This window comes from Hyperolius riggenbachi, chromosome 2 (assembly GCF_040937935.1).
Source record: "Hyperolius riggenbachi isolate aHypRig1 chromosome 2, aHypRig1.pri, whole genome shotgun sequence".
NCBI classification, from domain to species: Eukaryota; Metazoa; Chordata; class Amphibia; order Anura; family Hyperoliidae; genus Hyperolius; species Hyperolius riggenbachi.
The window spans coordinates 215896137-215959243 of NC_090647.1; the positions used below are offsets into that span (position 1 = coordinate 215896137).

The 63107-nt window shown below is 41.7% G+C and overlaps 1 protein-coding gene across 3 annotated transcripts; it reads left to right on the forward strand.

The window, feature by feature from the left end:
• The first annotated feature begins 1832 nt into the window (after positions 1 to 1832).
• TUBGCP5 (tubulin gamma complex component 5) lies at positions 1833 to 55497 on the forward strand. 3 transcript variants are annotated; one of them, XM_068268125.1, is made up of 23 exons: positions 1833 to 2138; positions 4850 to 4903; positions 5033 to 5141; positions 9452 to 9548; positions 10846 to 10922; positions 14123 to 14249; positions 15363 to 15480; positions 18775 to 18864; positions 21569 to 21662; positions 23207 to 23453; positions 23546 to 23748; positions 29070 to 29185; positions 31921 to 32189; positions 33689 to 33887; positions 36298 to 36486; positions 38965 to 39147; positions 41347 to 41431; positions 43846 to 43966; positions 46884 to 47062; positions 49184 to 49309; positions 50202 to 50290; positions 54848 to 54948; positions 55250 to 55497. In XM_068268125.1, exons 1-23 carry the CDS (start codon positions 2005 to 2007, stop codon positions 55294 to 55296), a joined length of 3054 nt encoding a protein of 1017 aa, XP_068124226.1. In that variant the 5' UTR covers positions 1833 to 2004; the 3' UTR covers positions 55297 to 55497. The 3 variants fall into 3 exon arrangements, with proteins under 3 accessions (XP_068124226.1, XP_068124225.1, XP_068124227.1); XM_068268124.1 differs by having other exon boundaries at positions 1834 to 2138; positions 10843 to 10922; XM_068268126.1 differs by lacking the exons at positions 23207 to 23453; positions 23546 to 23748 and having other exon boundaries at positions 1834 to 2138; positions 10843 to 10922.
• The last annotated feature ends 7610 nt before the right edge of the window (positions 55498 to 63107 follow it).

Here is a 63107-nt window from a genome sequence, read left to right on the forward strand (position 1 = left end):
AAGTTATTTTAAATGGAAGATGGAAAATTATCTCATGGGGAAAACGTACAAGAAAATGGCCCATGTGTCATAAGCTAGAACTACCAGTTCCATGTGCAAGCAGTAAAAGGAAGGGAGTGGAACATGTGATAGCCTTTTTTGGGTAATTACAGTTATTTGATTTCTGAAAGCTTGATTACCAAGGAACATGTTGAGTTGTTACGGTACTTATGTATTAAGCTGTCTAGCAGCAGAATGGTTTCTCTGCTTGACAGGCAGAAAAAGAGTACACTGCGATTGAATAGCAGCTAATTCGTCATGAATCAGTTGCTCCCTCCTGTCCTGTACTCAGCTGGCAGCAGAGCTGGGACAAGGTCCTCCAGCACGTAGTGGAATGATAGCTGAGTGAGTTGTGCGCCCCCTCCTACACTGCGCCCTGAGGCTGAAGCTTCTCTTGCCTCTGCCTCGGCCCAACTCTGGGTGGCAGCACTGACTCATTCAAAGTAAATGAAATGTGTTTGTATCCCCCGACTTCTGCAAAGTGAACTCGGCCCCCTGCGCTCTGAATTCCTTATCTGGATAGGTCAGCTTGCAGCCTTAAATCTTGTCCCGCAGCAGCTTTGGAAGAGGGGGAGAAGGGTTAGTTAGACTCCAATCCCTTTGCTGTTTCACTTGTGAATGGGGGCTCACAGAGACCCACAGAGGTGAAGCCACAACTCTGCTGCCGGGGCAGCATGCGGATGCTCTGCCGTGATCGAGGGACTCGTAGGCTGCCTGACCTACACTACGGCTCCGGAGCAACCAGACGCCGCCGGAGACATGCGGCTGCCCTGCCGCCATCTGAGGACTTGGAGCTCCTTATCGAGAGGACGCTACATTGCCGCTGCCAGGCACCATCGCAGGGACATGCGGACCACTCCACCGCCGCGGCCCAGAGGGGATTGGTGCACCTCTGATGGACTGTCTTTGAGATGAGGCGGTCAGTGGTGGGGAAGGAAGGCACTGGGGATCGTGCACATGCCTGACTTGCAAGGCATGATTGCACCAGCAGCTGAGCGGCCGCCGCCACCTACGTGGAGGGACCATAGGCCCAAGCACTGCTCTACTTCGCCCTGCCCCTGATCCACCACCGCAGCTACCAGGAAGCCACTCGGGCACATGCAGGACTCCTCCACATCTGTCCAGGCCGCAGGGGATATTTCATCAATCCCTGGTGGCACATCACCGCTGCCCTACCCAGGTGAGCCTGATATCCTCGCTGTGCCCCCATCTCTGTCTCCTAGAGGGAAATAACTTTTCTTTACAGCGAGGCTGCATGATTTATGAAATTAGTCTAGAAGTCCACTTTAAAGAGGAACAGCGACCAAGGTTTGAACCCTCTCCCAATCAGTGATCCCTCCTTTCCCACTAAAATCTATACAATTTCTTGAATGGTTCATCAGGTGGGTCTGTATGGCTGCAATTGGGGTGAAACCCTTCCCACAGGGTGTTGTGATGTCATGACCATGGTCCTGACAGTTTACCGTCTGTGAACCTCGCAGCATTGTGGGAAATAAGCAATGTCTTTAATTATATTATTTTCACTATAGTTCCGCTTCAAATGTGGGGTATCAAAATAAAGCAGGTTATGAAGATTGTAAAACATTTTTGTGTTATTTCTTTCTTAATAAATAGGTCCCCTAGTAGTAGCAACACAAAACAGAACGTGTTTTCTGTGGAAATGACCTATATATTTTTTTGCCAACGGAAGCATCAATTCTACATTTCTGCTGTTCACATTTCCTTTTTAGCCAGTAGATGGCAGCAGAGTTTCAGTTACCAATCCGCAGACTTTTTCCATGCTTGACCTCATCAAACATGGCTGCTTCCGCTTTGCGCGTCCTTTCATATTTACGTCATTTTGCTGTGTACAAATGGGATTATTCTTCCAGTAGTGTAGGTGTTAATTGCTCTCTGTACTCGGATTGGGCTGTCGGCGTGCAATGGTTGGCGGGGTGACGGTTGTGCAGCTGTGAATGAAGGAACATGGCGCACTGGACTCACTTTGAGAAGGAGCAGGAGAAGGATGTGAAGAAGCTGATCTCCTGCCTAAGCCACCTGCAGGATGAGAGTGACAACAACTTCCAGCTGGCCCTGCAGTATGCCTGGTCCAATTTCAGGTCTGAGCCTCAGTGCTGATGCTGTGTTTCTGCAGGACTATGAGTATAATGGCCAGCATGAACTGTCAACACTGCCTGGGCACACTGGGCAGTGTACAGTGTATGGTAGATATAGGCTCGCATAATGCCTGGTACAGCTTTGCTGTGCGGAGTTTTGGGTCGATAGTGCAGTGGTTTACTACAGGTGTAATGGCAACTAGTACTGTCCTACATCACCAACGAGCGCTGGCTTTCTAAGAGGTAAAATTAGCCTCTTTTCACCACAATAATCTTCCCCTCTTGAATGCCTGAAACTAACCTTCTGATACATAATACCTGTCCTCTGTCTAAATAAGGGCTCTTTCACACATGCTTTACAATGCACTGCATGTGAGGTAGGTTGGTTGCATTTTAGCAGTAATCAGCACAAATTAAGCTTATAAGATCACTTCCAGGAACATTTTATCTATTGTGAACAGTAACATGAAAATGGTACTACATGCATGTTGCACACAATGTGCGATGTGTCATAATGGACGGCACCTCACAGACATGTGAAAGTGCCCTTACGCTAACCTCCCCCACTCTTGATGCCCAACATTATCCACTACCCCTCTCGGGCGCCTAACACTAACCTCCACCCCTGCCTGATGAAAACAGACTTTCCTCTTTCCTCTAAGCTACCCGACTTCCTCCCCCCCCCCCCCCCCCCCAACATTGCATTGCTAATTTCGATAATGCACATTTGCCGATTGATGTGCATCACTAATTGTCATTGCACCGGCGTGTGAGTATTGCCATCAGGTAGAGGGTGTCATGGGCAATGTGTGTAACACAGCAAAATGTGGTGGCAAATAGAGGAACACGTTGAAAACAGCGCAGGAGGTTTGGGTGCAACCAGCTCCACCATAGACCGTAATAAGAATTACAGCTATAGCGGCGCACAGTGAGTAACTTCAGCGCTGTCAGAAGACAAAACTGAAGTTACTTTTAAAACACTGTTATTCGCCCGCCAGCAATAGCTGGCAGTCGAATTAGATTGTTTCCTACCATCCGTGTAGACCTGGAGGGGGAATAGACTTGTGCAGGAGCAGGGTAAGCTGCATATCTGCTGTATCTTGCGCCCAAGTCTCCTGGCGGCGATTTCATACGTACGCAATAGAGATTTGATCTTGAATTCTCTTTCCCATTTACCCACTTCAATTCTATAATTAGCTGTGCTAAAAACTTTTTTTTTTATTTTTTTATAGGCTAAAGTATAACTGCAATTAAAAACCTTTCTCATTAAGGTTCGCCCAGTGAAGAGATGTTCTTTCCCCTCAAGTGCAAATACTGTATCTGTTAAAGGACCACTATCACAAAAATCCTATAATTTAAAGAGACTCTGTAACAAAACTTTCTTCCTTATTTCTTCTATCCTATAAGTTCCTATACCTGTTCTAATGTGCTCTGTCTAACTGCAGCCTTTCCTATTTGCACAGTGGCTGTATGATCTAATCTTCTCTCCTCTGTCGGTTCAGTCGGGCTGAGACTGGAATGTGTGGAATGTGCAGGGCTGCTTGTGATTGGCTAGAAGCTATACACACCCTCTCCAGCCCCCCTGCACACTCTGTATGACTCACACACGCGGCTCTTTTTTGGCATATCACTTGCTATGTCTTTTGTTTGTAAACACTGGATAAAAATGGCAATTACAAGCCAGGATTACAGCAGGGAGAGGCAGAAACAGCACAGAGGGGCCCAGGAGAACATAATGAATAGAATGGTATGCTTTTTATTGTAAGGATTTTAGAGTAAAGATTCTCTTTAAAATACATGTAAACGCATACAAATAAGAAGGGCATTTCATCCAGAGTAAAATGAGATGTACATTACTTTTTTTCCTATGTTATCATTTACAGTAGGTAGTAAAAATCTGACAGAACTAACAGTTTTTAGACTAGCCCATCTCCTCATGGGGGATTCTCAGGATTTGTTTAATTTCAAGAGCATTTAGTGAATGGCAGTTGCTCTGTCCAACTGCCAAAAAATGTGCCGCAAGCAGGGAGGTTGGCCATCATCTTTGTATAAATCCTTTTCAGGGAATGTCTTCATAACGAATAAAAGCCTTGCTGAGAATCCCCTATGGAGAGATCAAAACCTGTCACTTCTGTCAGATTTCTACTAATTAATGTAAGTGACAGCAACATAGGAGAAAAGGAATGTAATGCTCATTTTACTCTGGAAGAAACATACTTATTATTTGTATACGCTTGCATGTGTATTACATTTTACAATTTTTTGCGATAGTGATCCTTTGATAACAAAATCTACAAGAAATTAAATATTCTTCTAGCAGTTGGTAAAAAATGTATAGGAACGTGTGTTACCTTCAGCATGAAGTGTTGTGCAATGAACAAGAAGTACTAGGGTAGGGCTTTTTAAAATTTGATTTGATGCATGTTGATGGGCGTCCTTGGTTAAGTCTGTATGACTGCAGGGAATCGTGTAATACTTGGTAGTGTGGAGAATATAAAGAAGGTTTCCTTCTGTCTCATCTGGAATTCTCAGCTGTTTCCCTGGCTGTAGGTAGGTGGGCATGGGATGTTGATGGAAAGATCTCATCCCTGCATGTCAGTCACTGTTCCAGTATCCATTTGAAAATGTCATAACAGGATTGGGTGGATTCATCTGCAATTGTACATGTGATGACATGAACCCTGATTTCTTTTTGTTTCTTTTTTCATTTGCAGATTTCATCGGTACCTTGATGTAAGCAGTCATCAGATTGACAGGACATTAGATGGGTAATTCTTGCTATGTCCATTTTTCCTTGCTGTGATGATCAATATTTCTGAGTTTATTGAAAATTGCATTCAACTATGGTAGTCATGCATTCTTTTTACAAGTTGTATCCTCTGTGTTTTGTTTGTTAGGATCTATGAAAAGTTTGTGATTCATTCTGATCTGAGTAAAGCAGAGAGCTGGAAAAGGCTGACTGAGGAGTTCTTAGACCTTCCTCTTCCTAACACTGAGGGGACAAAGGTATTGTTTTGCCCACCTTATTAATATATCTCACAATGTTAGAATATGACAGTGACTGAAGACCCTCTTATCTATATTCCACAGTGCTGTATAATAATACGTTAGCACTGTAAATTAACAATAATCACATTATATTCCCGTGTTGTTTAAAGCTGATAACCAGGAACTGCCATTTATATTCGCTTGTATAGTATGATATTTTTAAAGCACACCTGACCTGATGTAAAGCTACCTAAGACAAGCACAGAGGTATGTTGATGCTGGAGTCCACAAATATCTGTGTGTTGTTTGTTCCTCTCCTCATTCACCCCAACTTAACCACCCCATAACTAACCCCTCCCCAGGTCTTCTTGACAAATGTGACTTTGGGCTAATTTTTAGAGGGAAGGAGGCCGGCTTGCAGCGATATTTCCTATCGCTCTCCCATTCCCTATTCTTCCTCTCCCCCTAACTGGAGTGAATAGGGTGGGTAAGGCAATGGGCAGGAACATTGTGTCAAGTCTGCCTTTTCCTGTTTGAAAATGTAACTATAGCCAAAGGTTGGATGTTTCAAGTAGTGATTAAAGGGAACTAGGAAAGAAACAGATAACTCGGAGAGGTATTTGGTTCCAGCTTGAACATGCCTCTGTGTTTCCCTTTAAAGAGACCCTTAAGCCAGAAAAAAAAGATTTTTACTCACCTGGGGCTTCTACCAGCCCCCTGCAGCAGTCCTGTGCCCTCGCAGCCACTCACTAATCCTCTGGTTCCCCCGCTGCCAGCTAGTTTCGTCTTTACCGACAGGACTGGCCATGCGTAGCTTTTTCCGCATTCCTGATTGTAATTAGCGCTATTGCGGCCAGCAACATGTACACAAATGCGCGTTGCCGCATTACGAACGCATAGATATGCGGCAACGCATATTTTTGTACGCGTTGCGGCCCGCAATAGCGCTAATTGCAGTCGGGAATGCGGAAAAAGCTACGCGTGGCCAGTCCTGATGGGCCTGTCGGCAAAAACGAAACTAGCTGGCAGCGGGGGACCAGAGGACTAGTGAGTGGCTGCGAGGGCACAGGACTGCTGCAGGGGGATGGTAGAAGCCCCAGGTGAGTAAAACTAATTTTTTTTTTTCTGACTTAAAGGGGAACTGAAGAGAGAGGTATATGGTGGCTGCCATGTTTATTTCCTTTTCAGCAATACCAGTTGCCTGGCAGTCCTGCTGATCCTCTGCCTCTAATACTATTAGCCATAGCCCCTGAACAAGCATGCAGCAGATCAGGTGTTTCAGACTTTAAAGTCAGATCTGACAAGACTAGCTGCATGCTTGTTTCTGGTGTTATTCAGATACTACTGCAAAGAAATAGACCAGCAGGGCTGCCAGGCAACTGGTATTGATTAAAAGGAAATAAATATGGCAGCCTCCGTATACCTCTTACTTCAGTTCCTCTTTAAGGTTCACTTTAAAGGGAACCTAAACTGAGAAGGATAGGGATTTTTCCTGTTTAAGTAATACCAGTTGCCTTACTCTCCTGCTGATTCTGTCTCTATAATACTTTTTTTTTGCCACAGCCCCTCAACAAGCATGCAGATCAGGTGCTCTGACTGAAGTCAGACTGGATTAGCTGCATGCTTGTTTCAGGTGTGTGATTCAGCCACTACTGCAGCAAAGAGATCTGCATGACTGCCAGGCAACTGGTATTGTTTAAAAAGAAACATCCATATTACACTCAGTTAAGGTTCCCTTTAAATATATTTGCCTTGGGTCAGATGTCCTTTAGAGGAAATCCAAGGTCAAATATACATGTTAAACTTACTTACTTGGCGCTTCTTTTATTGCCTAGAAAGCTGTGTGGTCGCACGGTGCAGTTCCGTTTCTCTCCTGGACCACGCTGTCATGTCCAGCTGGGTTGTGGTCTTCTGCGTGGGCATATCGCGGGCCTCTCGTGATCACGCATCTGTTGCTGGGAGTGTTCTGTGCATGAGCAGCACATAAAAATTCTGTACTACGCATGCATAGAACTCTGCTGGAGCACAGTCACGCGAGGTGTGCGGCATGCTACGCATATACACAGCAGACCACATCCCAGCCCGGGGTCCACCATCTTATGGACATGACAGTGGGACCCAGGAGAAGAATAAGACTGCAGTGAGAGACAACACAGACTTCTAGGTGCTGGAAGAATAGACTTATAAACTTCCGATTTGTGCACCATTAGTGCAAATAGAATGTTTATATAAATGTCCATTCTGCCGAAATGCATGCTCTGTCTATTAGGGTGCATACACACATCCAATTTTGATTGGCCAATTATTGACTAATTTTACCACTTCCATGTAGTATGAGGGTCAAAAGATATTGAATACTATGAGCAGATTGAGTTAATAAACCCTCACACTACATGGAGGTGGTAAAATTGGTCAATGATTGGCCAATCAAAATTGGATGTGTGTATGCACCCTAAGTGTGTGTCCCTTGTATGAACAGCCCAGCTATTGACTGACCCTGTGTCAGATACTTCCACTTTCCACTGACTGTCTTGTCAGACAATTCCACCTTCAATCTTACTGCATGGGCCAGTGGTGCTACTATCTTAGTTTATCTTCAGGTACTATAGTATAACTTTTGCCTGACATTGAACTTCAGTAGACAGTATAACTTATGCCTAAGTAGTACTATTTACTCCACGCTCCTTCCCAGTTTTTACTTTTTTTTTTTTTTTTTTTTTTTTTTTATTTATATTAATAGCTGGTGGAACACTTTGCAGTTAACATTAATTGGTAACTGGTAAGTAGCATGATTGGGATGCTGTAAACAGTTTACACCCAGAGAGGTTGGGTTTGTCTGAAATGAAGATGGAGAAAGGTAGAGCACTCTGAAATGCTGCATGGGAAAATGTTGCTACGATTAAGGACCATCGGTCCAAAACATGTCAGTTACCTGGCTGTGTGGATTTTAACCTGAGCTAATAAAAGTTGGACTATCTTTTTGCTACGGACATTGTGCAGAATTTCTCTGCATTTCCGGAAAATTTTGAAAGTAACATTCCTCAACATAAATCTGCAAAGAATTTGTGTAATTTCAAACTACTAATTAAAACTTAAGAGATTCCAGAGAAATCTGTTTACTGTACTTAAAGAGGAACTTCAGCCTAAACAAAAATACTGTCATTAAAGGGGTTCTGTGGGGGTGTGCTGAGGGTAAAAACAGACACTTACCTGGGGCTTCTATCAGCCCCCTGTAGCAGTCATGTCCCACACTGTCGTCCTCCGGTCTGCTGTTCCCTCGCCTGCCGGCACTAGGCAATTGTTCGTCTAACACAGACGAATAATGTGTGCTCCCGTTCGCGTCATCGGAATCTTACTGCGCAGGCGCGGTACGAAGGTTTGCTTCCGATGACGCGAGCGGAAGCTAGCAGGCGCGCGGCCGCAGTTGGAAAGCATGCTGCGCTAGACCAGAGCCGACGGCGTGGGACATGACTGCTACAGGGGACTGTTAGAAGCCCCAGGTAAGTGTCTGTTTTTACCCTCAGAACCCCTTTAAATTACATTAGTTATGTTAATTAAAATAGATGGGTATAATCTCTTACCGACCCCATTTTAAAAGAACAGGCAAATGTTTGTAATTTCATGAGGGCAGCTATCTTTTTGGTTGAAAGGAGGTGACGGAGCATGAGACTCAGTTCCAACTGTCCTGTGTCCTGATCACTCCTCCCAGCTGCTAGGCAACGAGAACAACATCAGAAATCCCATCATGCTTTGCACAGCATCAGGTGAAAAATGCCTGGGCAGTTTTCTTTGACGGGGTCGGAGCTTAGCTAAAAATGCAGCTAAAATGAGGCTTTGGTAAGAAAATCAAAGTTCTGATGCTGGGAAACTGTTAAAGAAGCACCAAGCCTTTTCAGTGCTGCTGAGTACTGGTAGTCTTTTTTTTTTTTTTTTTTTTTTTTTTTTTTTTTTTTTTTTTTTAGTCTGGAGGTTCACTTTAACTTCAAAGGCCTAAAGCAGATATTGGATGGGTGTGATCTTCGGTCCATCAGTTTGCGCTGCTTTAAAATGGACATGATTCTGCAGTGGAACTCAGTTCAAGGACTGAACACTTCTAAATAGTCTTGCCTGTGAACAAAGCTTGTTGCCACATCTACAAATGCAACTTAAAGTTATTATATATTTTACATAGTGCAGGAACTTTTTTTTGGGAAATTAAAGTTGCACAGATGGGTGTAGTTTAAGTATATCAAGATAACACGTTGGTACAGGAGAAGGAGGTTACATCATTTCTTGGAACAATACAGTATATCATTTGTTTAACCTTTTATTTGGTTTTTTTCCCCTAGACCGATGCCCATTATGCCGTACTGTCTCTTCTACTTTGCTTATCTGATTCACCATCTAAAAATGATTATGTTGAAAAGCCAAGACAAAAACAAACAGGTGAATTTTCTCATTTCCAAATTGACGAAGTTGACTTTGTATACCGTAAGACTTTGTATAACTGATTTGCATTCATAAATCTGACCCAAGTACTCTATCTGGAATCATTAACCTACCCAGAGAATGACAAAAAAGGCCACTTATGTCTCTGGCTGCAAGTGAATCGCTCAGGGATCGACTATTGTGTGACCAGCCTGACAGTCCTGTTTCATAATTTGTACTTAGTCTGTAAGGTGGCAAATTCTCACCCCTTATTTATCGTACAATGCTGCTTCATATGTAATATGACTCGACATACATAACATATAACATTTACGTGTACCACAGATAGACTTATTTTAGATTTGATTTGTGAGAATCCGTTCAGTTTGCCAACGTGCAGAAAAATACTGAATGAGAGTTAATTCAGACCATTAGATTCTCATGCTACATTTGTCTTGATAATTGTAGGTGATCTGATGCTCAGATGAGATCTGATAGTATATGGGGGGGGGGGGGGGGGGGTTAGGCACAGGATTGGACGTCACGTGGGTAAGTACATCGTGGAAAATGCAAGAGTGTTGGACAGAAAAATACAAGCTGCATGCCATCTATCATCTGCAAATTGCGCTATTTTAGAAGTACCGTGTTTATTACTTACTTAATTCCAGAGTAAATATTGTTTGTTTTAGATGTAATAACCTGAAATGATTTGTAATTTTTAGTTTTTACTCGTTAATCAGGATAAAATATGAATTCATATACCGTATATACTCTCATATAAGTTGACCCACGTATAAGCCGAGATACCCACTTTTCCATCATAAATCAGGAAAAAGTGATTGTCTCGTGTGTAAGCCCCCTCCTCAGTATAGCCCCCATCCCATTGCTAGATGTGCCCCAAGGATGATACAGCTGTGTCTCAAGATGCCACTAGATGGCATCATAGATATGAGACACAGCGATTGCCACACAGAAAGAATACCCAATCATTGCACCGCTGACACGCGGCTTGCACGCTCCGCTTCACAAGCCGGGGGACACAGGTAATCTTAAGCAGCGCACTCTGCACACCATGTGGGGTTTGGGGGGCACAGACACAGCAGGGAACCAGCTGGCAAGAGCAGGATTAATAGTGCACAATCCTTATGCTCCTCCACCAGTAACAAAACCTGCTGCACCATCAGTTCTGCTCCACTGACTCGCATATAAGCCGAGGGGGTTAACATTTCAGCACATTTTTATACGCAGTATTTTTATATACAGTAATGCTGTGTTGATTTTTTTTTTTATTATTTTTTTTTTTTTTATATAGAAGAGAAGGAACCTTTTGACTGGGGGAAATACTTAAGGGAAGGTGAAGACTTTGGGTTAAGTCCTGATGAAGTTACTCCGGTAAGACCACCTATGCTCAATTCTGGGATATTCATTAGCGTTAAGATAGACCTATGCAGCTTTATTATAGCCCGATATGCCAAGCTGACCAATCCCTTTTCAATTCAAATTCAGTCGATTCCTACCCCTTACTGACAACTTAATCTCAATAGATTTCAACAGAAATGTATTGAGTATTGATCGCCCTGTAAGCGTTGCACTCCACAATTCAGCTCAGCAATATGCAATCATTGGTCCCCCACTGCTCCTCTTTACTTGAGGTTAATAAGCTGTCAATTTTGATTTAAAGTAAATTGATTCAATAATAATTGGATATTTGGGGGGCAGTAGATGTCTGGCAGATTTAATCAGCGTAATCTAATTGGCCAGAAAAATCAATATGTCTGTGCCTAGTTTTATTCAAAGTGGACCTTTAATCAGGATGAAATAAAAATGTAGATACTTACCTCAGTAGCGGGAAACCTTTGGATGGTCCAGAGACTTCCCCGATCGTCCTGTGCCCCTGTTGCATGACAGTAAAGTCGAATATTGCTCGTGAATCTACTCCCCTTAATGTGAGAATGCAGCTGCACTGCGCAGGCACAAAAGATAGCTTGTGCAGTAGCGTGGAGATGCTCATGCACAGCTTTTTTTCTCTCTACAATGAAGAGTCGGCACCACCCAAGTAGTTTATAGTTCTTTTATTTTGTGGGCTGCAATGACAGACCGCTGTTTCGGGCACTAGGCCCTTTTTCAAATTGCAATAGTAGTGATGAGTGAACAACCTACAAATGCACCTTTAAATACATGTCCCACAGGGTGTCGACCAATTGGACACACCGTGGGTGGGTCTAAGAGACGGGCCTGATGGAGAACTGCTAAGCTTAAAACAGCTTGTGCATAATGATGCTAAATGGCTACGTCAACACCCACCTATCACATCATTGGCTGAGCCTCCGTCCCTCCTGCGCTCTAACAGCCGCCATGTGAATGCGACTATAATTCCGCATAGCGCATCATCACCATGCGCCAGCGTCACGCCGTTGCGACCATAATAACGCATCCCCAGCGTAGTATCTCAAGATCATAGAGTGCCTGGCGCATAACATGGAACTAACGTCCCAGAAGCGCAATGACGCATGTGATGCGACGTTATGGTCGCACCGGCGTGACGCTGGCGCATGGTGATGATGCGCTATGCGAAAGTATAGTCGCATTCACACGGGGGCTGTTAGAGCGCAGGAGGGACGGAGGCTCAGCCAATGATGTGACAGGTGGGTGTTGACGTTGCCATTTAGCATCATTATGCACAAGCTGTTTTAAGCTTAGCAGTTCCCCATCAGGTCCGTTTCTTAGCCCCTCCCACAGTGTGTCTGAGTGGTCGACACCCTGTGGGACATGTATTTAAAGGTGCACTTGTATGTTGTTAACTCGTCACGGCTATTGCAATTTGAAACAGCGGTCTGTCATTGCAGCCCACAAAATAAGTTATAAACTACTTGGGTGGTACCAACTTTTCATTGAAGAAACTGAGTGTACTCCTGTCCTGGGGACACAGGAGTAGGAGTCAGGGCACGCCAACTTGTCCAGTGGGTGCTCCTTCAACCTATTGTGTATACAGCTTTTTTTCTCTATGCACAAATGGTTCCTTATTACTGTGCAGACACAAAAGCATTGGCGCCTGTGCAGTGCAGCCTCGCTCGTACACTGGATGGAGAGAGCCCCAGACAGCGACTGGAGTCATGGAGGATCGGGGGAAGTCTCTGGACCATCCAGAGGCTTCCCTCTACTGTTTTTTTCCCCTCCTGATAACAGGAGTGCTTTAATATTTTATTTTACATTTCAAAACCTTGCTTAATGGATTATGATTGCTGTTTCAGCATTAATATGTCTTTTCCAAGTAATTCCTTAGATGTGCATAATTTTTACAGCACAAAGCCAAAGCAAATAAAGCCTACCTGCTGTTATTTGTAGCTACCAGACCCCTCGGGGTCATCAGTACTATACTTTTTAGATGTGATATCAGAAATTCTGTTCCTGGGACCCTTCTTTGTCATACTACTGAGATGCAGCTCTATGCACGTTGCATTGTGCTGTGTTTCCACAGGTCGATGCACTACACATGCGTTTGTATGGCATGTTTACATCTCTGCATTGTAACAGACTGCAGTATCCAAGTGTACTTAATACAGTGCAATTCTACATGCTATGCAAAAAGTGTGTGTTTTGCATTATGCCTGTATTGCACAATGCTCATAGTGTGAACTTAGCCTAAGGAAAAGCATGTATTTGGAAGCCGCACATAATCTGATATGAAAACAGGAAGAGGAGACGGTTAGCATCACTGCAAAAGGCAAAGGCTGCGGGTGACAGTGAATGGCAGTGTGCTCTGAGACAAACAAAAAGATGGTTGAGCTGCAAATGGAATCACAGAAGTCCAGCATTACTGCAAGTTGGAGTATCAATAGTCAATTTATTCAAATAATGCGCCGCAGGGTGCGAAACGGAAGTTAGGCTTTCCCCCTACACCCACCGGCTACCGTCCATCTCTTGCAGGTATGTCCATGATGTACTGTGTTGTATGACCCTTGTATTACTGGAATAAATGGACTATTGATGCCCCAGCTTGCAGCAGTGGCGGGATTCTGTCACTCTTATTCTCATCTGCTATGAGCAAGCTGTGCTGTCAGTCAACACAATGTAGGGGCTGGAACAGGAACATGCACATAATTTTCATTACTATAAGATGTAGCAGTTTTCCAGTCAGTGGCGTAGCTAAGGAGCTGTGGGCCCCAATGCAAGTTTTACAATGGGGCCCCCAAGCACTTTATACATAACAATTGATACGGCGCACCAAAACCTGCCAAGGACCACCGCAATGCCAGAGGTGCAAGAAGAGGATGGGGAACAGTTTGTTAGTGATCACCACTATTCAAAGTATCTATAGAAGTGATTATTACCAGCACAGGACCAATAGACAGCTAATACTATAGTTGAGGGAGGGCTCTTCGGGGCCCCTCTGGCCCAAGGGACCCAATGCGGTGGTTACCTCTGCACCCCCTATTGCTACGCCCCTATTTCCAGTGCTAGGAAAGCAGAAAAGTATTCATTAAATGTAGTAAATTCAGCATCTTTTCAAATTCATGTTTTACTTAAATCCTTGAAATAAAGTGGCCTGCAATGTGGCCAGATGTTGGTGTATTCATTTATTACTCTTTCAGGAATGGTCTGATATGAGTGAGGAAGATGAGGAAACACTTAGCAGGGAGGACTCTGGAATCCAAGTTGACAGAACACCACAGGATGATGCTGACAAGAAAAGTGCTCCCCCTGTAGTGTCATGGAAAGGTAAAGATGCACAAAGACCTTGAAAGTCATCAGACATTCAGGTGCAATGCACCCACCATTAGGGCTGCCTGACTTGGCCAAGTGTTCATATCTCTCTGTTAGGGGATCAGGTATCAGGTAAAACTGTAAGCTGAAAAAAATGGTTACTAATAACATAAAGTTAAATCAAATAAGTTGTACACGTCGAATATCATAAATTATTATTTTTTTGGATTCAGGGCTTTGGAGTTGGAGCAATTTTTGGGTACCTGGAGTCAGGGCCGGTTGTTTCATAAACGCCGGAGTTGGAGTCGGAAGATTTTTGTGCCCACTCCATAGCCCTGCAAAGGGCTGTGGAGCTGGAGTCGGAGCAATTTTGGGTTCCTGGAGTCGGAGTAGAGTTCATAAACTGAGGAGTCAGAGTCAGATGATTTTTGTACCGACTCCACAGTCCTGGTTGGATTTACAATGACCTTTTAAGGGTACCATGTCTTGTTAATCTAGCACATCACGTTTCCCTTTATAGAAACCCACAGCAAGAGAGTAAGAGATTAAAATCAGGAGGAAAAACTTAATTGGGCTCTTTGTTAGAGAGAATTTCCACTTTTGTCCAGAAGAACTCAAGGCTTTCAATTCAGCTCTAAATAATTTGTGGATTATTAAAAAAAAAACAAAAAAAAAAACATGATTACAGCAGGATTACGTTGCTCTTATATGCACAAAAAATATATCGTTTTAAAGACTGGAGTTTCCAGTTAACTGCCAGTAAGTAGATTGGCCAAGCTAGTGAAATAAGTCTTGCCCTAGGAAGCTAAGTTGGGAATTTGGGGACATTGTCACATGAGGAGTACTCACTCCGTGTTCTGTTTAGGAAATGCTTAGCTAGCTGCAGATGATGAAAATGGGAAGACAGGTGCAAAAAGCCTTCTTCACCTTCAAACGTTATGGCAAATTTTAGAAAAAGTGAAATTTTCTCTTTGAAGTTCATGACACTTCACTAGCATTATGAGTTAAAATATTTCTAATTAGAAGACCAGATTCTTTCATAGTAACCAGATATGCAATCTTGCCATTAAGAATGCCATGTGTTTTTGCTACAGAATAGGAATCTGATTATGAACTCTTTTATTGCAGTTGGTGAACCAGATGCCCGTACTTGGCTGGAACAGCATGTTGTTCATCAGTATTGGACATCCAGGACTAGTCGGTTTTCAAACAGTATACATTTGCATTCTAATCTGGCAGCTGTTTGGTATGCAACATTTTACTTACCGCTATTCAAAGTTTAACTTTCTTCCCTATTTGTACAGAAATACAGGCACTCAAATATACATTAATTTAATGGCCATTTTCAATTCTAGCAAGTCAATCCTAGTGATCTATAAATCTAGAGTCTTTTTTTACTGAAAGAAAGCTGACATTTGCATGCCACATTTGTGTTTTACAACCTCACACTCAAATCGGAACCTTCCTAGCTGGGAGCCTAAAAAGAAGGGGCGCGGAGGATTAGTGTAACATCCAGCAGAGGTGTAATCCTAGGGGACAAGTAGAGAAGTGGTCAGTTCTGCTGTATTTAAAGGCTCTTTTATTAACCTCAACACTCCATCAAACAAATTGTTGCAGCTGACAGCTTGCTTTTTCAGATAGTCCTTTATTAAAGCTGTATAGCTGCCACTAAGGGCCCGTTTCCTCTAGTGCGGAAACTGCCGCGATTCCGCAGGGTTTCCCCGCACATGAATCGCACGGGGAAACTCTGCCATAGAGGAGAATGGCGCCGCCGGCCGAATCGCTTGCCCTAGTGATTTGGCCGGAACCCCCCGCAGAATTTGCTCGGGAGGCTGCGATTCCCATAGCAGTGCATGGCTCGGCTCATGGGATTCGCCTGCGAATCCAGTGCCGGCGCGCGTCTCGCAGACGCACGCCGCACTCGTGGAAACGAGCCCTAAGTGTAAATGAATCAGGACCAAGCAGGTTATATAGAAACAGCTAATTGACTCAGCAATCAGCTTGAAGTATGTACTTTACCAATGGGAAGACAGCCCAGCGAGAGCAGACCTGCTGGGAGACAGAGGAGCAGCAGAGACCAATAGCAGCCATCTGGCTGTAGACTGAAGCTGGCATGTCTTCTTTCATTTTCCTCTGCATCACCAGTGCGCATCCGTGCCACGCTAGCCAAATAAACAGAAAGCAGGGAGAACAACCATCAGATTGCCCACAAATGGGCAGAACTCCGGCGTGTAGCACTGCATCGAATGACACTCACTGGTGGGTGGATCTGTCCCCATGGAAACGAAACACCAGTGTAATATAAAAGCAAACAAAGAAGTCAGTAGACTATAAGGATTGGCCTCAATTCACTAAGCTTATCTCCTGTCTTTAATAACTCTTCTAGAGTTGTTACCATGGGGATAAGGCATGTAGTATTCAGGAAACATTTTACTTCAGGCAAACCTAAAGTTAACTCTTCTGTCTTTAAGTTAACTCTTTAATCCTTAAAATAACTCCAGAGTTAAAGACAGGCTGTTCATTAACTGCGTGTGAAAATAACTACAGAGGAGGTAAATTAACTACAGAAGAGGTAACGTAAAGAATGAAGAGATGAGCTAACTCTCTCACTGTGTGGAGGTAAGTTTTCTCTTGCCTTATTATCTCCAGCATGATCTTAGTGAATTGAGGCCATTGACAATTGCATTAAGGACAACCCAGTGTCGCACATGCTGAAGAGGCAACATCCCACTGCAACGTCTAATGTTGCACCTAAACATTTTCTAACACTATGGCATGTATGAATAACCGCTCAATGACCTCTAAGACTGAAAAATCTAGTGCTGTATATCCCTTACACCATCAACCTCTCTGTCCACCACCCCCATGAAAGTAAGGAAGTAAGGAAAGCCCAATAATATAATAACATTAGTATTAATTAGTCATATGAAAATACAAAAGTGTAAATGTGCCACTTTCCTCACAACTGAATTGGAACAGCCCTCAATTTGAAAGGACATGCTAAAAGAGCAAAAGCAGAATGAGCAAATTACAGAAACCAAGGTCATAATCACGATTCAAACCCCCATTACCGGTAACTTTCAAATATTTTTAATCCAACTAGCCTCACATCCTAATAACTCTCTCCCTCTATCACGTGGACCTCTGCAATCATGTGGAACCCCATCTAAGATTTGTAACTGTGACACAGTGGCCTCAATTCACTAAGATCATGCTGGAGATAAGGCAAGAGAAAACTTACCTCCACACAGTGAGTTATTTTATCTCTTCATTCCTTCACACTGAGGCGCTATTCCTAATACTACAGATTCCCTGTTAAACCCTTATTTGCCTGATGAAGCGGGCTTGACCTGCGAAACACGTTGCATTTCCTTTGGGGTATCGTATAATAAATGTGCTTATTTATATAAAAACAGGACGTCTGGTCTGCTTTTTGGAGGCAAGCCCACCACTTCCTCCTAGCACTTTTAAAGTTTTATGAATTTTTATCCTGCTGGCGCCTCTGTACAAAACACAAAAATACATTGCGTCCACTCCTGGTGGATGGGAGTGCTATCTCCTTTTTCTCACCTCTACAGAGAGCGACTTCTTAGCCCTGAGTGAGGACAGGCTTTATCTCCTCACCTGCCTTTTATAGTGGTTACCTGGACGGTAACCCATGTTTGTGAGTATAATCATTCTCACTTTATCAATTTATCTTACTTCCCTAACATACTACACTATATTGGGCTCTCGGTTTTCCGTTTTAGTCTTCATTCCTTAAGTTACCTCCTCTGTAGTTAATTTACCTCCTCTGTAGTTAATTTACCTCCTCTGTAGTTAATTTACCTCCTCTGTAGTTAATTTACCTCCTCTGTAGTTAATTTACCTCCTCTGTAGTTAATTTACCTCCTCTGTAGTTAATTTACCTCCTCTGTAGTTAAGTTACCTTCTCTGTAGTTATTTTCACATGCAGTTAATAAACAGCATGTCTTTAACTCTGAGGTAAAATGTTTCCTGAATACGACATGCCTCATCACCATTGTGATAACTCTAAAAACGTTATTAAAGACAGGAGATAAGCTTAGTGAATCGAGGCCATCTTTCAAGGTAGAAAAATGTTGTGATGCAGCTTGAGAGGAATCCCTGGTCCGAATTGCTTACGTATGTGAACTACCTCTATCCTTCAACCTTTTGTGTTGTTTTGGCCCACATAGGCCAAGCGACAAGGGGCATTTCAAAAGATACACACAATCAGATTGGCTTACAAGGTCGGGAGCCAATGAAGTCGTCTCCTGACTGGCTCATGGAGCTCGGCTGTCATAGCGATGGCACAGCAAGTGACCTGCAGCGACAGGAGAGTGGCACGATCGGCGGTAGCTTTCAATTACCCCCTGGTGGAAGAGGTTAAATGGAAAAGGGGTGTGTTTTTTTTATATTTTCAATCTGAGTTACATTTTCAATGATGTCAGCTATTAAGTATATTAAATGATGCCTCACATAAACTTATAGATCTCAGTTGTAATGCAGTGTTGATGTACTTGCCATATTTCTGTTTTAGGGATCAACATTTGTACACCACTGATCCACTCTACACGCCTGATGAAAAAACATTTGTTACTGAAACGCAAGTGATTCGAGAGACACTCTGGTGAGTAAGTTGAGAAACGGTTGTTTTTAAAGCAAGTAACTGCTGAGTATCCTCAGTAGGGGTTATTAAGGAAAAGACACTGAAGCGAAAAACAAAAAAAATTATGATGAATTGGTTGTGTAGTACGGATATTTACTAGAACATTAGTAGCAAAGAAAATATTCTCATTTTTATGTTCCGTCATAGTGTTTTTTTATAACATTGCATCATTCTGTAATATTTGCAGTTTACACACTACTCAGCATTTTTTTTTTTTTAATTCTTTATTTTAGTGTTATATTAATATCTTAATACAATTTAGCATTTCAAGTTTCAGGAAAGCATACATTTGAACAAAGGTGATCTTCCAAAAATGTGAGACACTAGGAGACGCAGCTCCATTGCAGTAAATAAGAAATAGATACACCAAAGATAAGAAAAGGCTTAATGCTAAAATCCTGATTTGATCAGCTACTGTGGATTTTATTATGCATAAGAAATATAGCAATTAAGGAACAATACTTTTTAAACCTATAACTCAACGTCAGTTGGGCACAAACTTTGTGTGTCCTGGTTAGGTATGGCATGTCATCTCCTCGCCCCCCCCCCCCCCCCCCCATTTCATTCATGTATTTTGAAAAAGATCCTCCTTAGTCAACTCCAAGGAAACCCAGTGTCTTGGGATGCCACATCTTTTCATATCAGGTCAAGCCCTCCAGTACACTACTCAGCATTCTAAATGATTTTACAGAGCAGGCCAGTGAACTATTCACCTGTCCTCTGGAGAGAAAAATAAAATACAGTGACTGACAGTTGAGATAACAAGCTTCAGAAGACAGAGCTCTCTGCGACTTTGAAAGTCATGGAGCTCAATGTCTCTTTTGCATAGATAACTGGAGTTTCTTAACTCTTCCTGTACTTGAAGCAATATTAGACTTGCGTCTCTGCTCCTAATTATTCAGGGCTGTGGGGTCAGAGTCAGAGCAATTTTTGGGTACCTGGAGTCGGGAAAAAATACTAAGACTCCTAATGAATTTAAACTATAATTAAAATAGAAAATATGATAAAATGTTCTATTTCTCAGATAATAGTCATCATAAATAATTTATACATACAGTAATAGCCGTGCTTAGTCCACAGAAATGAAATAAACCAGTCAAAAAATAGTTACTTATGCTGCTTCAATAAAGCAGTCCCCGTATTTTTAAAGTCAGATATACATATCTGATTGTGACTGTACAGTATATATGTGTGCACAGAAATCTCTTTTATATATACTAAATAACATCTCTGCTGTAAGAATAAAGCCTGATGTGTAGCTGTGTCACTAATAGAGATGGTCAATGAGCTGGAAATAATTCTGCGCTGATGCGGGTTTATGCAAATGTATGCACTCCCTTTGCTGATGAAATCAAATAATTTGATATGTTAATAAAATTTGGTTTGATGACTACGAATTAAAGGGTACCTGAGATGGATGAAAAGAAAAGTTTTATACATACCTGGGGCTTCCTCCAGCCCCCTTCAGGCTAATCATTCCCTCGCTGTCCTCCTTGCCACCTGGATTTTTCTGCTATGAGTCTCGGTAATTCAGCCAGTCAGCGCAGTCCAGCTGCGTGCCTCTCCCACAGCCAGGAGCATTCTGCACCTGCGCAATAGTGCTGCACAGGTGTAGTAATCTCCCAGTGGCAGAGTGTGTGCGTGTGCAGAAGATCCAGGTTTTGGGGGAGGACAGCGAGGGACTGATTAGCCTGAAGGGGGCTAGAGGAAGCCCCATGTATGTATGAAACTTTAATTTCATCTGTCTCAGGTTTACTTTGTTACACAGTAGTACTATACTTTACATATGCACTCCCCACAGAGCTGCAGGGAATCCACTGAGAATGTTGTACACATTGAACACAGAGGTGTTGTCTATCACCCATAAACCTGGTTCAAATTGTACCTGAAGAATGTGTAATAGAGGAAGAATCTCCTCATTCTCCTGCAGAGTACCTGCACATCACTCTATGTACCCACAGTTGCATTGCCTAGGGCCTGATCCATGTTCAGATTGTGCATGAAGAATGTGTTATAGAGGAAGAGCATTCCTAAGCGTTGGCAGTTAAGAGATGCATTTCATGTTACATACTCTCAATCAACAAGATTGTAATATGCAAATTAGAGGAGTCTGAGTCAGTGGAATGCTAACCTGAGGAGTCGGAGTCGGTGGATTTTTGTACCGACTCCACAGCCCTGGTTTTATTTCTTAGCTGTACTACACATACAAATCATTATATCATAATTTTTTTTCCCTTCAGTGTCTCTTTAAGCTGTACATACAATTTCCTGTCCTACTAGCGTACTTGCTATTGGCATGCAACTTACATTAGATAATACTTCTGGAAAAATAAAGTGTAGGAGTTCCATTATTTCCACATACTCTTTCTGATCCATTGTTAGATTTAGCTTGTGATCCACTCCGGCACTATGCTGCGCTGCGTAATGGGGTATTATGCTTGTGCATGCATTGAGGGGTGGAGCTAGAGAGTGCACACCGGCTTGTGCCCCCCCCCCCAATGGTCTGCTAACATGGCTTTGTAAGAAAATGAAGCTAGAAATAAATTATATTATATTTCCAGCTGACATTTTGACTCACTGTATATCAACTTTTATCTAAAATGTCTCTTCTTTCTTAGTGTGGTTCATATTTTTTTTCCCTCCATAATTTTCTGTATGTTTTTAGGTTACTTTCCGGTGTTAAAAAGCTCTTCATCTTTCAGTTAAGTGATGGGAAGGTCACTGTGAGGAATGACATCGTTGTATCGCATGTGACACATGTATGTTAACCCGTTCTCTTATTTTTCCCATACAGTACAGCTAATTTAAACAATGCTTTACCAGTTAGGTTTCTTTTGAATTTCAACATCGGAGAAGAGAAATATAGTACAGAACTTTTATTGAAAGCTCTTTTCTTGAGACTTGACATTCAATTCTTAGTTGCGTGTGGTCCGGTATTAGTCATGAAGAGAATCCAAAGACATAACAACAAAAGTTGTTTAGGTATCACCTAAACAACTTTTGTTGTTATGTTTTTGGATTCAATTCTTAATGCAAGTCCTCTAAAGATTAAAGTGACCAATCAAAGGAAAACCTGAAATTTTGGATTGCATGCGTAAGCGTTCCAATCTTGCATGTTTGTTATTGTTTGTGTTCCTATGTAACAGAATTTCTTCTGCTGTCCCCATGAGAATTGAAGTAAATGCTAAACTTTTACAGTTGGGGATAGATATCCATACAAGATAGTTGTTACAGTGACCATTGTTAAACCTGGTTTTCCATTGCCTTTGGAGAAGTTCTCTTTATCTTTCTGCAGTTTCTCTGGTCAGAAAATGAGGGAAAGCCTCTCCAGTAGGCACATATAGCAAAACCTAAACTGAAAATAAACGCAACAGATAATTCTATGTGTAGTAGCAATGACATGTACAACTGTTCTGGTATCTCCTATTAGTTTATTGTAAGGGGTTACATTTTGACTGAGTGCACACCAGCCATATCAATTTGACTTGGTGCCATCAGCTCATAACAAAAAGAAATGATTAGCTTGGGAGCTTGAGGACACTCTTGCTGTCAGCATCGTGTGCACAGCCAGAAAAAGTATTTTCTTTCTGTTTACTTTTCAAGAGAGCCCAGGGCTACATTTGGCTGCAGTTCAAGTCCTTCATTTGCACGATTAAAGCTCTGAGAGACAATATCTAACTTGGCTTGGTACTATATATAACCATATTTGTCTTGGCATGCCACATGTGTTCAGGTACACCAGAGGAACTGTAGTGAAAAAAACATAATAAAATTGCTTATAGTTTACAATATTCATCTGTAGATTGTCAGTTTTTGCCCTTTTGTAAAATCTTTACTCTTCCTGATTTATATTCTGAAATGTATCACTGGTGGTGACATCTTTAGTTCTGCCAGGTGATCTGTATGAAATGTTCCTTACTGAGAGTTCTATGCACAGAGGAAGATATTGCTTGATATTTGGAAAAAGCTGCCATTTCCCACAGTGCAATGAGGTTCACAGACGGAAAACTGTCAGGACCATGGTCATGACCAGGGCTGTGGAGTCAATACAAAAATCATCCCATTCCAACTCTGACTCCTCAGTTTATGAAACCACCGACTCCAGGTACCCAAAATTGCTCCGACTCCTCCACTTAGACTCCTTAGTCTAATACTTACCGGGGCTGTGTATTTGGTACAAAAATCATCCGACTCCCGACTCCTCAGTTTATGAGACCACCAACTCCGATTCCAGGTACCCCAAATGTATTTAACACATGCATATTTATATCAAAATATTCCTAGCGTTTCTCCTCCTTTTCAGAACTGCCTTAGGTCTGTGCTTGAGCAAATAGCAGCATATGGACAAGTGGTATTCCGGCTGCAGAAGTTTATGGATGAAGTGACGGGTCACTGTTGTGAGAATCCGTTGCCAGGAACCCTTACAACTCCTAAGAAAGGTGCTGAAGCTCCATTCCGAACATACCAAGCCTTCATGTGGGCTTTGTATAAATACTTCATGAGCTTTAAAGCAGAGCTGACAGAGATCGAGAAGTGCATAATTAATAAAGGTAAAACACAGTTCTTACTTTTTTTTTTCATTCTGATTATTTATGTATAACTGTGTTCACTATAACCGTTATCTGACCACTTATCCACTCAGATGAAACGGTCACGCTGGCAATGGTTGTTGAGAAGCTCGCTCCTCGGTTGGCACAACTCAAAGTCCTGCACAAAGTTTTCAGCACTGGAATTGCTGAAGTTCCTCCGGATACCAGAAATGTTGTGAGAGCGTCTCATCTACTTAATACCTTATATAAAGCTATACTGGAGTATGATAATGTGGGAGAAGCTTCTGAAGAAACGGTAGGTAACTAACTTCTCATGTGAGTTATGTGACTATAGTTGCTGTTCAGGCAAAGATAGAAGAAACCTAAACCAAACTTTTCACTTAGGCCCTGTTTACACTTAATCAGTTGGTACACGTTTTTTGTTTTTCTTCTCCATAGCAGTGCATTGTGAAAAAGATTTCTGTTAAGACGCGTGAACTGTGCCATAGAAAACATGGGCATTACTTTGAAAATTAGTTGCCCTTTCAGTTATAACTGAGAGCAACTGATTAAAGGGAAGGTCCAAGCAAAAAAAAAAAAAACGAGTTTCACTTACCTAGGGCTTCTACCAGCCCCATGCAGCCATCCTGTGTCCTCGTAGTCACTCACTGCTGCTCCAGTCCCCCGCTGGCAGCTTTCTGACCTCGGAGGTCAGGGCCAAATTGCGTACATTTTTACACATTCCCGCTAGTGCAGGGACATTAACACATACATTTTTACCCATTAGTAGTGCAACGCGTAAATTTTTGTTCCTGCACTAGCTGGAATGCGTAAAAATGTATGCAATGTGGCCCTGACCTCCGAGGTCAGAAAGCTGCCAGCGGGGGACTGGAGCAACAGTGAGTGACTACGAGGGCACAGGATGGCTGCATGGGGCTGGTAGAAGCCACAGGTAAGTGAAACTCATTTTTTTTTTTTTTTTTTTTTTTTTTTTTGCTTGGACCTTCCCTTTAAGGCCCCGTTCACACTGCACGCGTTTCCAGCCGCGTTTTGGAAACGCGTGCAGGTGGCCGACACGCACGACATCAGACAGTGCATAGAGTGCACTGTCTGATGTTCACACTGCATGCTTCCGGACCTGTGCGGTCCGGGAACGCATGCTGCACACATTTTTTCCCAAAACACGTGGCTGTCCCATTCACTTTTCAGTGATGGGATCAGCCACGCAACGCATACAAACGCGGATGGCTTGCGTTCGTACGCGTTGCGTTCTGCATGCGTGGCCGTCTGCGTTTGTAATGTGAACGTGGCCTAAGGGCCTGTTTCCACTACACGCAGATTGGATGCAGAAAAACTGACTCCAATGAATGCCTATGGGCTTGTTTCCACTAAACGTGATTTTTCTGATGCAGATTTTCCCATAGGCATTCATTGGAGTCAGTTTTTCTGCATCAATTCTGCATCCAATCTGCATGTAGTGGAAACCGGCCCTAAGTGTAAACCTTACCTGGGACTTCTACCAGCCCCCTGCAGACGTCCAGTGCCCGCACCGTCACTCACCGATCCTCGGGTCCCACGCAGTGTTTTAAGTTCCGTCTTTCACTGACTGACCAGTCTGTAGCCACTGTGCCCTGGTTGCACGCATCCTCGATCATGCGCCTGTCGCCGGGAGAAAGATTTCTGAGTACTGTGTCTGTGCAGGATGCTTTGTGTGGGAAATAACGGCTTTTCCAACTGCCAAGCAAGCTGCATCTCCCTCTGGGTTGTTGAGAAGCTCGCTCCTTGGTTGGCACAACTCAAAGTCCTGCACAAAGTTATCAGCACTGGAATTGCTGAAGTTCCTCCGGATACCAGTAATGTTGTGAGAGCGTCTCATCAACTGCCAAGCAAGCTGCATCTCCCTCTGGGCATAGAACTCTCAGTAAAGAACATTTAGCACAGACCACATGCCAGTTCTAAGGATAGAATATCTAATAATAAGAATAAGGATAAGAATATCTAAGGATACCACCACCAGTGATCAGGGAGAGGGAAGATTTTACAAGAGGCTAACACTGACTAAATAATCTAAAAATTAATTTTGTAAAAATTAAGCAATTTTATTCATTTTGCTATTTTTACTACAGTTTCTTTTTAATTTGAATATGCAAAAGTACTAGTTATTTGGTATTGCAGGGCAATTTCTTTGCTGCTGTGAAAAAACAAGTGTTGGCTTTCATAGTTCTGGCAAACTGAAAGCTATAGTTCTGTCACAGCAGCATATTGTTGACCGGCACACAGCCTTACACAATAAGAATTTACTCACCTGGGAATGCAAAGACATTTTTACAAAGATCAGGTATTAAAGGCAGTAGTGTTACTGAGGCCCCTTTTACACTTGCGAGCTGTGTAGCCCTGCGTTATGCTTCCCCACTGCATCCCCGCCGCAAGGGCTGTGCAAGTCTACATAGACTTGCACACTTCACGCGATGCGACACGGTGCGCTGGAAGTATCAAAGTTGCCGTATTCCTGGCACAAAGTCTGCATTGTGTTACCGTATGAGCCGTGCCTACCGCATGGTTTATGGAGCAATGGAAGTCAATGGGCGATGCAGCTAGTGTGAACGACGGGAGTGTGGTGCGACGCACATGCACAGACTGACGGGAATCCCAGTGACATACTTCCTGCCCATAAGGGAGTACATCACAAGCCGGGGGGGGGGGTGACTATGCATATAACCTCGCTGCCACGGCATTGCACAGAGTCATATGAAGGCTCAGTGCAGTGCTTACACCACGTCGCATTGCAAACAGGTGTAAAACCTGCCTAAAAGCTAAAAGCAATACTGAAGCTAGCTGCAAAAAAAAAAAAAAAAAAAAAAATGCGTACAGGAAGGAGTGGCTGAATCCCACAGAGTTTTTCTGTCCCCTCGTTCCATTCTGTACCTTCTTAAATCCTTGGCAGGCTTTGGAAGTACTTGCGTCCCAGAGTGCTTCTTAAAACAGGCACATCCATACTGCGCATGTGTGCGTGCAGTAGAGATATACCTCATCTTTGGAAGTACTTGTCCCCATGGAGGGCGAAGGAGCCATTCGACCAAGCTGGTTGAACTTCACAAGGCCCCGGCAGTGGAAAGAGGGGACGTAGAGAGGATTGGGAGGACTTTATGGGATCTAGAGCCTGCCTTCTCCATAGCTAAACATCTCACTCGTTCGGGGTAAGCCGCGCAGGAGGTTTTCTCAGGCCCTGCTGGGCCGATCTCCGTAATTTTTTTTCTTGCTGGACGCAGCTAGCACTTTGCTAGCTGCGCCAGCACACTGATCGCCGCCGCCCCGCGCTCGATCGCCGCTATCCGCGCCGCCGTAGAGCCCCCCCCTAGACCCCTGCGCTGCCTGGCCTATCAGCGCCAGGCAGCGCTAAGGGGTGGATCGGGACTCCCTTAGACGTCGGTGACGTCATCCCGCCCCGTCGCCATGGCGACGGGGGAAGCCCTCCAGGAAATCCCGTTCTTTGAACGGGATTTCCTGATCGCCTATCGCCGGAGGCGATCGGCGGGGCTGGGGGGATGCCGCTGAGCAGCGGCTATCATGTAGCGAGCCCTGGGCTCGCTACATGATTAAAAAAAACACAAAAAAAGGCAGCGCTGCCCCCTGGCGGTTTTTAATATACCGCCAGGGAGGTTAAAGTTCAATTCAATGCACAGGCCTAGATATGCACACTTTTAAAATATGAATGAATAGGTCTTAGTTTCAAATGAAGCTTCTTCAGTTAAAAATCCTGTTGTATAATACATTGACGGCGAGAATAGAAGGGGCTGCAGTTTGTCTTGCATGTTCAGACAAGATGTGTGGCACATGCTTAACCTTCCTGGCCGCACAGGAGGATTTCTCAGGCACTACTGGGCCGATTTGCATAATTTTTTTTTTTCGCTACACGCAGCTAGCACTTTGCTAGCTGCGTGTGCACACCAATCGCCGCCGCTCCGCGCCGATTCGCCTATATCTGCCGCCCCCCCAGCCTGGCCTATCAGCGCCAGCCAGCGCTGAGGGGTGGATCGGGACTCACGATGACGTCATCACGCTCCAGGAAATCCCGTTCTTTGAACGGGATTCCCTGATCGCAGATCGCCGAGCCCTAGGCTCGCTACATGATTATATAAAAAAAAAAACTGCTGCGCTGACCCCTGGCGGTTTTTAATAGACCGCCAGGAGGGTTAAAGTGAACCGGAGGTGAGAGTGATATGGAGGCTGCCATATTTATTTCCTTTTAAACAATACTAGTTGCCTGGCAGTCCTACTGATCTATTTGGCTGCAGTAGTGAACTGAATTACACCAGAAACAAGCATGCAGCTAATCCTTGTCAGTTCTGACAATATTGTCAGAAACCCCCGACCTGCTGCATGCTTGTTCAGGGTCGAGGGTTGAAAGTATTAGAGGCAGAGGACCAGCAGGGCAGCCAGGCAACTGGTATTGCTTAAAAGGAAATAAATATGGCAGCCTCCATATTATTCTCACCTCGGGTTCCCTTTAAACTCCAAGACAATTACACTATGGCATTTGTAACCCATTTACTTAGAGACTCTGTAACAAAATTTTCCTCCTCATTTCTTCTATCCTATAAGTTCCTATGCCTGTTCTAATGTGCTCTGTTTTACTGCAGCCTTTTCTAATTGCACAGTGGCTGTATTATCTCTGTTATATGATCTAATCTTCTCTCCTCTGTCGGCTCTGTCGGGCTGAGGCAGTCAGGCTGGAATGTGCTGTACTGCTTGTGATTGGATAGAAGCTATACACACCCTCTCCATGCCCCCTCCAAGCTCTGTATGACTCACACACTGAGCTACTCTCAGTGTATTACTTGCTATGTCTTTTGTTTGTATACACTGGATAAAAATGGCAATTACAAGCCAGGATTGCAGCAGGGAGAGGCAGAAACGGCACAGGGGGGCCCAGGAGAACATAATGAATAGAATGGTATTCTTTTTGTTGTAAGAATTTTACAGTACAGATTCTCTTTAAAGGGAACCTGAAGTAAGCCCACTTGTCCTTTCGCAGGGCCCCTCTGAACATATCCAACAAGAGCTTGTGGGATATGTTCTGGAAGCCACACTACCCTCTACCCCCCATGTACAAGTTGGACCGTACTGTGCATGCTGTAGTACAGTCTGCTTCGGCGAGTAGCATGAAGCCGTTCATGTATGCACATGACGACTGTGCTCTTACACGAAGGGGTGCTCAGTCGCAAACAAGTAGGGGGTCCTGGCAACCAGTGGTGAGGTCAAAGAGGACATGCAAAGTCTCTGGAGCATCCAGGGCTTCCCTCTACTTGAGTAAATATCTACCTTTTTTTTAAAGTCAAGGGTTTGCTTTAAACTTTCATTGTTTGAGAATGAAGATGGCAGCCTCCATATTCCTCTCAATTCAGGTTCCCTTTAAAAGGGATTTATTGACAAGCACCAAATAGCTTGTACACAGGTAATAACAATTTCTGCCACTGAGTGCTAGAAAAGCATTTGTGCCTGGATGTTGATGTTGAGCAAATTATAACACCAGTAGCTTATATATTTAAGTGAAAATTAACAATTTATTTTTAATTTGCCTAAATGTTTTTGTGTTTCTAAGCAGCTTTTATTTTATATGTAATTGTTTACTTTTAGGTTTCTCTGTTATTTTTCCTATGGGTGGAAACGGTGAGACCATATTTAGAAATAGTTGATAAATGGATTGTTCATGGACATCTCTTTGACCCAGCAAAGGAATTCATTATTCAGCGGTAGGTATAGAGTTGAATGCAGGCTTGGCATGTCTGGTATTTTTCAGCTTCTCTATTCTTTTTGTTTGTTTTGTTTTTTCTATTTTGTAATTTTTAGTTTTTTTTTTTTTTTTAGTTTACAAGTACGGAGTGAATGCTTTTGCTGTTTAAAATGACAGCTTGTGCCTTAAAGAAAACTTGTAACATGAAAAAGTTCCCCTGGGGGGTACTCACCTTGGGAGGGGGAAGCCTCAGGGTCCCAATGAGGCTTCCCACGCCGTCCTCCGTCCCTCGGGGGTTTCGCTGCAGCCCTCCGAACAGCGGCCATGTAAATATTTACCTTCCTGACTCCTGCGCAGGTGCTGTGGTGGCTCTCGGCTCCGAAACAGGCGGAAATACCCGATCGCCGTCGGGTCTGCTCTACTGCGCAGGCGCAAGTCTCCGGCACCTGCGCAGTAGAGCGGACCCGACTGAGATCGGGTATTTCCGTCTACTTCGGAGCCGAAAGCCGCAACAGCGCCCCCGCTGGAGCCTGGAAAGGTAAATATTGAACAGGCTGTCGGATCTGTTGGGCCGCTGTTTGGAGGGCTGCAGCGAGACCCCTGTAGGACAGAGGACGGCGTGGGAAGCCTCATTGGGACCCTGAGGCTTCCCCTCCCGAGATGAGTACCCCCCAGGGGAACTTTTTCATGTTACAGTGTCTCTTTAACATGGGGGAATCGAGCTTGGCAGAGAATGTCTGTCTGCTTTCTAGTTCCCCAAGAATGTCAAGGTGTGGTGTGTATTGATTCTCATTTAATAACTCAGTGTGAGGACAGCTGCTCAGTCTTGTCAGTAGTCCTCACCTGTCAGTGAGTAGCCAAAAACATACCTTTTATTTATGTCATAAGTCACATAAAAGCTGCTTAATTTGAAGCTCAAAGTGACATAGTAATATCAGTATGTTTCTACTGTTATTTCTTTTTTTCCCGTTGTTGCTTTCTATATGGGACCTGCCATCTTACTTGGGATGTCAGGACTATGCACAGCATAGATATAATTCACAGCAATTTTAAAGGTCCGTACACACGCCGGACCGCAGGCAACGACGGGTCCGTCGTCACCTCCCGCTGGGCGGGTTTTCAGCAGACAGTCCGGCGTGTGTATAGCCTGTCGGCGGACTGATACGGCTGATTCTGAGTGATCCGCCCGGCAGATCGCTCAGAAACAGCCGTATCAGTCTGCAGACAGACTGTACACACGCGGGACTGTCGCTGGAACTCCCACCCAGCGGGAGGTGACGACGGACACATCGTTGCCTGCAGTCCGGCGTGTGTACGGACCTTAAGTCTCCTGTTCGTTGTCCTTCAGTATGTCAGCAGAAAGACTTAAAAGAAACCCTGGGCCACTCTTGTCTCCTGCTGGGCTGCCCGGTACTGTGGGAGAGTCAAGCTTTTGTTGAGCTCTATCGCACATGCTCAGTCTGACTGTTTGCGCTCCCGCTGCTTGGAGCGTTCTGCGCCTGGACAGTAGTTCCTGCGAATGCTCAGAACGCTTCCGACCATGGGAGCGTGACCGGGCCATGAATGCACAACGAAGCGTGACTCGGCCAGAAAACTGGGCTGCCCAGTGGGAGGCGGGAGCAGCCTGGGAAGATGGCTAGGGACCAACGGGCTCAAGGGGGCTGGAGGAAGCTCCAGGTAAGTGTAAAACCTGAGACCTCTTTGGTCTCAGGTACACTTTAACCTCCTTAGCGGTAACCCCGTGCTGGACACTGGGTAAGCCGCCGGAGGGTACCGCTCAGGCCCTGCTGGGCCGATATACATAATTTTTTTTTCAAACATGCAGCTAGCACTTTGCTAGCTGTGTGTTTGGTCTGATCGCCGTCGCCCACCGCTGATTCGCTGCTATTCCCCCCCCCCCCCCACTCCCCCCCAGGCCCCTTGCGCTGCCTGGCCAATCAGTGCCAGGCAGCGCTAAGGCGTGGATCGGAGCACCCGCCGACGTGATGACGTCGGTGACGTCATCGCGATCGTCGCCATGGCGACGGGAAGCCCATACAGGGAATCCCGTTCAGAACGGGATTCCCTGCAGGGCAAAAGCGCCGGCGGCGATCGGAGGGGTGGGAGGGGGGAAGCATGTAGCTAGCGCTAGGCTAGCTACATGCTTTAAAAAAAAAAAAAAATTTTAAAAAGGTGCTGCGCTGCCCCCTGGCGGAGTTTTTTTACCGCCAGGGAGGTTAATCACTGTTTTGTGTCTGCAAGGTTTCTTTAAATCTGAGGTGATACATTGCCTAGGCGACGGGGGAGAGAGAAACAGAATTTTGTAAATTTACAGTGCCAAACTAATAGCATTTTAGTAAGGAGGCTTTTTGGTCTCTTTCAGCGCTCCTGTGAGTTTTGGTGCACCATGAGCTTGCTGGGCAATCTGTAACCACCTGTATGAGTAGATTCTTCACTTTTTCCTGACTGTGAATTATAGCTCACAACAGGAATAGCCACAATAATAATAATAAAAAATAGTTTGCAGTGATTACCAGTTTTATTACTTTTCTTTATTTCCTGGCCTGGTGACTGCTATGATTTCCATAGAGCCTGAATAATTATTGGACCAAGGGGGTGAAGGTAGATTTCTCCAGTCCTGACACAGGCAGCTGTAACAACCTGACAAATTCTATCCCTTCTACATTTTATCCAAAACTTGGGGGAAAAAATGGTTTACATTTAGATATTGGCTGTATTTTTGCTTTTTCAATATGTCTGGTCTTCTTTGTGCAGTAATAAGGATGTTCCTGTTAATCATCGTGACTTCTGGTATGCCACCTACACATTATACAGTATATCAGAGAAGACTGCCGAGAATGAAGACAAAATGAGTGACAATGCCAGTGCCAGCTCAGGCAGTGACCAGGCCCCAGCAAGCAGGCAGCACACAATGGTCTCTTTCCTGAGGCCTGTCCTGAAGCAGATCATCATGGCAGGGAAGTCCATGCAGCTTTTAAAGAACCTAAAGTGTAAATCAATCCAACAGCAAGACTCATCAAGAGGTAGGTTATGTGAATTAAAGGGTGAACACTGTTAACAATATTACATTAGCTGAAAAGTAGTTGTTAATTTAACACCTCATTTGAATGTATGTTTTTAATTAAAATTGTGTTCCAAGCAATTATTAATTTTTAGAACATGTTTTCCATACTTGTATAGTGCCATCAGATTACACATATGGCCTCAATTCACTAATCAGTTTAGACTAGTCTACTAATGGTTTTTAGTCTACTGATGGTTTGGTCAGTTGCATCAAAAGGGAATTCACTATTACCAAATGTTTTAGACCTGGTATAAACCATTTGGTGGAGAAAGGATCAAAAGATGCAATTCACAAACAAGTAGCTATGACTGACATCCTTCTCCTTTGATGGGCTCTCCTGTGCATACAATTTAACTGCTGCATAATTAATTCAAAAGGTTCCATCCTCACATCTAAAATACCTCACAGAATTACTTTACCAACAAGAAATCAGCTGGTCCTCTGTCAGAAAAAGTGGGTGTGGTTACTCCTTGTTTGCCTTTGTGAATTGTATAATTACTGAATGTTAGAGCAGGTCTAAAAAACAGCTCTAAAACATTACACCAAACCATCAGTAGACTAAAAACCATCTGAAGACTAGTCTAAACTGCTTAGTGAATTGAGGCCATAGAGCTTTACAGAGCACAGAACCATTTGTTATTGTTAATGCTATCCCAAGGACCTAATTATATAGTTCCTATTAGTCGGTACTCTTACAAACAATGTTGTATAGTCCTATACATCAATTAGTTAGATAATATACCCATATATATTTGGATTGTTGGAGTAAACCGGAATACCCAGAGAAAGCCCCTGTATACCGGTCCGAGGGATGGAGGTGGGATTCAGTTATAATAATACTAGTGATGTTAGGCAACATTGCTAGTGTCTCTGTATAACCTTGACGGAACCAAGCACCGAAAAAAAATACAAAATACACAGTGAATACTGTATGTGTTGTCTAGCATACTGCAGGAAATCTTCTTACACTGTGTCCCTTAGACATGTAATCACAATCTGACTACCTGACTGTGTATATCAAACAGCTAGAGTCATTGTCAGTGTAGGTATATGTCAGTGCGATCCTTAAAGTGGAGCTATAATCAAAATATCTCCTCTCCTCAAAAGGTTTGGCATGCCATAAAAACATAGACTGTTTAACATTGCTAAAGCTTATCAATTACGTGCTGCACACCTTCCCTGATTGTCTTTGGATCAGGGTGAGTAAATCTAGCAGAGAAGGGTTGTTTTTTTTTTTTTTTTTTCAGGGTTCAGTGTGACTGTAAGCAGAAGAGTTTTCCGCACTGTAGTTTATTCTTCTGCTCAGTTTTAGGTTAGCAGCACTGGTGTGTTTTTAGCAATATTTTAGCACAAGTGGAATTTCAGCACATGAGCTATAAGGTTAGTCTAATCTGTACCTATATGAGATATTTTGGTTTAATTTTTCTGTACTGTCTCTTCTCTGTTGTGATGATTTAGATGCAGACAGGAAAAGTTTGTACACACTGTTCTTGGAGTCTGTTCAGTCTCGACTACAGCATGGAAAGGAATCTGTTCCAGACAGTGCTACAGAGCAACAAGTTAATAAGCAGAGTCTTATAAAGATGCAGTCCATAGTGGCCAGACACCTGGAGTTGAATGATGTACATGATCCACTGCTGGCTATAAACTTTGCAAGGTAATACGAGCTTAATAATGAATTTGCAGCCACTATATTCCTCTCTCACTTTAGGTGTCCTTAAAGGGAATGTCCAAGCAAAATAAAAAAAAAATGAGTTTCACTTACCTGGGGCTTCTACTAGCCCCATGCAGCCATCCTGTGCCCTCGTAGTCACTCACTGCTGCTCCAGTCCCCCGCTGGCAGCTTGCCAACCTCGGAGGTCGGCGGGACGCATTGCGTACATTTTTACACATTCCCGCTAGTGCAGGAACATTAAAGCATACATTTTTACGCATTACTGGTTCAATGCGTAAAAATGTACGCATTGAACCAGTAACGTGTAGAAATGTATGTGTTAATGTTCCTGCACTAGCGGGAATGCGTAAAAATGTCATCCCGCCGACCTCCGAGGTCGGCAAGCTGCCAGCGGGGGACTGGAGCAGCAGTGAGTGACTACGAGGGCACAGGATGGCTGCATGGGGCTGGTAGAATCCCCAGGAAAGTGAAACTCATTTTTTTATTTTGCTTGAACCTTCCCTTTAAACTAAGAATTACAAAGAAGACTGGATCAGAGACTGGAAACTGCTTTCTGTATACGGTGGGTTGCAAAAGTATTCGGCCCCCTTGAAGTTTTCCACATTTTGTCACTTTACTGCCACAAACATGCATCAATTTTATTGGAATTCCATGTGAAAGACCAATACAAAGTGGTGTACATGTGAGAAGTAGATTGAAAATCATACATCATTTCAAAAAATGTTTTACAAATAAATAACTGCAAAGTGGGGTGTGCGTAATTATTCGGCCCCCTGAGTCAATACTTTGTAGAACCACCATTAGCTGCAATTACAGCTGCCAGTCTTTTAGGGTATGTCTCTACCAGCTTTGCACATCTAGAGACTGAAATCCTTGCCCATTCTTCTTTGCAAAACAGCTCCAGCTCAGTCAGATTAGATGGACAGCGTTTGTGAACAGCAGTTTTCAGATCTTGCCACAGATTCTCAATCGCATTTAGATCTGGACTTTGAATGGGCCATTCTAACACGTAGATATGTTTTGTTTTAAACCATTCCATTGTTGCCCTGGCTTTATGTTTAGGGTCGTTGTCCTGCTGGAAGGTGAACCTCCATCCCAGTCTCAAGTCTTTTGCAGTCTCCAAGAGGTTTTCTTCCAAGTTTGCCCTGTATTTGGCTCCATCCATCTTCCCATCAACTCTGACCAGCTTCCCTGTCCCTGCTGAAGAGATGCACCCCCCGAGCATGATGCTGCCACCACCATATTTGACAGTGGGAATGGTGTGTTCTGAGTGATGTGCAGTGTTAGTTTTCTGCCACACATAGCGTTTTGCATTTTGGCCAAAAAGTTCCATTTTGGTCTCATCTGACCAGAGCACCTTCTTCCACATGGTTGCTGTGTCCCCCACATGGCTTGTGGCACACTGCAAACGGGACTTCTTATGCTTTCTGTTAACAATGCCTTTCTTCTTGTCACTCTTCCATAAAGGCCAACTTTGTACAGTGCATGACTAATAGTTGTCCTATGGACAGAGTCTCCCACCTGAGCTGTAGATCTCTGCAGCTCGTCCAGAGTCACCATGGGCCTCTTGACTGCATTTCTGATCAGCGCTCTCCTTGTTCGGCCTGTGAGTTTAGGTGAATGGCCTTGTCTTGGTAGGTTTACAGTTGTGCCATACTCCTTCCATTTCTGAATGATCGCTTGAACAGTGCTCCGTGGGATGTTCAAGGCTTTGGTAATCTTTTTGTAGCCTAAGCCTGATTTAAATTTCTCAATAACTTGATCCCTGACCTGTCTTGTGTGTTCTTTGGACTTCACAGTGTTGTTGCTCCCAATATTCTCTTAGACAACCTCTGAGGCCCTCACAGAGCAGCTGTATTTGTACTGACATTAGATTACACACAGGTGCACTCTATTTAGTCATTAGCACTCATCAGGCAATGTCTATAAGCAACTGACTGCACTCAGATCAAAGGGGGCCGAATATTATGCACACACCACTTTGCAGTTATTTATTTGTAAAACATATTTGGAATCGTGTATGATTTTCGTTCCACTTCTCATGTGTACACCACTTTGTATTGGTCCTTCATGTGGAATTCCAATAAAATTGATTCATGTTTGTGGCAGTTATATGACAAAATGTGGAAAACTTCAAGGGGGCCGAATACTTTTGCAACCCATTGTACATCTTCATATGTTTAATTTTCTAAATTGTGTTTTACAACAAACACTAAAATTGTGTTAGTTGCTGAGATGAGATTTTACCTGGCTTTGGTTTTTACTGTTGATAAAACTGAAGTGTGCAGTATAGTGTATTACTAATGGCTTAATAGGCGGACCCTGTTGAACATCCTGTGATAACCTTTTTTTTTTTTTTTTTTTTTTTTTTTTTTTTTTCCCCCCCCTGAAGGTTGTACCTGGATCAGAGTGATTTCCTGGAGATGTTTACATGTGAAGATATCAGTGTAGACAGGTCCTCAGAATCAGTAACTTGTCAGTCCTTTGAACTAACTCTTCGATCATGCCTTTATCCACACATTGATAAGCAATACCTGAAGTGCTGTGGGAACCTCATGCAAACTCTGAAAGAAGATTATAAGTACGTAAGCAGAGTGTACAGTAAGTGCCAAAATGGCTGATTAAAGAGGAACAAAAATAAAAATGTGATTCCCATAAATATTAACCTTTTCAAATCCTAAAGCCAATGATCTGATTTAACTTCTTCCTAAATTTTCTCGCTCATGTATCTATACCTTACCAGCAAAATACTGAGTCTCTAGCCAACATGAATATAATCAAAATGTTTTCTCAAATAAGGTCAGTATGTCTCCATCTGAATAATGAAAAATCCTTGTCCAACCATCTCTATATATTTTGTAGACACGCACCTATGTGTGATTACTGTGCTTATACTGTTGGCTGCTTTGGAGTTCTGCACAAGGGGGTGGGGGTGTTGTGGTTGGTAGGTTGCAAAAGTATGCAAAAATATTTACTTTCTACTTTGTATAGAATTAAAGGATATCAGAGCCCAAAAAAAAAAATTGAGAAACGGGGGGGATCAGACATATATAGTGAGCTGTCATGATCTCCGCTCCCCCGTTCTCCTTCCTGCCACCCTCCAGTACCTGTAATTGCCCTTCCGGACCCGTCTTCCGTCGGGAATCAGTGCGCCTGTGCTGGCCACGATGCACGCGTACTACAGTACACAACCATTGCTGAGAGCAATCTGTGCAGGTGCATGTGTATGATGTCACGCGCATGCGCGACGGGGCTGTATGGCAGATACAGGTACACCGGGGTGAATGGGAGGAGCGGTGAGCATCAGGACAGCTTACCATGCATGCCTGCTCCCCCTCTATTTGGGCTCTGGTATCCTTTAACAGCTAATGACACAGAAAGGTACATTTTATACCAAACTGCTTCTTCAGCAGTCAAGTCAGCACCATCGAATAATAATTAAGCTCTTTTATTGGTTAAAAAAAACAGCATAACAGGCATCACAGCGACAGCAGCGCTTTTTCGGTCCTCAGACCTTTTTCAAGCTGTATCAAGCAATGTTATACTAAGAAACACACAGTGCATACCTCCTTCACCAAACACCAATCACAGGTAAGATCCCACAGCCAATCAAACTTTCTCAGCGGCCAGATGGACCACATAGGGAACTGCAGTCTCCAACATGCAAATTGAGGCATCCCATAATAATAGAGACGAACACTCCTCCCCCCTCCCCCCGCTCATAAGATATACAAATGTATGCAAAAATATGTGCATATGCGCATCTGCTTACCAGCAGCTCCAAACGAGATTCCTCCAGTGCGTGAGAGCCCATTCGCAGTCATTTCATGGATCACATGACGTCACAAAGGCGACCAATCACGTGACTAAACGTCACTAGAGGGCGTGCCCAGGACGCTCCTAATCACCATGGCAATCCAACGCTTGTATCCGGACAATAAGCCGGCATACAGCGTGCATAACAAGTAACGTGTCAAAACGTCACAAGGGGGGCGTCCACAAGACGCTCCATCTCCATGGAGACTGAATGCGCTAGTATCTGGCTAACAAGTCGGCATACAGCGCACTTCATCAAAAATATAAGGAATATGAAAAAGATCAGTTACAAAGACCCTGCGGCAATTGACATACAAGCACTCACCCGCTGGATCTCGCCCAAAACTGCCAGCAATCCTAAAGGGGTCAAAAAATAAATACGTTGGTCGCTTCTTGGCTTCAAGGAATCTTAACATCATGATTGGCATATCTAAAATAAAAGAAATACCAAATAAATATATAAGAATAAATATACAATATTATCCTAATTGACTCCTGCCCCTACAAAAGACACTGTAGCATCCCCGTTATATGCAAGGCAAAAGATCATATTCCTTGTTAAGACACCCCTCCCCATGGTCCCCAAGTTGCGTATCCAACCTGCTTGCAATCTTAATTGAGTGACTGAATGGCCATGTTGTTTAAAATGATTGGAGATTGCTTGTTCCTCATCACCCCCCCCCCCCATCGCGCTTTTGTGTGAAGAAATCCTGTCCTTTTAAGGGCTGGGTCGTTTTTCCTATATATCCCAGCCCACAAGGACATTTTAACAAATAAACGACGAAAGTCGATTCGCAATTGTAATACTCTTTCATGTAAAATTTCCGACCGCTGGAGGGGTGGGAGAAGCAGTCTCCTTTAGAAATTAGACTGCACATATACCAAACTGCAACTGTTGACATCAGGTGTATGAAAAATAAGCAATTAAAAGTTTAGGAACTGGAACCAGATGTTGAAAGGTGATGTAGCATTCAGTCACGATGCTGTAGTGGTGTATGTATCCATCCATCCATCCATCCTTTCGGCTTGATACTTGACTTTCTGTTGATTTGTATTACGCTTTCCTTTGCTAGATCCTGCCAGGATACTCAGCAAACTTTGGAATCAGAACCACATTTTCTCGGTTGCTTTTTGGATGTATTTCATATATTTTTTTTATGTTGATAGTTATAAATAAAATTAAACTTAAACCTCCCTTTATTATTTCTATGTTTTATTAACAGTCAAATTTCCTTTACTTTAGGTTGATCGAGTATCTGAAGTCGATGAGAAACTTCTTCCTCCTTGAAGCTGGGGATACGATGTATGATTTTTACACCTCCATATTTGATAAAATAAGGGAGAAGGAACTGTGGCAGAATGTTGTGTTTCTGAATGTGCAGCTGCAAGAAGCAGTCAGTCAGCGTTACCCGGAGGACAGTGCACGGTAAGCAGCGGACGCAATCATTTGTGTGTCACAGTAATCAATGTTTGGCATTTCTCTCTGTCTGGGATAAGTGCATGTCTAGTTTCAGTTTGGGCACTACTTTTAAAAGATCTTTAAAGGGATACTGTAGGGGGGTCGGGGGAAAATGAGCTGAACTTACCCGGGGCTTCTAATGGTCCCCCGCAGACATCCTGTGCCAGCGCAGCCGCTCACCGATGCTCAGGTCCCGCCTCCGGTTCACTTCGGGAATTTCTGACTTTAAAGTCACAAAACCACTGCGCCTGCGTTGCCGTGTCCTCGATCACGCTGATGTCATCAAGAGCGCACAGCGCAGGCCCAGTATGGTCTGTGTCTGCGCAGTACACTCCTGGTGACATCAGCGGGAGCGAGGACACGGCAATGCAGGCACAGTGGTTTTCTGACTTTAAAGTCAGAAAATCCAGAAGTGAACTGGAGGCGGGGCCGGAGCATTGGGGAGTGGCTGCGCCAACACAGGATGTCTGCGGGGGACCATTAGAAGCCCCGGGTAAGTTCAGCTCATTTTCCCCCGACCCCCCTACAGTATCCCTTTAAGGCTGGATGCACACTGTGCATGTTGCATAACAAACGCGTTATATAATGTGTGTGAACTGCAAGGGAGACTGCGAGCATTATAACATGCAGCTTAATTCAAAGCCCTGCATGCAGTGAGTAAGAATAAGTCTATTTCCTTTAGGACATTACATTTTGTATACGTTTTTGCAAATTTTCACATGCGTCTAACAATCATTACATGAAAAATGGAAGCATGGTGCAGAAATCTGCAGCATACCATCCAAATTGGCATTCAGAAGGAAATCACTCCATTGACATTCACCGGTTACATTTTCAATGCAAAAATTTGCATTGTGAATTCGCACTTAGTGGAAACGGGCCTTAAGGTGCATACACACATCTGATTTTATGCCTGATTGTCGTTCAGACTGGATATTTGATTGCCTTGTCATTCAAACAAAGTCATCCAAACTCCTTGTACACACAGACAAAAAGTTTGAAATGCTAATTACTGCTAATTTAAATGTCATTTGACTGGTCAATGGACTGGATAGAACAATGGACCAGATCAAAAGACTGATCAAATGACCTGTTGTTTGAATGTCTATTAGTGTCAAAGTAATAGACTTTCAAACAAGTCATTTATACACATGTACCGACCTGTCGTTTGAACGACAGTTAGTCCACGGATCCGCCGAGCAGATCAGTCAAAACTGTTGCTATCAGTCTAACGATAGAACGTACACACGTCCAACTGTCGTTAAAATGACTGGTTTGAACGACAAATATCAGACGTGTGTACGTACCTGTAGAGGACAACTATAGAGAGAAGTATATGGAGACTGCCATATTTATCTTCTCTTAAGGCTCATACACACGTCCAGTTTAATGCACAACATGACCAACCACGCAACAAGTTGTTTACCTGACAAGTACACACACACACACACACGCGCGCGCTAAATGACAAATTTCACAACATTACCGCATTCAAAAACAAAGTTGTTTAAAAGACTTGTGCACACATCCCAACTTGCCTGATAAATGGTCAGATTGATTCACTGGTTGGATCTGGGAAACAACCTGTTTATCAGTTGGTTATCTGGTTGTTTTTCAGCTGTACACACACTCAACTTATCTTCCAACAGACAAGTCTGGAAGATAGTTGGACGGATTGTTGGTTCATGTGTATGAGCCTTTAAACCATACCTGTTGCCTGGCAGCCCTGCTGATCTATTTGGCTGCAGTAGTGTCTATTTGGCATGCAGCTAATGTTTTCAGATCTGCCAAAAATGTCAGAAACATCTGATCCGGCATATGCTTGTTCGGGATCTATTGCTAAATGTATTAGAGGCCAGGCAACTGGTATTGCTTATAAGGAAATCAATATGGCAGCCTCATCCCCTCAGTACGATCTGTCACAACGCAGTATTGTAAAAAGGCCCATAGAATTGTATGGGCAGGGAGCTTGCATACAGAATTATTCTGCAATGCAACAGATATAGTGTGAATGCACTCTGTAGTGGTCCTCATTGTGGATTTCTTTTTTTAACTCTAGTAGTTCATGGCTTCATTTATAAATTGGTTAATCTGCTTCTTGGCATAATAGATGTGATTGTGAAATGAGTAATTTATAACATTCTTGCTAATTTTCTTATTAATCAGATTATCAATCTGTTTTGAAAATGTTGACTTGGCTAAAAAGAAGCTTCCAGTGCATACCTTAGATGGACTTGTACTCAGTTACAAGGTGAGTGAGTAGCTCTGCATGCCTTCATAACGTGTTTATAAAAAATGTTTTGTTTTGTTTTTCCTTGCGGAATAATTTTATTAAATCTCCACTTCAGAAAAACAAACAATTTTGGATAGTGTGGAAAGTGGTACTACATCTTTTGTGGTGGGTTTTTTTTCCCCCTTCATGGACAGTAGCTCTCACTACCCAAGTTCTGGCAGAAAGTGGATAAATCTCGCAGGAGCACAGACTGCAGCAACAAACAAAATACTTTTGTTGCTGAGTAGTGAATTACTATTTTTATTTATGTCCATAAGCAACACAAAACTTAAAGTGAACCAGAGACGAATCACCCTCATGTATTTTACCATATATATATATCAGTGGGAACATTAGAGAAAACATCTACCATGCTCTCTGTTACATCCTTCACTGCTCAGCCTGCTTGTTAGCAGCCCTGATAAAATCTCAGACTGAGCATTCAGTCTGGCTTTGCTCAGGAATCATTCTAGCTGAGTCTGTCTTCTCTGATGTCTTTTTCAAGCCCAAGCCTGCCCCCTTGTGGCTCTGCTATGATTCCTGAGTAAAGCCAGACTGAATGCTCAGTCGGGGATTTTATCAGTGCTGATAAGAAGCAGGATGAGCAGTGAAGAATGAAGCAGAGAGCAGGGTAGGTGTTTTATCTAATGTTCCCACTGATATATATGGTAAAATACATGAGGGTGCTTCGTTTCTGGTTCACTTTAAATTCATGAGGTTTTGGGAAAGCGGCCTCCACACTGTCTAATTCAAGATGCAGTAGTTACATAGATGTAAAACATTACACAAACGAAACCTCACTAAAATATTGTGCAGAGCTTGTTTAACTTGAACACCTATTAAACTTCCCAGTGCACCCCAATGCATCTTTACGTTGCATTCCAACCTCTGCTGATAACAGGAGATCAGCTTTGCATATGGTGAAGCTACAAAATAGTTTCCAGATGTTGGCTTGAATTTGCAGATATTGTAATGTTTCATTCCTATGTCTGAAGACTCTAATTTCTCTTGGGAATTAAATTCTGCAATTGGAAATTCGTGACACGTGGTTTGGTTCAGTGAGGGCTTGTTCACACTGGGGCGCTTTGTAGATCATTGGCAATCAGCAAAAACGCTGTACAGATGTAATACTTTGGGATGATTCTCACTGCAGCGTTTGCAATTTACATAAATAGCAAATGCGCTACATGCAGCATATTGGGGCGATTACAATGTGATTCTGGTTGTATTGAACAGGAATCAAAATCGCAAAATTTAGAGCCGCAAAATAGCAGTTTTGATTTGCGTGCCAAGTGTGAACCAGCCCTAAGTCCTCTTTGCTGTAAGATCTTCTATTGCTAACCAGTGGAAAAAGACACTTTCAGCCATTGGTTTGACACAAAAACTATTTTAGTGATGCGTTCTGGAAAAAAATAAAAAATGCCACATTTAAAGTGTACCAGAGCTGAAACATTTAAAAAGATTTTATACATACCTGGGGCTTCCTCCAGCCCCATCTGCTCGGATCGCTTCCACACTGCCATCCTCCGCTGCCCGCAGCTTCGGGAACGCGGTCCCGTCACTGACGTCAGTCATGGCCAGCTACGCAGGAGAAGTGCGCCCTCTATGTATCTCTCCAGCGGCCGCAAACAGCTCACTTCTCTTACATTAGACTGCGGGCAGCGGAGGATGGCAGTGTGGAAGCGATCCGAGCAGATGGGGCTGGAGGAAGCCCCAGGTATGTATAAAATCTTTTTAATGTTTCAGCTTTGAGTCCCTTTAAAGACAGATCCAACTTCCACAGCAATGCAACCCAGGAATAATTGTCTGAATGTATATAATGGCTATCGGCTGTAAGAATCCAAAGGAGGTTCACATTTCTTTTCATGCTGCCAAGGCTCACCAACAGTGCAATGATTGTGGTTTCTTGGGAAACGTGCTGTTGGTGGGATTTGAGGACAGGTTTGGGGAACTTTGCTATAAAACCTATTTACCTTCAGGGCCCGTTTCCACTATCGCGAATCCGCATGCATTGTCTGCATGCAGATTTGCATAGCCAATACAGGTGGATGGCCCTGTTTCCACTTGTCAGTAATCCTGAGCGTTTTTCTGTGCGGGAGAAATCTGCACGGCAGAGCCATCAGAATTCACACACCGCTATGCGAATCGTCGCTAATGTATTTAATAGGGAAATCACATGCGGTTTTTACCGCGATTCCGCATAGAAACTGTTAAATCACACAGGCAGTGACATGGTTAAAATCGCATAAATACCAACCTATGCGAAATCGCGGTAAAAAACGCATGCGATTACGCCAGCGGGGAATCAGCTGCGATTCCGCACCAGTGGAAACGGGCCCTCACACTCAACATCTGACCTTTTCTGTCTTTGTTCCCCCTTTACATTTTCCTAGGTGCCATGGCCTGTCGACATTGTTATAAGTTCCGAATGTCAGAAGATTTATAATCAGATATTTCTTCTTTTGCTGTTAATAAAATGGGCAAAGTACAGTTTGGATGTCTTACAGTTTAATGGTAAGAATGTGTTTTTTTTTTTTTTTGTTCTTTTTTGTTTCCTCTTCTAAATTTAAAACCTTTGTAAATGAGTGAACTATGCAGGTGTCCTCCGATCTAGTAGGAATCATGTTATAATCAGTACTTCAAGTGACCCTTTAGTCTGCTGGGATTAAAAAGTAGATTTAAATATAAAATCTAACTGTGAGATACCTAAAAAAATAAAAAAAATCATTTCGAGGAGGAGGAGGATATATACAATGGTTCATCTTATCAGTTTATTTTCACCTCGTGTTTCCTTTAAAGGGACACTTAAGTCAAACAAAAAAAATGAGTTTTACTCACCTGGGGCTTCCAATAGCCCGCTGCAGCTGTCCGGTGCCCTCGTCGTCTCCCTCCGATCCTCCTGGCCCCACCGGCAGCCACTTCCTGTTTCGGTGACAGGAGCTGACAGGCTGGGGACGCGAGTGATTCTTTGCGTTCCCAGACACATTTGCACCCTCTATGCTGCTATATGGTATATGACATATGCTATAGTAGCATAGATGGCGCTATTGTGGCCAGGAACGCGAAGAATCACTCGCGTCCCCAGCCTGTCAGCTCCTGTCACCGAAACAAGAAGTGGCTGCTGGCGGGGCCAGGAGGATCGGAGGGAGACGGCGAGGGCATGGGGACAGCTGCAGCGGGCTATTGGAAGCCCCAGGTGAGTAAAACTCATTTTTTTGTTTGACTTAAGTGTCCCTTTAAAGGGTATCTAAAAGGAAACTGAGCACATTCTCTTTCACTGGAATCTCTCCTGACATAGACGCTGCCATGTTCCCCCCTCCCCTTCTCACATTCCTTATTTACAGAAGTCAGAGATGCTATCTTGGCACATTGACACACACCATGGCTTTGAAGACACACTCCTAATTACTAATCCCCTTTGCTGATGAAAGGCATTGTTTACCTCTTGGTAATTAGCTCAATAAAACAATTAGAGGTTCCTGAAGTCTCTGTGGATGGGGACAATCGGCAGGCCTGCTCAAACAGGCTAATTTAACTACTTTGAATGTAAAATACAAGGTAAAATTAAAGCTTATTTTAATAATGAAACAGATAGTTGGCATGCATTTTTCATGTGCTATAGAAATGTCCTGAGTGAAAAAAAGGTGCTCGGTTCACTTTAACCGAGATTAAAAAAGGATAGTCCTCAACTGTCCTCCGGTCCGGAATGCGAACAAGGATGTGCGTGGCCAAGGACCAACACTTAGTCAGCTGAAAACAAAAATAACCGGCGGCGGGGGGACCAGAGGATAGTCAAGAACAGTTGAGGTCTGCAGGGGGCATGGGGAAGCGAACACGGCCTACACAGCGCAGGAGATTTGGGCACAGCCAGCGCCACCATAGTCCGTAATAGAATTACTGCTATAGCAGCGCACAGTGAGTAACTTCGATGCCATCGGAAGACTGAGCTGAAGTTACTTTTAAAACACTGTAATTCCCTACCATCCACTTCAATCTGGAGGGGGAATAGAAATTAACGCCATCGGGACTTGTGCAGGAGCAGGGTAAGCTGTATCCTGTGATTAAAGCTAATGTCACCCCATATTTAATTTAAAAAAAAAAAGTCAGATACTCACCTAAGGAGAGGGAAGGCTCGGTTCTAATGAGCCTTCCCTCTCCTATCCCGGTGCCCTCAGTGCTGCGCTGGCTCCCCCGTTCGCATCCGCCGCCGCGGGGACTTCGGAAGTCTTCGGGAGCCGAGTCCTCCAGAAGACTGGCGGCACAAGTGCGTCATAGAGGGCGCATGCGCAGTGTAGAGCGGGCCCGTCTTCGGGAGCACTCGGGCTCCCGAAGCATTTCCGAAGCCTCCCTTCGGCCGGGAAACAGCAGTATTTGACCGAAACGGTCGAATACCACTACGGGGGAGCCAGCGCAACGACGAGGATCGGGAGAGGGAAAGCTCTATGGGACCCAGAGCCTCCCTCTCCTTAGGTGAGTATCTGACTTTTTTTATTTAAATATGGGTTCCCATTAGCTTTAAAGGGGAACTGAAGAGAGAGGTATATGGAGGCGGTCATGTTTATTTCCTTTTAATCAATACCAGTTGCCTGGCAGCCCTGCTGGTCTATTTCTCTGCAGTAGTATCTGATTAAAACCAGAAACAAGCATGCAGCTAGTCTTGTCAGATCAGACTTATAAGTCTGAACCACTGAAACACCTGATCTGCTGCATGCTTGTTCAGGGGCTATGGTTAATAGTATTAGAGGCAGAGGATCAGCAGGGCTGCCAGACAACTGGTATTGTCTAAATGGAAATAAACATGACAGCCTCCATATACCTCTCTCTTCAGTTCCCCTTTAAGTCTCCCAGCGGCGATTTCACAAGTTTGCTGGGGAAGCCCCAGATAAGTGAAACTTTTTAAAAAAAATTTGGCTAAGGTTCCCTTTACCCTCTATCACTTGATAGATCTGCACCAGCCCTGCACATTACACACCTCCCATGGATCCAGCTCGGGGTTACCGCTCTCAGCTTCGGATTTCTGGCCAGAGCCTGACTCGGTATTACTACTAAGGAGGTTAATGCTGTGTTCCTGTAAAAAAAGACAAAAAAACCCTCTCTTTGATATCACAGTATATACAATAAATCTCGTTTTAAGGCACCCTGATAACTTTTACAATCTTGACATACAGTATGGTAATCTATATAAATATAAGCTACCTGCAGTAGAAACAAATAGGGAGGCTAAGAAAGGCAAAGGGTTGGTACTCCCTCCTGTCACTGAGGGACTTCTTCCTGACATGCTTGGCAACAGTGAGTCGAGTTCTGTCACAGTTTTCCCAGAAGATTGCCAGGCACTCTATCACCATACTATGAATGTGTCTAGGTAAATTTACTATTCTTTTAAATTATTGTTTTTAATAGTATATATGTTTGTATTTTGTTTTTTTCCTAGACATGGACAGTTTAGCCAAAAAGGAATCCCCAAATGAAGACTTGGGAAGTGAACCGCAAATGCTGCCTCATCTTTTACAACAAGATGAGCCCAAAAACCAGCAAATTCATCGTATGTTCATACTGCGAGTGAAGCTTATGCATTTTGTCAACAGTCTCCACAATTATATTATGACCAGGGTTAGTTACCGTATATATCATGTTATTTGCATGTTAGAAGATCTACAGAAGTTGTATTTACAAACACACACACACACACACACACACACATACACACCACACTCACACACTCACACACACTCACACTATACACACATACACACACACATACCCACACTCACACACACTCACACACACTCACTATACACACACACATATACACACACACATACACACACATACACACACACACACTCACTATACACACACACATATACACACACACTCACACACACTCACACTATACACACTCACACTATACACACTCACACTATACACATACACACACACATACACACACACACACATACACACACACACACACACACACACACACACACACACGTTTTTATTTTCTGCAGGTATTTGTAAAGTGCGAAGAAAAATCTGTTCTGTGTTCTCGTTTTTTATTCTGAGCCACAACCATAGAGGGTCATTAAGGACCTGTTGGTCTGAAACGCAGCAGCTCCTGTGGTAAGGGTCTATTCACACTTTCAAAATGCTAGCGATTTTGCTAGCATTTTGCTTGGGCGATTTTTGGCAGTAATGCGGAAAAAATCGGCATTTACACTTGGCGATTTTTTTTTTTCATTATTGCAATCGCGTTTAGCGCTTCTATAGCACTAAACACGATTGCCAGGAAATCGCCTGAAAAATGGTGCAGGATACAAATTTACGTTTGGCGATTTACGTTAATTGCCGTCGATTAATGCAAATCGCCCAAGTGAGAACAGGCTCATTGGGTATTATTGCACTAGCGCTTTAAAAAGCGCTAGCGCTTGAGCGTTTTGCCAAAATCGCCAGAAAAACGCTCAAGTGTGAATGGGGCTTAATTGTTGCTTCTCTATTGATTGTGAGATCAGGAATATATGTATTTATATTATAACAGAGCAGGTGAGGACCTTTTTTCACATGGTCACTTGCAGAGATTGGGGCTCCTCTGTCCATTCCAGTTTGGCAATACTACAAAGTACTAATTATAATAATAGATGTTGCACTCCTCAAATACTTCAAAGTCCTACTCTGACTGGTTCGCTTCACCGCATATATTAGAAACACAGCTTATAAAGTGTAAGCGCTTGGAAGAGCCTTGGGTAATAGCATAGACCTGAAAGTCCTTTGCAATGAATGTCCCATCAATTCCCAGACATTCTTATCAAATTCAGTTAGTTTTCCAATCTTCTGAGTGCCAGTGGGATATAGTAATACCTCAGAAAAACAAAAAAAGTAAATAATAATAATGCAGTATGTTCACATGTATTTGATCCTCTACCTGCCACGTGGTTTTCAGATACTTGTGAGAAAGCTATGTACCACCGTCACTAATAGTAAATGCAATGCACTCACTAGATTGTGTTCCTGCTCCACTATAAACCGCCTCTGCATTTTTTTTCTTACTGCATCAGCTTTCCAATTGCAGGAAATTCCTCGGCATCAGCATATCTCAGGAAAATAATATAGTAGAAAAAATAGTGCAGTATATTCCAATTAGATGTCACCATCCAAACGTGGCATGTCTAGCACCATTGACTTTACTTACCATCACCAATATCTAATACAATTTGGGGGCGATTATTATGACAAACAGCTAATTGCGCCTGTTTATAGCCGCTGGATCCAATCCAGCCAGTTCAGGGATACACATGGATAGTTTCCACCACAAGCATAGGTCCTATTAAACTAAACACACGCTTCCACAGCATAATATATCCTTGATAATATAAAATATATAATGATCCACTCAAATGTTCCAATAAAAAAAGTGCATATACTGTATACGTTAAAACCAGTGTCCTGGGTCAAAACAGCATGCTCCTCCATGTGCCACCACTAAGCTCCACCAGGCTTGCAGAAACCATCTATATTATGTAAATGTTTGGGGTTTTTTTAAGTAGATTTTCATGTGGCTAGTGGATTGCAGAAGATCTCCACCTTTGCTGCTTAAATTCTTGAACCTTCTGGTATATTCTTGTAGCATATTTTTTTTTTTGATAACCTGAAATTTAAACCTATTATTATAAGTTTCTTTTTTTTTTCTTTAATACAAAGATAATATAAATTATATGTTGTGTTTTTAATTAGATACTTCATAGCACTGGTTTAGAATTCCAGCATCAAGTGGAGGAAGCAAAAGATCTGGACCAGCTGATTAAAATTCACTACAGATACCTGTCTACTATTCATGATCGTTGCCTTTTAAGGGAAAAGGTATGATAATAATGGTTCATTTTCTGTAAATTTTTTTTTTGTTGTAGTTTTGTTTCTCTTTAAGAAGCTAAGCATTAGTCTGCTTGCTAATACACCACACTGATTTAATGCTTAGTAGTAGATGACCTTTGGCAAGTCTCCCTTACACTGCTACTGCCAATAGAGCGCGCCCTAGTGGCTGCTGCTCTGCTCTGGCGCTTTGAGTCCGCAAGGAGAAAAGCGCAATATAAATGTTATTTGTCTTATTTGTCTAGTAGATGAGGATTACAATACTGCATATCATAGTTATTCAGTCCCTCGTCACTCCGCCATGACTGCACAAATCACCTCTACTACTTGCCTTATTCCTTTATCACTAAAGGCTAAAGGAACACACCTATGTCATTTTACTATTCTGTGCTCTTGCCACAATCCACTTACCTGGGGCTTTCTACAGCCCCTGCCTGCGGCTCTGTGCCCACGCTGCAGTTTCGCTCCACGCTGGTGGTCCTGGGTCCCCTCGGCGCAGGATTCCTACTACGCCTGGGCAAGTGGCTCTGAGTCTCGCTGACGTCATTTGGATTGTACAGCGCAGGCGCAGTACTACTGCGCCTGCGCTGTACAGTGTAGATGACGCCTAGCATGACCAGTGAACCGCACGCTGGAGCGCAGAGAGTGCCGACGTGGAAGCCGACCTGGCGAGGTCAGCTTTGCCACCGGAGGGGACCGAGGGCACAGGACAGATGCCAGGGGCTGGAAGAAGCCCCAGGTAAGTGGATTTTTTATATGCCTTGGACCACTACTTTAAGTAAATATTTCTGTTTTTTTTTTTTTTTTTTTTTTTTTTTTTTATTTCACAAACCCTGGAGTCAGTGCTGCTGAATTTATAAAAATCTGATTTTTCTTGCCTTAGGTCAGTTCTGTAAAAGAAGCAATAATGAAAGTGATGAATGTTGTTCTAATGTTTGCTGACCGCTGGCATGCTGGCTTAGGAGCTTGGAAGTAAGTTCTGCTCATTTTTGTGTGTGTAATACTGTACACCAATTACTGTAATGCTGTGGCACATCTATATAGATTTCCCCAACCTCCTATTTGTTTTACAACATTTGGTCTTGTTCTCTTCTTTCATTTTCTTATGTAAGACTTTTACAATTGTGATCATTTTGCTGAGGAGGAGATGGGATGAGTATGGCAAAGCTTGCTAGGTTTTATGAATGCCGATAAGGATAATACATAAAAGAAACTCACTAGCTATAGTATGAACTAATGCAAGTGCGTTACTGTAACGTGATATTTTTTTTTTTTAACAAATCATTTTTATTGATTTTCATCGAAAAACACTAACAAACAAGTACGCGTAGGTACTCAAAGAACAGCACATAGAAGGGAAAGCAATGGTGTACATGCTGATTATACATGAGGTGCAACTTACAATAGCTATAACCATAGATATTATATGCAGTAGGAAGAAGCTGTTGTATTATAATGTGTTCATAACAGTTGAGTCGTAACTTGCAAATTGCATCAAAAATAAGTCAAACAGGCATATATTCCTCGATTCAGACAGTGTGGTCATGACTGTGCCACCAATTGAAGAGGTTAAGAAGGGGAGAAACAAGACAGAGAGAGGGAGAAGAGAATAGAATTAGAATACTATAAGTGGAAAAGGAGTAAAAGTCCAGTGCCTACCTCCATATACCAGGGTTCATAGAGACATTACAGGGTATAGAACAAAGAATAGTTACATTAATTCCGTAATTCAATCCTCTGGGCTTGTAGGGAGAGCTTCTACATTGTTATACCATGGGGCCCATATTTTATCAAATCTACTGGGGCAGTTACGGCTTTTGTATGTTAATCGATATAAGGGTAGGCTTTTCATAATGGTGTATTTCCAATAGTTAAAAGAGGGGGGCTTATCTGATTTCCAGGTACGGAGTATTTCTTTTCGACCATAGAAGCATACTATTCTAATTAGATATTGGGGATGTTTGCCCGGTGGAGTATCATCCAGCAGTCCCAGTAAAAAGGCCCTAGGGGAGAGTATCAGTCGTGTTTGCAGAATGTCATTAAGTAGTTCATTTATCTTAGACCAGAAGGAAAGTACATGTGGACATTCCCAGAACATGTGAAAGAAAGTTCCTGGATTTGTAGTGCATCTAGGGCAATTGGGGGTATTGGAAGTAGAGATTTTGTGCATACGCACAGGTGTAAGATAGGTACGATGAAGAAATTTGAATTGTATTAGGCGATCTCTGGCCGAGATAGGGGTTTTGACAAAATTCTCTAGTATTTCTTCCCAGTCTTTAGTATCTAATCCAGGAACTTCCTCATTCCATGTAGCTTGGCATCTGGTAAGGCTATGAGTATTACTGTTCATGAGGGCAAAGTAGATTACCGAAAGAGGCTTCTCCAGGCCATCCACCATTAATGTGTGTTCTAAATCACAAGAAACCAATGTTGGGCTACCATCTTTGAATTGGGTGTTATAGGCGTGCCTGATTTGTATATATCTGAAAAACATTCTGTTAGATAGGTTGAATGTATTTTTGAGAGTGTTAAAAGGTAATATTACTGCGTTCCCTATAATATGCTGCATGGCTTTTATGCCCTGGCGGGCCCATAGACCGGGGTCTGGTATTTGTGAGAAGTGGGGTAGATAAGGATTGTCCCATAGCGGTGTATAAGGCGAGAGTTTATCAGCGTTCCCTGTATATGCGAGCATGTCTTTCCATATTTTGGTTGTAGTAAACATGAGGCTTGTACATCTAAAATCCCCCCTAGTGCCTCTGAATGCCAGCAGGGTGAGTCTCTCATAAGAGCCCAGTATGGCTGCCTCCACCGCGACCGCAGCATTATATTTATCTTGGGAGAACCACCATCTTATTGTGACTAGAACAGCAGCACAGTAATAGAGATACATATTTGGGAGGGCCAGGCCACCCTGATCTGTTGGAAGCTGTAAAGTGGCAAGGGATACTTTCGGTACATTGCCTCCCCATATAAAACTAGATATTAGAGAATGTAATTTATTAAAGAATGTTTTGGGAATAAGTATAGGCGTTTGGCGAAAAACGTATAAAAATTTAGGTAGGAATATCATCTTAAATATATTAATCCTGCCAATTAACGAGAGAGGGAGAGTTTTCCATATTAGGGCTTTTTGTTGGAATTTATCAACTACTGGTTGTATATTAAGTTTATGAAAATCTGTTAATTGTGTAGTAATTTGAATCCCCAAGTATTTGAATTGTTTGACCCATTGTAATGGGGTGGGATACAGATTAGCATCAAATGTATCTATTGGCATCAAGACCGATTTCCCCCAATTGATTTTAAGGCCTGAGTATTTGCCAAATTTATTTATTATACTAAGAGCAGACTGTAAAGAGGCCTCCGGATCTCCCAGGTACAGTAAGGTGTCGTCTGCATACATTGAGATCTTTTCAGTAATAGTCCCGACCTGTATGCCCACAACGTCCGCTGATTCTCTTATCATAATTGCCAGTGGTTCTATAGCTAATGCGAAGAGATAGGGTGATAATGGACATCCCTGACGTGTACCCCTGGACATTGTAAATGGATGAGAAATATTATTGCCGGTTTTAATTCTAGCAATTGGGGAGCGGTATAGAGCTTTAACCCATGAGATAAAATTTGTTCCAAATCCATATATATGTAGTATCTGCCAGAGATATGCCCACTCCACAGAATCGAAAGCTTTTTCCGTATCCAAGGAGGCAATAGTACGCCTACCTCCATCCTGTGGTGGCAGGGATATATTGGTAAGAAGTCGACGTATATTAATGTCGGTACTGCGCCCCGGCATAAATCCTGTTTGATCACAATGAATTATATCGGTAATAACCGGCTTTAACCTATTAGCTAAAATTTTGGCGAGGATCTTTGCATCAGAGTTAAGTAACGATATCGGGCGGTACGAGCCGCATTGATTAGGATCTTTATTGGGTTTCAGAAGTACTATGATGATTGCTTCATTAAATGTATTGGGTAGAGTGTTACCACTGAGGATATCATTAAAGAGAGCGCACAGTTTACCTGCTAATAGATTAGAGTATGTATGGTAAAATTCGGCAGGGAGTCCATCAGGACCAGGAGATTTATTTGGTTTTAATTCAGAAATAGCCTGCTGAACCTCATCTATGGTAATAGTTTTATCTAGTGCAGATGTAGTTTCTTCTGAGAAATTGGGGATACTAATATTGTGTAGATAATTAAGGAGATCATTGTCAGAAAATATAGCTTTGGAGGCATATAATTGTTTATAGAAGGAAGCAAAGGCTTGGTTAATTGCCTCAGGGTCAACTAATGTTTTGCCCAAGTCATTTGTAATAGTCGATATGGCTGGGGAGCTATTACATTCCTTGGACATCCATGCCAGTAGTTTGCTGTTTTTGTCTCCGAATTCGAAAATTCGTTGTGATTGATGAAGAAGCGTATTTTTGGTGATGTCTACAAGTGCTAATTTCCACTGTCGTAAAGCTGCCTGCCATGAGCGCCATGCTTCCATTGTGCGATTTTGATTAAAATTGCGTTCTGCATTTACAGTTTTTTGCTCTAAGTTGGCAATATGTCTATGGACGTTGGTATTGTGTTCTTTAACCGCGGACATATAGCATCCTCTGACGACCGCTTTACCCGCATCCCACACTACATTTGGAGAAGAGGAGTCCTGGTTTAATTCCCAATATTCAGCAATGGATTTCTTTAATGTAGTATGGATTTGTGGATCTTGTATGTAGAACCTAGAGATGCGCCATAAACGATCTTTTGGGGCTCTGTGAGATAGTAGAGTTAGCAATATAGGTGCATGGTCAGAGATACCCAGAGGAAGGATTTCTATTGATTGCAACATTGAGAGCAGTGCCTGTGACCCAAAAGCCATATCAATACGAGACATTGACTTGTGAGCTGCGGAATAACATGTAAAGCTAGTGGTTGTCTGATATTTCCAGCGCCACAAGTCATATAATTGATAGCAGTCAGCCCATGTCGCAAGATCTTTGCCCTCTTTAGTAGATACGTTGGAGCGGTCTATTGCTGGATTCATTGTCATGTTAAAGTCTCCCATTAATATTATTTTATCGCATTGCCATTGGGCTAGTTTGTTAAAGATTTGATAAAGCAACAGTTTATCAGCAGGGGGGGGGAGGTAAAGGCCCGCCAGGGCATATTCTATACCATACAGCTGAAAATGGAGTAGTACATATCGGCCTTTATCGTCATATATGTTGTGTAGAATTTGAATTGGAAGCGACTTATGCACGAGAATCGAGACACCCCTAGAGTATGTAGAGTAAGTGGCATGGTAGTGATGAGCCACCCACGGGCGTTTTAATGCCATTACTTTATTACCAATTAAATGTGTTTCTAATAGTACGCAGATATGCGGATTGTGTTTTTTAAGATAGTTAAATACCAGTGTTCTTTTAATTTTTGAGCCCAAGCCCCTTATATTCCAAGAAATACATTTAAGTGTCGTCATAAGTAAAGTATATAGTATATTTACCAGAGGGTAACGTGATATTTTTGATCTAGGGTGGAGTCTATTGTGAAGATGGAATCTGACTTTACAAACTGCCACAAATTTCTTGTCAAAGTGCTAAATAAGGCAGTCTGTCGAGGATCATTTCCACACTGTAAGTACAAAGCTAATGTGCTAAATTAAGTGATTGTACGAGTGAGATCAGCAATGACTACTAAGGTCATGGAATGTTAAAAGGTTCCATTCAACTGTCCATTATAAATGGTATAAAGTAGAATCAGATATCCTTTGCTAACAGTCGAGCTACAGCCCCCCCCCCCCCCACCCAATGCTGGCAGTCATTGCTTAGTTGAATTACCACTAACTGAATAGTGCATGGGTACTTTTACCAAGTTGCTTAACACTGCAAAAAGGTTCTTTATGATAAGTAATCCTGTCTTGTTATCTTACCTTAGTGGAATCTTTGGCTTTATCGCTCATGGCTGGTATGGAGCAAGGCTAGCAACATTGGGAGCAAGTACTAAAAAGAAGGTTCATTCACACATGAAGCTGCACTGGAGAATAATTCAGAGTTGTGTATTAAATTTGATGCTTACAAAAGTGGTAACTGTTTAGTTTTGTACAGAGACCTTTACATTGTAAATAAAATACAATATCATGTTCTGTGTTAACACCTGTAAATAAAAGAGGCTTTTTACAAGTATTTGTTTTCTTATGTTTTTTTTTTTTGTTTTTGTTTTTTAGCTTACTTGAAGTAATATGTGACATAAGATAATCTTAGGTACATATAACACTAACCTCTGTAATAAATCCTCTTAAGTCCATTTCTGTTTTCCAGTACAAGAGTTAAAAAACTTATCTATGTGAAAGAGCTTGTTGAATTCAGTCTGGTTTACTGAAAAGTGAATAGAAGCTAAAACTGCTGAGAAACAGCGAGATAAAACCTCTAATGAGGTTTAAATGCAGGAAAGTTTTAAGGGTCATTACTTCTCTTTCAGCAGAACAAGGCAGTGGTGGGTTCTAAACTGCAACCGTGACAGTCTGATGCAATCTTAAAAATTAAGCCATTAAACTGAAAATAAAAATGGGATCCATTTCCATGTTACCAATGTTCTTATTATCCTCCGTACTACACATAGAATTATTTCATAAGTGTATTTTCGCTAAGGTCCACTAACGCAGTTGTGTCCACTTCTGGCCACTTTTCATGATGTGTAACTGAAAAGCGACACAACTATATTAGTGGGGTGAGGTCCTAAGAAAAGGTGTAGGTAGATAAACTCACACAGGAGTTATCTCAGGGAGGAGATTCCTGGAGTTTAGCCACCCCTTGATCTCATGCCACACAGCAATATGACCAACTGAAATGTCCATTTCTGCCTTGTCATGTGGGCGAAGAATGGTAATGCATAGTGGCATGCATAGTGAAAAACAGAGAGATAGCTTATAGAAATAACAACTTTGCTAATTCAGAAAGTGTAGAGACAACTATACTCTTTAGAACCTAGGTTCTCAACACGTGGTACGCATATCTCTGGGGTACTTAGGATGGGTTCACTTGTTATACTGTAGTTAGGGATGATCAATGAGATGCAAATATTTCTGAGTTTATGCAAATTTATGTACATTTATGTAGCTTGAAAACGGACAAAGTCCCACCAAAGTTTAAATTGATTGGTCCATTTTCATGCTGCTTATATTTGCATAAAAAATTGCATAAACTCGGAAATATTTGCATCTCATTGATCATCCCTTGTCTGTTGCAATGAATTTGGGAACTTAAAAATGTTAAACCATTTATAAATGTTTGAATATGCATTTTAATTATTTAAAAGCATAAAGCAATGTGTGAAGGGCAGTATTTTCTAGATACATGTTGAATACGGTACACCTAACGAGTGTGTGTCAAATGGTACGGTACTAACATATTTATTTCCTTTTAAACAATGTAAATTGCCTTGCTGCCCTGCTGATTCATAGACCCTGAACAAGCATGCAGATCAGGCGTTCTGACAAAAGTCTAAATAGAATAGCTGCATGGTTGTTTCCGGGGTGTGTGATTCAGACACGACTGCAGCCAAAGAGATCAGCTGGACTGCCAGGCAGCTGGATTGTTTAAGACTTTTCAGACCACAAGGCTCTTTTTTTTCATGCAGCCGTTCAGTGATCACTGTGATTGTCTCAACTGTCCTTTCTGCTCTCTCCCAGTGAGGAGGGCAATGCTTAGGTCATGTTTCTCAAACCTGTCCTCGTGACTCCCCAACAGGACATGTTTTGCAGGCAACCTCACCTATGCACAGGTGGGGTAATTAGTATCTCGGCTAGGTGCATTCCATGTAGCTGAGACACTAATTACCCCACCTGTGCATAGCTGAGGTTGTCTGCAAAATATGCACCGTTGGGGAGTCACGAGGACAGGTTTGAGAAAAACTGGCTTAGGAGAAAGGCTCTGATTTACTGGTCATGAGAAGGCGTTAAACCAGCAAATCAGAACCATACAAATCTATCAGCTGATCAAACTGATCACATGCTTTTCCATGAGTTCTCCTAAGCATTACCATCCTTATCTCCCAGCTGCAGTGAATGATTTGCGTATGGCGATGACACACACACATGAAATACTGTCTTTCTGCTTCACTTACTTGGGGCTTCTGCCAGCCCCCTGCAGCAGCTTAGTTTCATTATTGCCGACTTGCAAGTCACCTGCCACTGACAGGCTCAGTCGCCGAAAGCAAAAATGAGCCGCGGCAGGGGGACCAGAGAACCATTTATTGCTTTCTTGGTCTACATTTGAGGATTTCCCCCCCCCCCCCCCCTTTCCTGTTCTGATAATGGGGGTCATGGAAGGAAGGGACATTTTCAAATGGGATGCTGATACCGTAGCTGTGGATAGGAAAGGGTCTTTCACACTACAGTGATGCATATGCATTGTGTTTGGTTTTTTTCTTGCATATATATGCTTTTTAAGTTATTTTTCCTTATTCAAGACTATGAAGAGGTTTAGGTTTGCAACACATATGGTTTGATTATGTGCTATGCGTTTTTTTTTTTTTTTTTTTTTTTTTAAATGCATACCAATGCATTGTTGCTCTCTCTAGCCCTGTTCGAGTTTTCTTTTGAAACCTCCCCAACAAGGACACATATCACCAAATACCTGACAGATTGTAATGTTTCCCTGCACTATGCAAAACTAAGGGGAAAAGATCAATTTTATAGATCTCTCCACAAACTGTCGCTCCAGGCAAACCCTTATTCAGCTTGCGATCGTATTACAATACAAAGTTCCTGGCCACACCAGAATTAAGATCTAATATGCATAAAATGTCACGTTTAAGCTTAGAGTGGACAGTAGCAATCTAACCATGGTCTCTGCGAAGGACAAATAAGTCACACATTATGTTTAGAGGAAAGGAGAGTTTGCCCCAGTTTGAAGGAGATTCTTCACAGTTAAGGTGGCCACACACGTTACAATAAAATGATCCGATCTTATGGCAATTAGATAAAAACGGTCAGATTTTCCAAAACGCCAAAAGCTTTTTTTTTTTTTTTCTTTTTTCCATTCGAGCAAGAAATCCAATTGGATTTCCTGTTTTTATTAAGTCCTTTGGATTTTTTCTGATAATTTTTTTTTTTTTTTTTTTTTTTTTTTTTTTTTTTTTTTAAACTCAGCACACAGACCCAAATACATGGGTACTCAGTTACATGGTGCATTGGCAATTTCTTTTCATGCCGTACCTCTAAACTGAAATGCGTGATCATCATAGTTTATTCATCGTATGATATTCATTATAGATTAGTACGTGCTAGGTAGGTATCTCTGTGACTTTCTTCCCCATTAAACTCTTATTCCTCACTATTACCTGGCTGTTACTGCGACAGTTATCATTTATCCTTCATATACCTTTACCCCATCCACATCCTACATATATTCCTCTCGACTCTCCAACCTCTCTCTTTAAAAGGTATCCAAATCCTACAGATTCATCCAACAAACATGGACGCCCCAAATGAGCCCCTCACAGTCATCCCATCAATCACTCCTTCCCAGGTGTCTACCATCATATACCAATACCCACCAGCCCTGCTCCAGCCACCAAAACAGTCCTCGCCCGTCACTCCCAACTCTCAGCTCACCAACTCTCAGCTCAGGCCCTCTCCAAGACAGACCTAATCGAGATTAGCTATAAGACTTCTCCATATTTCTTCTACTCTAGCCATCTTTCCTAGATCCTTGTTCTTACACAATTCATCCATCCTAACAAGCCATTCTCCTATATCTAACCTAGCCGGATTCTTCCAGTTATTAGTTATAATACTTTTGGCAACTATTGTGCCGTATTCTTTAATCAGAGTGCATCCAGGGCTTTCTTTTTTTGCTGTGTAACTAAGGATTGCTTCTTTCGGTGTAAGAGCAAATTTTTCTTTTAGCAATTTCTCAGCCAGTAGGATAAAATCCCCCCAGAATTTTCTAACTATCGGGCACTGCCACCACATGTGTAGAGTGCCTCCATCCCCCTGTCCACACCTCCAGCACATCACCCTGCGGTTTGCAAATTTACCGATACGGAGTGGTGTAATGTACCATCTACCAATTGTTTTAAATTGTATCAATTGTAACCTTGGATCTTGGATTTTAAAAGTGTTTACCCATATTTGTGGCCATAACCCTTCCAGACTGGACCCCAGCTCAGTTTCCCATTTCCTGCAATATGCAGGAAAATCCTGGTCATATTCTGCCTCGCAAATAATTGAGTATAGGTTAGAAATTGATTTATTCATTTTTTTTCCCAGGAAAAAATGTTTCTCAAATATATTCAGATCCCTCATCTGAACGAACCGCGAGTAAAATTTATAAAAGAAACTATGTATCTGGAAGGAACCCCATGAACTAATCTGGTCGTTGCATTCTAAGATCGGTCTAATTCCCAGAGTGGGGTTTCCTCCAATATTAGCAAAACGTATTTCACGGCTTATATTATGCTTACCAAACCAGGCTGGGTCAAGACCTGGGGAGAAGTCTGGGTTATCTCGTAAAGTTGTTAAAGGGGAAAATCCTGTTTTTTTTTGCCATTTTTTAGTTATCCAAAGCAATGATTTCAGAGTTGGTTTAATCAGCGGATGGGATGATGAATTATATACTTTGTTGATATTTTTAATGATCCAAGTAAAAACAAGATCAAAATCTGACTCCTCCTCCTCTAACCGTGGCCATATCTTATTCTCTACAACAGTAGTGGTCTCTATTTTCCATTCCAGGATCCTTGACAGATGTACACTTTTATGATAGTTGTATAAATTTGGAGCGGCAAGTCCGCCCTGATTTTTTCTTTTCATAAGTAGTTTATAATTTATTCTATGCTTAGCATTGCTCCAAATAAAATTCTGGAATATCTTGTGCCAGTTCTGGAACCATATGTTAGGGATGGCTATTGGTAAGCTCTGCAACAAAAAAATAAGCTTCGGAAGGATCAACATTTTAATAATGCCGATCCTCCCAATTAGGTTGAAACATGGACGGTCCCAAGATCTCAATTTTTTTTACATTCACTCACTATTTTCAGGAAGTTATTTTTGAAGAGAGAATCCGGATTGTTGGTAAGATTGATACCCAAGTATTTAATTACATGATTATTATATCTAAACTCACTGCTCTGTTTTATCTCCTCCATGAGTTTTACCGAACAGCCTATGTTTAGGATCTCTGTTTTTTCTTTATTCAATCTAAAGTTTGAATATTTTGAAAAAAGATTAAGTTTATCTCGGCATTTTATAGTTGAATTAAGAGGGTCCGTTTTTCTGATAAGTTTTTATGAAAATTGAATGGTGTGTGGTAGATTGTCAATTTCCTTATATATAATTCCATGCAATTGTCTCAGAGTTTTCAATTATTTTTTTCATAATTTGGTAAAAAATTGAACGCACTTGTGTACATTGGTCAGATTTTTTAAATGTAAAGCTGGGAATACACCATGTGATTTTTTTTTTTGGGGGGGGGGGGGGGCAGATAATTTCCTACTAATCCGATCTGAGTTTCAAGTTTTTTCTGATCGATTTCTCATAGAAGTGAATGAAAAGCGATTGGAAAATAGATCGGAAAAACTATAAGACAGTAAATCTGCTGAAAAATGTAATTGTGTGTTCCCAGCATTACAATCAGTCAGAGAAACTGATTGCAATTCTTGAATTGAAAAAAATATTTAAAAAATTGTATTGTGTGTGTGTGTGGGCATCTTAAAGCGGAATGAAACCCAGCTTTTGGTATTTGCTCTAATAGATTATTTACAGCATATTATATACAACCAGCATTGTTTTACTAGAACAGCATTCAAAGGGTTACACACAGGACTTCAAAGTTCAGTGCAGAGAAATCTGGACGCACGTTGTAGATAATGTTATCTTGTGTTTAATTGTATTAAGTTAAGAATGTAAATAAACACTTCTCCTACACTGCCGGGTCCCCTGAACAAAGTCAAACAATTTAGAAAGCATTTCTGCTTGTTAGAACAGAATAAAACTAGTTATAAATAAAATGCAAAGTCAGCTTTCAGAGCAAAAAAAGTGTACCTTGGGAACGTATAATTGAATACTAATACTTATGCACAAAAGCAAATATGATAACCGTATGTAATATAAAAAGTAGGAAAACCTGTTTTTATTGACTATTATGTCAGGGTTTTATACCACTTTAAGGGTGGTTAAGATGTGTAATCGCTTTCAACTAGAAATTGTTATAACCACTATTATATTTTTAGCTTTTATATTTGCACTTAGAATGGTCTAAGATTCTGTCAATGAAGGGCATTTCCAGCTATAATCGAAACCTTGTTGCATGTTGGGAGATTGTTACCTTTGTGACTTTTCCTTCTTCTGGATGAAGGTACAATCAGGCTGAAAATGTAACCGATGGATACAGTATGTCTTATTTTTTTTTCAACCTCAATTATATATATATATATATATATATATATATATATATATATATATATATATATATATATATATATATATATATATATATATATATATACTTATATATATATATATATATATATATATATACTTATATATATATATATATATATATATATATATATATATATATACTTATATATATATATATATATATATATATATATATATATAATATATAATATATATATACTTATATATATATATATATATATATATATATATATACTTATATATATATATATATATATATATATATATATATACTTATATATATATATATATATACTTATATATATATATATATATATATACTTATATATATATACATATATATATATATATATATATATATATATACATATACATATATATATATATATATATATATATATATATATATATATATATATATATATATATATATATATATATATATATATATATACTTATATATATATATATACTTATATATATATATATATATATATATATATATATATATATATATATATATATATATATATATATATATATATACTTATATATATATATATATATATATATATACATATATAATATATATATATATATATATATATATATATATATATATATATATATATATATATATATATATATATATATATATATATATATATATATATATATATATATATATACTTATATATATATATATATATATATATATATATATATATATATATATATATATATATATATACTTATATATATATATATATATATATATATATATATATATATATATATATATATATATATATATATATATACTTATATATATATATATATATATATACATATATATATATATATATATATATATATATATATATATATATATATATATATATATATATATATATATATATATATACTTATATATATATACATATATATATATATACTTATATATATATATACATATATATATATATACTTATATATATATACATATATATATATATACTTATATATATATACATATATATATATATACTTATATATATATATACTTATATATATACTATCTCACACGCGCCCACTGTTTAGTATTCCTTTAGCATGCAGTATGAGTCTTTAATTTGCATTCTGCGGACAGAGCTGCCCTTTTATTTCAGAAACTGTTTGTTTCCACAGTTCTGGAAATGGCCCATTTAATTTGCTGAATAGCCGTTTGCTTGTTTTTAATGAACAGCTATTTAATTGCCAGTGTAGGCTGAGTGCTTTCACATTTGTTTAGGCCTCAAATCCAAGTTCACATCTGCTTAAAGCATATAAGTTATATCCAAGTTCAGGTCA

Bases quoted from the DNA above. Each gene is read 5' to 3' on its own strand.
- TUBGCP5 (XM_068268124.1), top strand. From the start codon at position 2,005: ATGGCGCACTGGACTCACTTTGAGAAGGAGCAGGAGAAGGATGTGAAG. The intron at 14,250-15,362 runs GTAAAGATGCAC...CTTTTATTGCAG, and splicing joins CCCTGTAGTGTCATGGAAAG to TTGGTGAACCAGATGCCCGT. The intron at 41,432-43,845 runs GTGAGTGAGTAG...ACATTTTCCTAG, and splicing joins GACTTGTACTCAGTTACAAG to GTGCCATGGCCTGTCGACAT.